This window comes from Diabrotica virgifera, chromosome 1, assembly GCF_917563875.1.
Source record: "Diabrotica virgifera virgifera chromosome 1, PGI_DIABVI_V3a".
NCBI classification, from domain to species: domain Eukaryota; kingdom Metazoa; phylum Arthropoda; class Insecta; order Coleoptera; family Chrysomelidae; genus Diabrotica; species Diabrotica virgifera.
Genome location: NC_065443.1, coordinates 38884935 through 38957023, shown reverse-complemented (window position 1 = coordinate 38957023; position 72089 = coordinate 38884935). Strand labels below are relative to the sequence as shown.

General features: G+C 31.9%; 2 protein-coding genes across 3 annotated transcripts in view; one reads left to right on the top strand and one right to left on the bottom strand.

Annotated features, from left to right (window-relative positions):
- The window catches only part of LOC114335967 (alpha-methylacyl-CoA racemase), a 16127-nt gene extending 748 nt beyond the window's left edge, over positions 1 to 15379 (top strand). Inside the window, exons 2-5 of one of the 2 annotated variants that reach the window (XM_028286270.2) lie at positions 1970 to 2186; positions 6399 to 6536; positions 8946 to 9224; positions 14031 to 15379. In XM_028286270.2, the coding sequence (XP_028142071.2) occupies positions 1970 to 2186; positions 6399 to 6536; positions 8946 to 9224; positions 14031 to 14428 (1032 nt within the window). In that variant the 3' untranslated portion in view covers positions 14429 to 15379. The remainder of the gene's footprint in view (positions 1 to 1969; positions 2187 to 6398; positions 6537 to 8945; positions 9225 to 14030) is intronic. The other variant, XM_028286278.2, reaches the window with a different exon arrangement.
- Positions 15380 to 38177: 22798 nt separating this feature from the next.
- LOC114335995 (ceramide-1-phosphate transfer protein) lies at positions 38178 to 71729 on the bottom strand. Its single transcript, XM_028286297.2, has 4 exons — positions 71500 to 71729; positions 71237 to 71445; positions 52592 to 52767; positions 38178 to 49387 (listed from the first exon to the last, which is right to left on the bottom strand). The coding sequence occupies exons 1-4, from the start codon at positions 71619 to 71621 to the stop codon at positions 49259 to 49261; spliced, it is 636 nt and encodes a 211-aa protein (XP_028142098.1). The 5' UTR covers positions 71622 to 71729; the 3' UTR covers positions 38178 to 49258.
- Positions 71730 to 72089: the final 360 nt, after the last annotated feature.

Sequence of the window (72089 nt, the reverse complement as noted above, 5' to 3'; positions counted from 1 at the left end):
CAGGCTCTGGCCGTAGTTACAGAATGGACTTCTAATGTAGGACTTAACATAAGCCTTCAGAAGTCGAAAATCATAAAATTTACGTGAAGGAGGAATTTAGAGAGAGTCAATCCTCTAAACCTAAATGGTACACATCTAAATCTAGTGAACACACTAAAATATCTTGGGTTAATAGAAGAATTTTTTTACCAAGCAATATAAACAAGATTTGTTTAATTTATTAATATTTTGTATTTTGATAACGATTTCTGACATGGAATCAACTATTTTCAATGGGAAATAAGCCACAATTTTACCAAAAAAATATTGGCGATATCATTTTAAAGTCTTTTACTTTAAAATGTATAATATACGTCTGTATTGCCAATATAAATGAGTCAGATTAAATAAATTATTAGAAATTTTTTACTTAGCACCAACATTTTTCTTTATTTTAGTAGTATTTTGTATTTTGACAACGAAACCCGATTTGGGCTTCAAAACGTTAATAAAATCATTTTTTTGGTAAAATTGTGGCTTATTTCTGCCACAAGGAAATAGCTTCAGAACAACATTCTGACATGGAAGTTGAAACGTTAATAAATCAATTTCAAATTAGAATTGTGGCTTAATCTCCTGAATAAAACAGTAAATTACATAATATCCTTGTGTAGGCCGATAATTCAAAGACTTCTAAGTTGTCGGAAACATTTTTAATGTCCAAGCCTCCAACCCATTAAATTAATAAGGAGAATACTTAGCATGACAGAAGTCTTATCTTTGAAGAAATTTTAAAATCCCTGCTACAGAATTCTTTTGATCAGTTTGTTGAAAGCATTTCTTGCCTGTCCTATTCTTGCTTTAATCTCTTCTCTGTACTCATTATTTTCATTAATTATTGTACCCAGATATTTATATTTTTCAACTTTTTTAATTTGTTCTCCATGTATTGTTATGCTTTCTTGGCGCTGTTGGGCTTTTGTAATTACCATAAATTATTGTCTTGTTTGTGTTTAGGGACAGTCCGTTTTCTTCACTGACTTCTACCACTCTGTCAAGCATTTGTTGTAAATTTTCAAGGCATTCCGCTAATAGACAAAATAGTGTCATCGGCAAACCATATATTACTGATTGGTTGACAATTTATATTTATTCCCGTCGTTAGTTCTTCTAGTGCTTCCTGGATTGTTTCACAATTTGATTGATTGACAATTTATATTTATTCCCATAGTTAGTTTTTTCTATTCCTTCCTGGATTGTTTCCTGTGAATACAAATTGAACAAGGTAGGAGACAGGAGACAGTAGTATTTGGACATCTGTATTTCATTTGAAAAGATGTTGTTCTCAAGTGAAATATAGACTGAGAGGGGCGTCAGGCAGGGCTGTTTCCTGCCTCTGATAGATGCATAGCATCTATCGGAGTCAAAATAGCCAAAAAGTTTTTACATTGATTTCTTCCCACACATCTTAATAGTATATTATTCAATGAGCATTTAATGATGGTCATTATGAAGCGAGTATGAGGGGTACGAAACGAGCCACCTAGTGGTGAGTTTCGTATAGACTACGAGCTTCATAATGATAATTAAATGTAAGTTGTATACACGATTTTTTCTATGATATTTCACAACAAAAAATATATTCAAATTTATTAATTTTGGAACGCAAACAAATTTTGACAAAGTAGTTTGTCAGTTTGTTTACATATTGAGAACTGCCAAAGCGTATGTATTTGACTCCCCATTGGTCACTGTGCATGTGCCACCTTCATTGCGAATGGAATATGGCGATTCTATTGGTTAAAAATCTGTATCGTAATGAAAATCTGTATCATAATGAAGTTCATTATGTACAGGTAGTGAAATCATAATTGATATATAGTATGAGAATAGAAAAAGATTATTATATATATCATATTATTCACTACCAGCAAGCACTGAATAATTGAATGACAATTAATTGAAAAAAATAATGAATAATTACTTTTAGATTGGATATAATTCTAATTTGGACTGTTTAGGAAATGGAAAACAATCAATGAGTCTGAATTTAAAACATTCCAAAGCTATCAATATAATTAAATCCCTAACAAGAGAATCTGATGTATTAATTGAACCTTTCAGAAAAGGAATTATGGAAAAGCTAGGCTTAGGACCAAAGGTATTAATGAAGGAGAATCCCAGGTTGATATATGCTAGACTCACAGGTAATAAAACAGCTTACTAGTTCAAATGTACTTGCCTTACAGCCTCTCTATTTATAGGTGTACCTATACATATTGGTAATCGTGTATATTGAATCAAGTGATAAAATATTCTTAATGCACAAACATACTTTTCCGTTCGGTTTTCCTATTATTACCAACTCATTACAATTTCCTATTTTTACAGACTCGTTAGAATAATATTTATCAGTATTGTGGTATTCCGGCATCATATACACGATTTTATAGACTCATACATTGTTGTCATACTGCTTCTCAGGAAATTGGAGAGATATGGGTTTGGAGATAGTAGCATTGCAATGATCTCCAGCTATCTCTCCAATAGAAAGCAGAGTGTGCAGGTGGGTAAAAAGAGATCAGCAGAGAGAGCTATAAATATCGGATTACCTCAAGTGTCAATATTGGGACCACTTTTATTTCTAAGTTATATTAATGATCTTCCACAGACAGACCTTACCAGTTCATTTATTCTTTTTGCTGATGATACTACTATTACCTGCAAAGATTGGGATTGTAATGCAGCAATAGAGGCATCAAAACAAGCACAAGATAAGGCAGAACAATAAACTTCTAAACCTCAATAAAACTCAGTCTTTGATTTTTTCAACAAGACAGCTTCCATCTGGCGATGCAGACAAACAAATAAAATTTTTGGGGGTTTACTTGGATGCAGGACTATGTTGGAAAGCTCATACAAGGTCCATTGTTGCTAATTTAGGAACTGCAACTGTTCTGATTAGAAGACTTGCTGAGTGTGTATCTCAGTTCACTTTAAAACAGGCCTATTTTGCACTGTGTCATTCACACATCAGCTATGCAATTTTGGCATGGAGTCACAGTGCTGGAGCCAAATATGTTTTTCATATTCAGAGAAGAATAGTAAGGATAATTGCTGGCCTGTCCTATCAGAAAGAATGTCGGCAAGCATTTGTTGCACTGTACATACTAACTCTGCCTTCGCTATTTATTCTAGAGAGTATTGTTCATGTAAAACAAAATATAGATTGTCATCAAAGACATGAGGATGTACACCGATATGAAACCAGGAATAAGCATGCCTTAATACTGCCCTACAACAGGCTCCAAAGAAGTAGAGACAGACCAAACTCTTAGGGTGTAACATTTTACAACAAGCTGCCTACTGAAATTACTGAATTGCCAATTTTACAATTTAGAAAATCACTAAAGAATTTCCCCATTAGTCGAGCATTTTACAGCAGTGATGAATTTTTAAATTTTAACTTTGATGTTTGGAACTCAGTTGTGAATTGTTGAATTGTACTTTGTACCTTGTGTTTTATATTTGTATTTTATATCTTTGAACCAAATTTGTACACTATTTTTTGACATATGTAAGTACTTTTGTATATTAACATGAATAAATGACTCAACTTGACTTGACTTGTCAATTGGCTCAGCGTATGTAGATAATTCGTGGTTTCCCCTTTTTACAGAAAGAATGAATGAATTACGAAGATTGACAAAGTCTGACTCTATAAACTAAAGATGCGAAAGGGTTGTTCTCCTAAGTTGCAACAGTTCTGGGAAAGTCTGATGAAAGTACACCATAACCGACTAGCGCCATTCGAAGGAGACCACAACGTAGATGAAGAAGTGGAAGTAAACCAAGTCCAAGAAGTACCTGACCTCATGTTTGAGGAATTAATGGGGCCTATGGAGGTACCGGTAAAACAAGACATGGTGTTACCACTGAAGAAAAGCAAGATCCACTCGCACTTCCAGATGCCTACTCACTGACCATACCATCTGCTGTATCAAAAGCAAGATGTATCAATGAAAAGAGAATGTGTTGGAGTCCATTGTGCAAAAAATAGCCATGCCAAAATTAGAGTGCCGCCGAGGGTTGTCCGAAATATGGTGGAAGAAATTTTTAAAGACACTGATGTCCAGGTACCGTGTCCGGCAATCCGCATAGTTACTGGAGCGAAGCGAAAACCGGCACTTGTCACTTTTATACAATTGGAAGTTGTAGAAGAGGGCCCAGTTGCTGATACAAGCATGCAGTTCCAGTCCCGACAAGGTTCCAGAAGGAACCATCTCTTAAGGAGAGGGCAATGTTGCACTATCTGCCAATACAGCGCTCTCCGCAGCAGACAAGTTATCGCCACGGCCAACGTAATAGACTAAGAGCCGCTATAAGTGAAATTTCTTAATCATTTTAGGCACGATGGGACCATATAACTTAAATAGTAGAACCTAAAAGAAAACGTTGGCACACTGTGCCGTCACTTTTCAGTGGCACATGCGTCGACAGTGGCGCATCAAATTTTCCACTTATGGACGGGATACATAAATTAAAAAATTCCCTCCCTAATTACCAGAATTCAATTATTTTCATTTTTTTAAGTTCTATGTGATTAAGACATAAGATTCATCGTAATTTTAACCCACCATCCCTTTCTCCCTGCCCCCATCATCAAAAACTTTATTTTTCGATTTTATTTTTTTTTTTTGGTGGGATGCAATCAATTTTAAAATTTCAAAAAATTCACGCGCATAGTTAAGGCTTTTATAAAGCAGGTCTATTTTTTATAGACCTGTAGGTTGAGTGTACATAACCTAAAAAATATTTAAAAATTTTTTTTTGAAAAAAAGTATATAAGTTTTTTTTGGGGATAGCTGCAGATCTAATTTTTTCTTAGTCTTGTGTATTTTATCAAACACTATACTTCAATTTTTTTCAGATTTTTCTGTAACACTGATCACTTTCAAAAATAAAAAAAACTGTTTTTTAAGGGGGTTTTGGGGGGTTTGAACGTGTTTCTCTCATTTTTAAATATTCTAAAGGACTCGGTTACTTCAAGTTACATATAACCTATAAAAACGAAATTTATAAGATATATTATGAAGTCTATAAAATAGGGAAAATCCCCAAAAACCTCCCAAAAAAAAACAGTTTTTCGGATTTTTGAAGGGGGCGAGCCTTACGGAAAAATCTGAAAAAAATTAGAAATATAGTGTTTGATAAAACACACAAGATTAAGAAAAAATTAGACCTACAGCTATTCTCCAAAAAAAGTTATACGCTTATTTGAAAAAAAAAATTTCTTTTATTTTTTTGAGGTTATGTACACTCTACCTACGGGTCTATAAAAAATAGACATGTTTTATAAAAGCATCAGCTATGCGTGTTCATTTTTTGAAATATTAAAATTGATTGCATCCCACAAAAAAAAATAAAAACGAAAAATGAAGTTTTTGATCGTGGGGGCAAGGGGAAGGAGGTGGTGGGTTAAAATTATGCTGAATCTTATGTGTTAATCACATAGCACTTAAAAAGATAGAAAAAATTTAATTCTGTTAGTAAGGGAGGGCAACTTTTAATTTATTTATCCCGTCCATAAGTGGAAAGTTTGATGCGCCACTGTCAACGCATGTGCCACTGAAAAGTGACGGCACAGTGTTTAAACGTTTTCTTTTAGGTTCTACTATTTGTTATAGGGTGCCATCGTGCCTAAAATGATTAAGAAATTTCACCTATAGCGGCTCTTAGTCTATAACCCGTAACGGTAAACGTGAAAACATCGAGAAGTCATTTTGTTTACATTAATTGCTGTCTATTTCTTCGAAACTAGGATGGTCCGGCCTCAATTATTCTAGGAGCAAGGTAGGACTGTATATAAAGAAGACATGGTGAAATACGAGCTGTTTTTAATGTACTGGCGTGGCAAATAAATTGTACTTATGTATATAGATAAAATTATATGTGTTCATTCATTCATTACATTACAATCCCTAGGGATTATAGCTAACGCTATATACTTCGTCCGGTTGTTCCATAGGTCCTCTTCTATGGCCCTTTCTCTCAGCTCTTTATTTATTCCTTCGTTCCAACTTTTTCTCGGTCTTACCTCTTTTTCTCTGGTGGATTAATCCTCTGTAATTTATAGCTTGCTGTGTCTTTGCTGTTTATATGTGTTAGTTTTAGTATATGTTTTAGTTTATTATAATTTATTGTAAATATCAAATAAATTGAATAATAAGTGTGCGTAATTAAAAGAATATAAGTGAAGAGTTAAAAATATAAATAAGTAAAAAATTCATTACAGTAAAAAATTACTTTCCAGTTACAGAGAAATTATTTGTTTAAGGAGTTATTATAGTTCTTGTTGTATTTATTATTTATAAACGGCGGGGTTGAGGTTGGGAAATAATTGTTTAAATTAATTTCAGGATATGGCCAAAATGGAAGCTTCAGTTCAAATGCTGGTCATGATATAAACTATGTTGCTTTATCAGGTCTACTGTCTTTATTTGGTAGATATGAAGAGAATCCCCTCCCTCCTGTAAATGTACTTGCTGATATTGGAGGTAATTATACTTAGTTATTATCATTATATTATACTCCATATACAGGGTGTCCAAAAAGTATGTTTTCAATATTTTTGAAAAATCTATTGAATGACACCAAACACGACACCCCTTCCACACCCTGAAGGTGGGATGGGGCGTAACTTTAAAATCTTAAAAGGAACTCACATTTTTTATTGCAGATTTGGATTGTTTACGCAAAAATAAGTAACTTTTATTCGAGACATTTGTTCGAATAATTGTGGATATATAGCGCTATAATCGGAAAAAAACTATTTATCCTGATACCCAATAAATCATCTTGGAGGAGACTACTAACTCAGTGAGAGCTTTATTAGTGGACTGTTTAGCATAGGGTGAATTTAAAATAGAATAAAAAAAATAACAGTAAAAAAACCAGACCTTAAAGTAAATTGTAATAAAAATATTTCCTACCTTGTCATTTCTCGTTGCACAAGCTGGAGCAGGCCTGCTATTTTTCGTACTGCTATTGCTGAGTAGTATAAAGTATAAATCACTCGCGAGGACTATATTGAGTTTCTATACACTTTTCGGAATGATTGTAAGTGACTGTTAACCAAGAGAGTTGGTTGGCGAATTGTCTTTTTAAAATGAGGCGAGTAGGCAGGTAATTACATACAAAAAACTTTAAGGTTTTTACTTGAAAATAATGATAAAAATTAATACATACTCACTGAATTAGGTATTGGCCTACTCGTATATACGGGGTGTCCCATAATATTGAAAAGAAAATGAATTAAAATATTCTTTACAAAAACAAGAAAATTAAAAATTGTTATTCCTACTTATGTGGACGAACCACCCAAGGTAAATTATAGAAACAGTATAATATCTCGAGAAATACACTTCCAAATGAAAAACCAAAGAATACTTGTTTAATATTTTTCAAAAACCGATCGAGTAACACTAAAGACGCCCACCTCCACTCTATTCCAGGGAGGTAACTTTAAAATCTTAAATAGGAACCTCTATTTTTTATTGCAGATTTGAATACCTCAAAAAAGTAAGTAACAATTATTCGAAACATTTTTTAGATTTGTTGATAGATGGCGCTAATAAGTCGTATTCTTCCAATTACAGCATAATCTATCAACAATTCTAAAAATGTCGCGAATAAATATTCCTTATTTTTTCATGAGGAATCCAAATCTGCAATAAAAAACGGGGCTTTCTATTTAAGATTTTAAAGTTACGCCCACCACACCTCTATGGGATGGAGTGGGGGTCGTGTTTATTGTTATTCGATAGGTTTTTGAAAAATATTAAACACTTTTTGAAGTTATACTTCTTTAGGCGCGATTGAGAGTAAAATGTCATAATACTGCGCGCATGCGCACACAGACAGTATGGCGTTTAGTTGCTAAATCTTTCTAGTTATGTATAAATATATCAGTGCAAGAAAAGGTGTGAAAAGAATATATTAGTGTTTTTAGTAAATATATTTATTATAATTTTTGTGTCTTTGGATTTGTCTTCCTCAGGAGTAAGATGAGTATTATTATAACATTTTATTGTATATTTATTTTCACCTTGTCTGTTTGTTGCCGTGAATTGTCATTAGGTACGTCCGAACCGATACAGACACAGTCTTCTTAGCGTATTTGGTATAGCATTCGGCCAGAGATCGAGAGGTCTTGAGTTCGAATCCAGTGCATTCCTATACTTTTTTAATTTTTTTGAAAGCGGTAAGCACAAAATTAGTTTAGTGTTTAAAAAAAATCAAACAAACTGTTTAAAGTATATTTATTTTTAAGAAATCATATAATAGAAGTATAACTTCTTACGTGCTTACAAAGTACACACACATTATTTTTTTGGTTTTTCAGTTGGAAGTGTATTTGTCGAGATATTGGACCGTTTTTATATTTTACTTAATGTATCAGGATAAATCGTTTTTTCCTATTATAGCGCCATCTATTCACAATTCGAAAAAATGTCTCGAATCATAGTTACTTATTTTTACGTAAGGAATCCAAATCTGTAATAAAAAAATGGGGATTCCTATTTAAGATTTTAAAGTTACCCCCACCCCACCTTCAGGGGTGGAGTTGGGGAGCCGTTATTTGGTATCATTCGATAGATTTAAAAAATATCTAACACGTATTTTTCAGTTTTTCAATCGGATGTTCATTTAAATATTCAACCGTCCCGCTACTTTTGGGACACCCTGTATATTTATTGTTGAGAAAACAAGATGCAGTTTTTTTTAACTAATGAGCACATTTATTACAATGAATAGTTTGACGTTTTTGTGCTTACATATTCGTCTAAAAATGTTATTGAAAAGGACTTGAACCCAGGCTATCAGACGAGTTATTGCTTGCCATATTTCCGTGTAAGAATATTATGCAAAATGGTTTTGTATTTCACAATAGGAAATTATTTTAGGTGGAGGTCTCACATGTGCCATGGGTATTCTATTAGCACTCATAGAGAGAAGCACTTCAGGTAAAGGCCAAATTGTCGACACATCCATGGTTGAAGGTACTGCGTATTTGGGAACTTGGTTTTATAGAGGAAAAAATACTCTTCCTATATGGGGCCAGGGAAGAGGTCAAAACGTATTGGATAGTGGAACTCACTTTTATGAAGTATATAAGACCAAAGATGACAGATACATGTCTGTTGGAGCACTTGAACCTCAATTCTATGATAAACTAATTGAAGGTTAGTTACTTATAACCTAAGTATTGATGCTTTTAGTCAAAACTATGATCAACAAAATTAAATCAAATTTTTAAGTTATACAAATTGTCGTGCAACTATAAATGTAAGGCAAATGTATGGAATGTTCGAATTGTTTCATAAGTTGCTAACAGTATCCTCATATGCTATTTGCGTTGTTGCCAGATCTTCCGTTCTTATTTGTCTCCGATAACACAGGCAACTCTTTATATCTTGCAATTAAATGATATTTAAGATTAGTAGATTAGCAATGGATGCAACTGAATTTCATATCTCCACGTGGGTTTTAAAACAACAACCGTAAATAAATTGGAGGCCTTGAAACGGGAATCTACCGAAGGATCCTCAAGATTTTATGGACATCGCATACCTCAATGAAGAAGTGCTGCATAGAATAGGTAAGGAGGGAGAAGTTTTCAACACAGTGAACGTTAGGAAAACATTACAGTCGGTTAATGACAAAATATGAGTACCAAAATTATGCTCAACTAAGAGTGAAAAGAAATTTATAGAGAGAAAGAGATGACTAGGAAGAGATAAGAAGACTAATGCTAAATTTTGAACAGCTTAAGACAGAGGAGTTTGCAATTATTGTAGTAGCAAATCTCCATGGTGGAGACGGCACATTAAGAAGAATCTACTGTCTATCCAAAGTCAATTGAAAATTGAAATCTTACGAAGAGATTCAAATATATTAATTAAAATATTTGTTTTACTGCTCTAAGCGCTGTACGCCACGTAGCAAAAATATGCAAGATATCCTCGTATTCTCGCTGCACGGATCACTTTGCTTTTTTTACTGTTTACTTTCATACCAAATTACTCACAGGTCGAGTTGCTTTGGTTGATGAGTCGTTGTAGATCCAAGTCGGAATCCGCAATCAACACCGTATCATCGGCGTTTCTGATGCTGTTGATATTTACGCCATTCACCTTGATTCAATCCTTGGAATCCTAGAGTACCGCTTTAAATAGAATCTAGGAGTAAAGATTAAACAGCAGGGGTGACAGAACACATCCTTGTCTAACTCAACTCTTCTGCGGATGTGGAACCTGCGATCCTAACTCTGGTGTTTTGTTTCCAGTACAAGTGTTTTAGTCATTTGATGTCTTTTCCATCTCAACCGACTTCTTGCCAGTCTCGTGTCTTACTCTATCAAATGCTTTTTCAAAGTCAATAAAGCATATAAATATATCTTTCTGTTTCTACTGGGAGAATTAATATACCTCTATGTTCTAAAAGAGATTTATGCAATCTTACATTGTACAAGATAAATTAACATGAGGCGATGAAAAGGCTGATGAACTTGCGAGAAGAGGATCAGCTAAAAAATACTTCTGGTCTGGAGACAGCTGTATGAGTGCTAAAAGCACCATCCGCGACCCGAAAAAGCCTGGATCCGGACACAACATAACTCTCACTATAGAAGTAAAGTATACTCCTTCAAGGCAAATATATATTGAACGGACATGCGCAGAGAACCTGAAACAGTCAACTATAATGTGTTGCAGGGCTGAGAGACATTAGATGGTAGGCAGCAAATACTTTTTGCAGACTACCAAGTGACTCCTATATACATATTGTACCCATCCACCAGACCTGTACAAACTGTTACAGGTTTCCAGAATTCTGGAAAAGGTGTCATGAATAAGCCAATTGGCTGCAGTACGGCGGGTTTATAACAAACTGATTCTGGAAGAAAATTCTGAAATAATACAAGCGTTTCATTCATTTGTCTTTGTCTTATATTGTATGATATTGATATCTTTTATTTCTAATCACACTTGAGTCCAGGGTTCTTTACTCGTGCGTCATTAATACCTGGAGAGATAAAACACATACTCTTTATCTAGCATCATTCTCTTCCACGCATGAAACTAAAGACAAACCAGCTACCGCTTGTTATTAAGTAAAAACACATTTATGGACGCTCTAGTTTCATCAGTATATTGAAAAGAGATAGGTACACTTCCCGTCATAAAAAACTGGTACACTTTTTTCCCAATGTAAACCTGTATTCAGACTGGACACAATGGTTCGTGAATCACTCCATTGTTTCCATCACAGATAACGGAATTGCACTAAATCTAAATACAAAAAATAACGTTTAAAAATGTATAAAGTTTTTACATAGGTATTATTTTTATCATTAACAATTGACCATCATTGAAGAAACTTGGGAAAGCTTGGAGATGAAAATTTATCACTAAATTTAATTAATTCAGTGCCCAGAAGATTACAAGATGTGATTAATAATAATGGAGCTATGACAAAATATTAATATTTCAGCAGCTTCGAATTGAAATATATATATTTAAATTCCACACTTTTTCACTGTAAAAGTTGTTGATTTTGTAATAATTTCAAATATTTTTTCCAGTGTGTTTTATTTATTCTAGTATCCCACAACTCAATACAGTTTTGTATTTACAGTACAATTTACGAGAAACCAATCAAGCATCTCGATTTGAAATTAAACATAAAGTTATGACTAGATTTATTAACTATCATTATTTTTGAATTGAAATATTTTTATAAATTATAGTAAAATACTAATCAATGTATGGGTACATAATTGAGATGACTGGCAACGTTGCCCTAGTAACTAGAATGACACATTTGACAACATCAACTCACACATCTTGAAAAACGCGATTTTCGGTTATAAGAGTTGTACCAGTTTTTTATGACGCGAAGTGTAAAAAAAAGGACGCTTAGGAATGTTTTCAGATTTTAAGTACATTGTGACGTTTCTGGTTTGTTTACTTATGTGGCTGTCAGTCTGTTGAATTTTTGCTGTTTTTTTTGTCGAATTTTTGCATTTTGAAGTTTTTTATATTACACACAGTTTTTTTCATAACTAATTTTATATTGGAGTTTCAGTGAGGCAAGGATTCATCCTATGCTCGGTGCTGTTTAATATATACATACTCTGAATGTATCTTCGAGCAAGCGCTGGGAGAACTACAGGAAGGCGTATTAGTCAATGGAGTGCGTCTGAACAACATTAGATATGCCGACGACGCTGTAGTTTTTGCAGACAGTCTGGCTAGATGGTTTGCAAAGAATAATGTCGCGCATATCAGATATAAGTAGAGAATACGGACTTGATCTCAATACGAAAAAAACAAAGTGGTCAGTAAGCGCGAAATAGTAAATACACAGCTTTTGGTTAACCAACAACTAATTGACAGGGTCGACAGCTACACATACCTTGGTACCAACATAAACAGCCAGTGGGACCACTCAAGTGAAATAAAACAACGCATAGGAAAAGCGAGATCAGCGTTCATAATGATGAAGTCTCTTTTCAGAAGCCACGATTTACCTCTTGCTACCAAAATCTCTATCATCAGATGCTATGTATTTTCTACGTTATTATACGGAGTAGAGGCCTGGACACTTTCCGAGGCTTCTTTGAAAAAACTCGAGGCATTCGAGATGTGGTGTTACAGGCGCATTTTGAGAATTTCGTGGGTATATCGTGTGACTAATGTTGAGGTTCTACGTAGAATAGGCAAGAAATGCGAGATTAGAATGCGAGAGAATCTTGGCCATGTTATGAGGAATGAACAGAGATATGGCTTGTTGCAACTCATTCAAGGCAAGGTATTTGGAAAGAGAGGACCAGGGAGAAGAAGAATATCTTGGCTTCAAAACCTGAGAAAGTGGTTTAATACATCGACAACCGGACTATTCAGAATAGCAGCAAGCAAAGTTAGGATAGCCATGCTGATCGCCAACATCCGGAACGGATAGGCACCTTAAGAAGAAGAAGAAGAAAGTTTTGTTAAGTGACAGTTAAGGAATAAGAATATAAGGTTGTGTTAATTTCCGCCAAAGTGTATGAAATGACAAAAAGAAAATATGTCATTGAATTTTTTTATAAATTGCTTATTTATTTATTAATCACTATTGACATTAAAAGAATTTATTAAGCTACCTACTTCAAATGTAGCTGTAATTCTACACCAAAATTTTAATGCAAAACTTACATGTGACATTTTATTGATTTGATAACGTCAAATTTTAACCCGTGATCGGAGCAGTAGCTACTTACTGTTACTTGCTATTGCGTTTAGTAAATTTCCGACTTATTTCGTATGCTTTAAATGATGACGCAAGGGTAAAGAACCCTGGACTCAAGTGTAAACGCAGAATCAGTGTATAACAATTAGGCCTGGATCCTGCGTACCAAAAAAAGTTTATTAATAGCAAACTGGAAATTTGTTAATAGCTTAAAGGTGTCTAGTCGGATAAATTTTGATGTACGGGAATACTGGAACAGGGGAAGTTTTAATTGTAGAACGGGCCATCCTGACAAGTTTACAATTGTGAACACTAGCAGGTTGTTTTCAATTTTATTCAATAGCAAACTTGATATAATATATGAAAAAATGTTTGTCCGACAAATATGTTGGGCATTTTAATATGTCCGACACGTAGAACATGTCAACTGACAGGAATTGTATTGGTGGTAAATAGCAGTCTGATTTTTGCATGAGAGTTTAACGAAAGGGTAACAAATCAATTATAAGTTATGTCCGACAAAATACATGGAACGTTTTCGTAGTCTGACGTTCAAAACCTGTTCCGTAATTAAAACTTCCCCTGTTCCCGTACATCAAAGTTTGTCCGACTAGACACCGTTAAGCTATTAACAAATTTTCAGCTTGCTATCAATAAACTTTTTTTGGTACGCAAGATGCAGGCCTAAATCTTGTCTATTTAATATTCCGCATCGTGTTCCAGCTTCTAGGTAGATATTTATATTATTATTTCTCTAGGTTTGGGATTGACACTTGAAGAAGTCCCTCATTATGGTGATTTTGAAGAACTGAAGAAAATTTTTACCAAAAAATTTGCAAAAAAAACCAGAGAAGAATGGTGCCAAATATTTGACTCCACTGACGCTTGTGTAGCTCCTGTTTTAACTTTAGACGAAGCTCCAACACATCCTCACAATATCGAACAGAAAACTTTTACCAAGACTGAAGATTTCTACAGCCCAAATCCCCATCCTAAACTTAGCAGAACACCAGGGGAATCTCATTCTACCAAGCCCTTACCAAGAACTGGAGAACATACGAAAGAAGTTTTACGTAATTTAGGGTATTCACTTGAATCTATAGATGATCTGGAAGCTGAAGGAGTTATTCAATGTTACAAGAATTCCAAGCTGTAAAGTTAACAAAGTCTGTGTTCAGTTAGGTTCAGTGGTTGAGGTGCTTCAGTATCTGGTTTCTTCAAAATCTACCAACTATTTCTTTCGGCGGTCCCCTGATTTCGACATATTTTGGTTTTCTCTAACATCCAATCTTATTACTTTATAATATATTATCAAAATAGAGAAAAACAAGGAGTTTGATAAGAGATAGGAGTAATAACAAATACCAATTGATAACTAAGTGATATGCTTGTGGAACAACTTATCTATAAAAATAATCATCGTGGTAAATAAATATAAACTAGTAAAATAGGCGATCCATCAAACTTGAAACAGCAATGAAATACATCGTAGAAATCAAATGCCTAGATCTTTAGCCTTGGAAGTTGACAAAAGGACCATCTACTTCTTATATTAGACCTCTTGACCTGTTCTTAACCGATTTTGAGCTTCTATTCGAGTTGTGATGTTGACTGCCAGCTATCTCGTCACCTTTTAAAGGGCCTTCCTATTGGCCTCTTGCCTGTTGGCTTTTAATCTCTGGCTCAAAAGGACCATAAAGAGTTTTTTTTGTTTTTTTGGGAGAAGTTGAGAATTTATTTTAGATAGTTCACAGGGCAAATGCTTATGTCAATGTTGGAATAGCCGAAAATGTTACGGATATATGTAAAAGGCAGTATTAAGCCCGAATTAGTCTTAAATATTTTATAATACGGGAACACCGAAAGGTAAAGCAAGTAGAGGAAGATCTAATGTAATATAATACAAGTAAAATACCAAGCAATTGCAAGAATAAAGGAAGACCATAGACTGGAGAAATATTTTGTAGGATATATAAATAGTGGGTATGGACATATGTGGGTAAAAAACAAGATGTGATATTTTTTATTAATGTTTACACTTGATATAGAATATTTTTATAATATTTTAGTTGTTCAGCGATTATTAAATAAACATTTATTAATTTTTTTTTCATTATTTTTCAATAAAAATACTCTCATCGGCACGAAAAACGGGCACCCCTTGAATTTTTGATAAAATTGTTGAAATCCACTTTATTTTTTATTCTATCTTTTATCGACGATTGGCAAGCTCTGATAAGGTTTTGAGGTAAGTTTTACCTAGGAAATGCGTACGAAAAACGTTTATTTACAGATAACTATATAAAGTTACAAATTAATACATAAAAAGATAAAATAAAAACAAATTGGTACCTATTCAATTATCTTCAGAAACAAAATTAAAAATAATAAGGAAACTTATGCAAACTAATTCTGGATTTAATTAATACTTCGTCTTATCTCCACGAGCCTGTATAATGGCATTGTTAATAAATAAAGTCCGGATTATAAGCATTTTGCTTTTTTTGCCTTTTTCACTTATAATTAGGATTTTTAGTAAAAATGCTTATTTTAAAGATATGTTGCTTATCTTTGTTTATTTTACTTCTTATGATAAACTATAGTTCAAGTAGTCCTGTCTTAAACAAAATTCAATTAAGTATACAGAGGTATAAAATTGCAACAATTCAATAAACCATAAGAATTTTAATCCCTTAGGCTTATGAGCTAAATGAGAAAACCCATCCTTATACCTGTCCATGTAATAAACTAATACTTGTCTGCAGACAGCCCAAATTTATTATTCGCGGTGTGCAAGTACTTGGAAAGGGAAACGAGAAACGACCCTGCGCGAGTCGCGGAGAAATATTGCAACTATCTTAAATAATTCATATTGTCAATTGAAATTGTCAAATTGACGTATATTTCATACCTTCTGTCAATGAAGCAGAAAAATTATATATTGCTCCACAATATTGATATGATAGGCAATTATTATATAAAGGTAAATTTAATTAATTGTATTTTGCTTGCAGTACTGCATTTTAATAACTAATTTTATTTACTACATACAATTGTTGATGTTTTCATAACATAACCTGAATCTTATTTTTTCTTCTTATTATTTTTTTGGACTATGGCCTTGACAATTATCCAGTAACCAGGACTAATATAATTGGCCAATATAATTAAAAGTGCGAATAATAGTACAGAGCGTAGAAATAGGGGTCGCTTTGCCGAACTTGCACGGTCCCAATACTGTTGTAAAATACTTTTCCTTGTAAAATCACATCTGTAGATGTTGAAAGAACTTTTTCTACGTATAAATATATGCCTACAGATAAAAGACATAGCTTTTTAAAAGAAAATTTTGAAAAACGTATAATTGTTTTATGGCCTAATGGCCATAAATAAAAAATATATTAATATGATAATTATTTTCCGATTTTTTTATTATATTATAGTTTAACACTTTTGTAATTTTTTATTTATTGTTAATACGTAATACGATAATTAAAAATAAATGTAATTTAATGTTAATGTCCGACTGTTATATTATTTGACAAATAATGACATTATTTCGAAGTCTGTTAAGTACGATATAACGCCCTAGGGCGTTATTTTGAAAAATAACGCCCTTGGTCATTAAATTTAAATAACGACTTAGATACTGCCAAATTGACAAATATCAACCTAAGTAAAACTATGGTTACCACAATTACGTTACTACTGTTACTGGTAAATGTACTTATTTGAAAACTACTTAATTCAAAATTCATTCAAATTTTTCGTATATAAAGAATAATTTAGTCGGACATTAAACGTTGAAGGCACCACTGGTATTATAATAATAACGCTTTCGGTCAACGTATATCCCTCGGGCCGAAGGCCCTCGGAAAATACACCATTAACCTCAAGCGTTATTATCCTTATAATACCCTTGGTACCTTAATAACTATTATTCATATTTATATCATTATATCCATGTTTATTTACAGGTTTTTTTTTCTTGAATCTTGCTTATTTCATAAAAACTTTGCTTATTTTTGAAGTTATACTTCTTTAGGCGCGATTGAGAGTAAAATTTCATAATACTGCGCGCATGCGCACACAGACAGTATGGCGTTTCGTTACTAAATCTTTCAAGTTATGTATAAATATATTAGTGCAAGAAAAGGTGTGAAAAGAATATATTAGTGTTTTTAGTAAATATATTTATTATAATTTTTGTGTCTTTGGATTTGTCTTCCTCATGAGTAAGATGAGTATTATTAAAACATTTTGTTGTATATTTACTTCACCTTGTCTGTTTGTTACCGTGAATTGTCATTAGGTACGTCCGAACCGATACAGACACAGTCCTCGTAGCGTATTTGGTATAGCATTCGGCTAGAGATCGAGAGGTCTTGAGTTCGAATCCGGAGCAATTTTATTCTTTTTTTTTTATTTTTTGAAAGCGGTAAGCACAAAATTAGTTTGGTGTTTAAAAAAAATTAAAACGAACTGTTTAAAGTATATTTATTTTTAAGAAATCATATAATAGAAGTATAACTTCTTACGTGCGTACAAAGTACACACACATTCTTTTTTTGCTTATATAAGTGCTTATTTTGACCTTTCTGTCATGCTTATAATCCGCACACTTGATTGTGCGGAATTGTTTTCCATTCCTCGAAAAGAACCAGCTTGAGTTGATCTAAGAAAAGCAGCTACTCGACTTCGAATACCCCTACCAAGCCTGTCTCAAACATGCTCGATGGGATTTAAATCGGGACTGTACGCTGGCCATGTCATATGAGTAATATCAAGTTCATTTGACTATTCTCTGAAAATGCGGACGTGTATTTTCATGCATCATTGTGAAGTTTTCTCCAATAAATGGTGCAAATGGTACATCATCATGTTGCAGTATCTCATTTATGTACCTATCGGTAGTCAGAGATCCGCTAGGGACAGTGTACAATTCTGTACGCGCCTACAAAGATATATCAACCGACACCTTTGAAAATTTACTCTAGGATTAAAACTGCACTCGGTATACCGTTCACCATCTCTTCTCCAGACACTTCCGCGACCATCCGGAGATCATAACCAAAATCTGGACTCATCGGTAAACATCAATTTTCTCAATGTTGTTCTGAAGCTATTTTCTTGTGGCATTTTTATAATCAAGTATATTAAAATGGGAAATAAGCCACAATTTTACCTAAAAATGATTTTATTAACGTTTCGACGCCCAAGTCGGGTGTCGTTGTCAAAATACAAAATAATACTAAATAAACAAAAATGGTGTTGCTTAGTAAAAAAATCTTCTAATAATTTATTTAATCTGACTCATTTATATCGGCAATTCAGACACGTATTATACATTTTAAAGTAGACGACTTTAAAATGATATTGCCAATATTGATGAGTTGCGTTCCTGGGACGACTTTACTAAAAGATAGTTCATTCGATTACATGAAATCAATCCAAACTCAAGAATATCCGCCACAAAAAAATCATAGCATGTGATCTGTCTTTAAAAAGACAATCAAATGCAACGGTGGCACTGAAATTCTCGCGTTAGAGATTCCATAGTAAATCACGAGGGAAAACCAGGAAAAACCTCGTGATACTATCCCGACATCGTAAGTATTTGGGTTTACATTTAGTTTACTCTCAAAACTAATACCAAATTCTGACTTGATATTTTAAATTTTAAATAATACTAAAATACTAAATATGTACTAACTCGATATGTTACTGATTTACTAATTGTGGTATTTTCTTTCTATTGACTTCCTCCTTTAATATGGGTAACCACATCCTACTGCATTCTACCGAGGAATTTGCGACACAATTGGTTTCATTTAGCATAATTAGAGCCGCTTCTTTGATTTTTCTCTTTTTATTATCTGCTTCTTTTAGGACTATACTTGAATCTCTCCACTGAACTCTATGTTCATTATCACATGCGTGTTGACATATTTGAGATCTATCAAATTCTCTATTTTTTATATAAGACTGATGTTCATTTACTCTAACGTCTAATGGTCTTGACGATATGAGTGTAATGGATATGAGACTCAAGTGTATAGAAAACCAACACACACCAACAGATATCTCAATTACAAATCAAATCATAACATCAACGTTAAAAAGGGAATCATTAAATCCTTATTTGATAGAGCCAAAATTACTTGTTCTAACGAAAATTCATTTTTAGAAGAAAAACAATTGTTAACATCTGTTTTATTAAAAAATGATTATCCCATATCGTTTATAAATAAGGAATTGTCAAGATTGGATCGAATGGAACAGAACAACTTAGAACGGGATCCTACAACATTCACAAGAAATAATACGAGGAAAATATCAATACCATATGTAAAAGGACTATCCGAGAAACTTAAAACAATAGGAAATAAATTCAACATATCAACAACATTCAAAACAACAAACACATTGAGATCTATTCTATCTAAAACTAAACCTAACAGTGAACAAGAAAGAACAAAGAATTGTATTTATAAAATACCTTATGAATGCGAACAATTTTATATAGGTGAAACGTCAAGACCATTAGACGTTAGAGTAAATGAACATCAGTCTTATATAAAAAATAGAGAATTTGATAGATCTCAAATATGTCAACACGCATGGGATAATGAACATAGAGTTCAGTGGAGAGATTCAAGTATAGTCCTAAAAGAAGCAGATAGTAAAAAGAGAAAAATCAAAGAAGCGGCTCTAATTATGCTAAATGAAACCAATTGTGTCGCAAATTCCTCGGTAGAATGCAGTAGGATGTGGTTACCCATATTAAAGGAGGAAGTCAATAGAAAGAAAATACCACAATTAGCAAATCAGTAACATATCGAGTTAGTACATATTTAGTATTTTAGTATTATTTAAAATTTAAAATATCAAGTCAGAATTTGGTATTAGTTTTGAGAGTAAACTAAATGTAAACCCAAATACTTACGATGTCGGGATAGTATCACGAGGTTTTTCCTGGTTTTCCCTCGTGATTTACTATGGAATCTCTAACGCGAGAATTTCAGTGCCACCGTTGCATTTGATTGTCTTTTTAAAGACAGATCACATGCTATGATTTTTTTGTGGCGGATATTCTTGAGTTGGGATTGATTTCATGTAATCGAATGAACTATCTTTTAGTAAAGTCGTCCCAGGAACGCAACTCATCAATATTGGCAATATCATTTTAAAGTCGTCTACTTTAAAATGTATAATACGTGTCTGAATTGCCGATATAAATGAGTCAGATTAAATAAATTATTAGAAGATTTTTTTACTAAGCAACACCATTTTTGTTTATTTAGTATTATTTTGTATTTTGACAACGACACCCGACTTGGGCGTCGAAACGTTAATAAAATCATTTTTAGGTAAAATTGTGGCTTATTTCCCATTTGAATATACTTGATCAATTTTCTCCAGTCGAGTCGTCTGCATTCAAATCGCGATGTTCTAGCGAAATGTAATCTGGCTATACGATGTTCCCTGAAAAGTTAGGGTCCAGTAGCGGGTTTTCGAGCAGTCAGGTTAGCCTCATTTATTAACCGTCTTCTAACTGGTTGTTCACTAAAATTTACGTTCCTGACATGTTGAAGACTGTTTCTAAACTCTACAGCAAATGAATGACGATTTCTTAGTACTGAAGACACTATAAAATGGACATCCCGATAAGTAGCTCTTCTCTGGGTACCTGTTCCAGGACGTCGAGTATAAGCTCCTGTATCTATAAAACGAGCAAAGACATGTTGTACTGCACTGCGTGAAGCTTCCTATCTTTTAGCTACGCAAACTTGACTTCTTCTGTCCTGAATAAGAGCAACAATAGATGTAATAAAATAATTTCTGCACTCAAAAACATCTTTAACTTGTCAATAATTGAAACAAACACAATAATAATAAATACTTTTGACATCAATTAACAAAAATCCGATAGTAAAAACAATTGAAAGTGCGCAGGTTCTCTGTATTACTAAAGTAATTGAATAGATACCAGAACGTTATTTTATTTTGTATTAATTTGTAAGTTTGTATAGTTCTCTTTAAATAAAAGTTTTTCGTAGGCATTTTCTTTCTAAAACATACCTTAAGAGTGTAGGCGCAAATATTTTACGGAGCTACCCCTACTTTTTTTACGCGGTATGGAAACTGCAGATGTAAACATTAGTAGTTGACAGTGACATTGTCATTAGCATTATAGATTTTCGTTCAGTGTTTGAATGTTCTTGGATAATCGTTACTTGTGTAATCGCTTAAATTATAGGATTATTTTTTCACTAACTATGTATCCAGTGAATGCAATAAGTTATGTTATATCCTATACAATAAAAACTAATACTTCATCGAGGAAAGAGGAAAAGGGATTTTTTTAATAATATATTGTTACTATGGAATGCTTAGACAGTGTGTCCACGGATGGGGTGCCCAAGAGGAAAAACTTTTTTATTTTCAATTTTAGCGAAAAACGCCATTCTTGATAAAAAGTTTTGCTTGTTCTAAAACCCCATAAAACGAAATAAAATTCATGTTTTTCAAAACCTGCTTAATTTTGTAGCCAATTTTATGTAAATCTTTATACATTTTTGCACTAAATTTGAAATCGTAACAATAATCTAGCTAAGCTACAATGTAGCTTAGTAACTATCAACTCCGATAAATAATTTGCCAATTGTCATTTTTTTCTACAATGTTAAGCATTCAACAAAGAGATTATATACTTATCATTTTTTAAATAAAAATTTAAAATTTATGTCGAAAAAAATGACAATTCGCAAATTATTTATCGGAGTTGACAGTTAATAATCTACAATGTAGCTTAGCAACACTAAATTATTGTAACGATTTATAACTTAGTGCAAAAAATTATAGGGATTTACGTAAAAATGGCTACAAAATTAAGCAGATTTTGATAAATTTGAATTTTATTTCGTTTTATGGGGTTTGAGAATAAGCAAAACTTTTTATCAAGACTGACATTTTCCGCTAAAATTGAAAATAAAAAAGTTTTTCCTATTGGGCACTCCATCCGTGGACACGCACTGTATAAATTTTGAACATCTTTAACAACAAAATACTTGGATCACAGAATATATCTTGGTATTCTCTGCTTGGATCTTCCATAAATAATAAACAATAAATAACTTTTTATTAATTTCTCGTCTTAAATCAATTATTTATCAAATACATTATCAATATTATTGAATAAACAACACAAAATATCCCTGAAGCCGTGTCAAATATTTATACTTGTCACTGTCATGTCAGCACATTATGTTCGACTGAGTGCGTTGTATGACAAAGATAGCGAATGTTCGATTTGGAAAATATCACCTCGGACATGGTATTCATTTTTTTCGAATCCTGGAAAAAGTAATAAATATTTTTGGAAAATTTAAACGCAGAATGAAAGATTTCATCATTACCGAGGGCCAAAAGTCCCTTAGAATAAAAAAAAGTTTCTTTTGAATGAGATATTTGAAATTAAAAATCACACTAATTTTTTTTCTTGTTTGTCACACCTGTAACTTATTAAAATAAACATTATAGAAGTTTCCATGGACTTTCGGCCCTCGGCAATAATACAATATTTTATTCTGCGTTTAAATTTTTCAAAAATACGTATTAGTTTTCTCAGGATTCGAAAAAAATGAATGCATATAAATAGCATAGGAGCCTAAATTTTGTACCGATCCCCTTAAAACCCTCTATTAGAGCAATAAACCAATGCAACAATGCCAATAAACAATCAAAGTTGCAATAAAAAATAAAGTGTGTTTTGACAATATCATCACAAATTCAAGGGGTGCCGGTGAGTGTAATAATGGTAAAATATTATTTATAGGCAAATTGTGTATAATAGGCAAATTATGAGTGTAATAATGGCAAAATAGAATAGTAATACATAAAAGGCAAATTCACAGCAACATTTATGTATGGCCTGTTCCAAAATTAAGTTATCTTCGTTCATGACTTTGTGCCAAAACGTTTCAGCACCCTCTGTGGAGTAGAAGCGTAATTAATATCTCTTCACGAATCTGTCACATTTACTAACGGGAAGTGTCTAGTTGGCCTTAGCATGTTTTTGTTTATATTAATTTTTTGTTTTTATCGAATTGTGCTATCACCAAAGGCCCCCACATTCACGTTGAGATCGGTATCGATACATGTCACAAGTTTCAGTATCGCGATACAAATCTCATAGTGTATTTGGTTGTCTCAGTATCGCTGTAGCAGTATCACAACTCTCTGTCTTCGTCGTCTACAACTTTATCGCCGTCAGTATTACTACCGTGAGGGAACTCACACACCAAATAGACAAGGCGAAAACGGCGGGTTCGTTGGAAAAAATATTCCCATGAGATTTTTTTGCATAATCACATTTGCAATACACCCCAGAAAGGGGTTCAAGAAGTCGCCCACGAGAAAAGTGGTCCAAATTTTTTTTAACAATTTTTTTTAATCAAATTGCAAATTTTTGGTCTGGACATTTTTTTTTAGGTTTTTTAGACCATTTTGGACAAAAAAGGTCTCTTGTAATTTTTCTCTAAAGTTGATGGTTTTCGAGTTATAAGTAATTTAAAATTTGAAAAACGCAAAAGTGGCCATTTTTAAGCCTTAAGAGGAAACAGTAGCTACCAACAGGTAGCAAAAACGCATTCCAAGATTGAGGCTGTAATTTTGAATATTTTTTCGAGATATTTGGCACACGTATTCGTAATATAATAAAGAATGGCGGTAAAAAGCCCAATTTGAAAAATATATTACTATTTGGAAATTACTCTGTAATTAAATAAAATATTAAAAAAACGAGCCTGTACCGCCATTAAGAAGAACAAAAAAATACACTTTCTTCAAATAAACTTTTTTATCCGATGCCTAGATTTTGTGTCATTTTGGAACTACTAAAATATTTTATTTCATTAGTAGTTCCAAAATGACACAAAATCTAGGCATCGGATAAAAAAGTTTATGTGAAGAAAGTGTAATTTTTTGTTCTTCTTAATGGCGGTACAGGCTCGTTTTTTTTAATATTGTATTTAATTACAGAGTAATTTCCACATATTAATATATTTTTCAAATTGGGCTCTGTACCGCCATTCTTTATAATATTACAAATACGTGTGCCAAATATCTCGAAAAAATATTCAATGTTGATTGCTACTGTTTCCTCTTAATAACTCAGTTAAAAATTATTATTATGAAAGTCAGAAAGTGACTAAATCAAAGTTTAAAGCTCCCCTACATGATCCTGAAGAAATTTGTGTCATTAATTTATTACTAAGCTGTTATTTTTAATTATTAATAATGAGTGGTAAGAGCGTATTAACGCGGCTGTAAATGTGAGTGCTAGTAAGATACCCATTAGCCCGATCAAAGAACAATCTGACCCAAAAAAAATAAAGGAAGGATGAAAATTTGGGAATAGGTAGTTGAAATTGTCTATTATTATATAAGAAAAAGTTTACAATTCTACACCCCCTCCATTTTACGAAAATGGAGGGGAATACCCCTTCTCGGGGGTGAAAAAAGATACATTCAAAATAAGTCCGGAATTGGATAAAATGACTAATTCTAAGTAACTTCTGTTCTATAGAGTTTTTTCACTAAGTCAATACTTTTCGGGTTATTTGCGAGTGAATATGTTAATGTTTAACAAAATAAAACATGTTTTTGGACTGTTTTTCTGAGATAACTTAAAAAATAAGTATTTTTGCGAAAAAATATTTTTAGCAAAAATATAGCCCATAAAAAAATGAAAAAAATACATGAGGTCTGTAGACCCAGTAGAAGCAGAGTTACAGCTAATGAAAAGTAGATTCTTCTTCGTCAAATTCCAAATCGAATATTTCAATGTGAAATAACCCAAAAACGGAGCACTTTTAGGGGAAAATTCATTTTAACTTTTTTAAGTGTTTAAAAATAGGTTTATTTTTGTTTAAAAAAAAACTTGTAATATTAAAAGGAAGTGAATTACGCTCAAAATATTGTTGGTCCCTTTTATTTTTTGGTAAAAAAATCGCGAAAATCATCTCCTAATTAGCATCACATATACATTTTAACATTACCACTTCACAAGTTACTTTGTCTATGTATTATTTATATGATCTGTAAGTTTCATCGGTTCAAAGTGCTTCGTTTTGAAAAAACTGTAGTTAAAATGGCTTTAACGAGTAACTAATCACGAGTTTAGGCAAATTTTCAACAGCCATAGCATAACCAATTTTTGTCTAACAAGAAAACAAAAAATCAAAAATATTCAGAAAAGCAAAACGTACATTTTATTACTCTGAAATTTTTGGTATTCCTAATTGTTTTTAAGTTAATTCCATAAACAATTGCGATTTTTTTTCAAAATAAAAAAAAATGTTTTATTTTAAACCCATTTTTTTTAAACTGAACACTTTGAACCAATGAAACTTACCTATAACTAATATAAACAATACTTAAGTAAAGTAACTTGTAAAGCGGTAATGATTAATTTTATTTGAGAAGCTAATTGAGGGGTGATTTTTGCCATTTTTTTACCAAAAAATAAAAGGGACCGACAATATTTTGAGCGTAACTCACTTACTTTTAATGTTATAAGTTTTTTTTTTAAAGAAAAATAAACCTTTTTTTAAACACGTTGAAATATTCGACTATTTATATTTAAATATAAAAATAATAAATATTAAATATAAAAATAAAAAAGAAATATAAAACTATTTCACATTGAAATATTCGATTTGGAATTTGACGAAGAAGAACCTACATTTGATTAGCTGCAACTCTGCTTCTACTGCAGACCTCACGCATACACCGTTTTTTTTTTCAATTTTTTATAAGCTATATTTTTACTATGAATATTTTTTTCGCTAAAATACTTACTTTTTGAGTTATCTCCGAAAAACCGTCCAAAAACATTTTTTTTTGGTTAAAAATGAAGACATTCACTCGCAAATAACTCGAAAAGTATTGACTTTGTAAAAAAACTCTATAGAACAAAAGTTACTTAGAATTAGTCATTTTATCGAATTCCGGACTTATTTTGAAAGTATATTTTTTCCCCCCCGAAAAAAAAATTTTCACTTCCTTTATTTTTTTTGAGGGTTTCGTAAAATTTTGCGTTCCCTGATCGGGCTACATTGGACTGCCGGAATGGCACTCACTCGCACTCACCATAGACGGTCGCCTAATACGTGCTTTCGCTCATTATTATTACTTAAAAATAACAGCTTAGTAATAAAATTATGACAAAAATTTCTTCAGGATCTTGTAGGGGGGGCTTTAAACTTTGATTTAGTCACTTTCTGACTTTCATAATAATAACTTTTAACCAATTTATTAAGCCTTGAAAATCGCCATTTTTCGTTTTTTTTTTAATTTTAAATTGTTTATAACTCGAAAACGATCAACTTTAGAGAAAAATTACAAGAGACCTTTTTTTGTCCAGAATGGTCCAAAAAAACCTAACAAAAATTTGTACGGCCAAAAATATTGATTTTTGCAATTTGATTAAAAAAAATTGGACCACTTTTCACGTGGGCGACTTCTTGAACCTTATTCTGGGATGTGTCATGAATGTGATTATGCAAAAAAATCTCATGGGAATATTTTTTCTAACGAACACGCCATTTTCGGCTTGTCTAAAAGCAATATCCTAGATCGCATATAACATACATTGCGAAATGATACGCACTAAAATCTCATGGGAATATTTTTTCTAACGAACACGCCGTTTTTGCCTTGTCTAAAAGCAATATCCTAGATCGCATATAACATACATTGCGAAATGATACGCACTGAGTGTCACATCTGGTTTTCGCTAGAATCTCGTTCACCGAAAACCAGATGTGACACTCAGTGCGTATCTTTGCGCAATGTAGGATATTGCTTTGGTGTGCGATCCCGCAAACAGATAAAAATTTCAAGATACATGTATCGCAACTTGTCGCTCTCTGAATGAATTGAAATATAAGACATCTCTAGATTTCGTTTTGCAGCAAAACTATTATTTATTTCTATTAATTTATTCCTAAGAGTATGTGGGACCAAGTTTTGGTTGGAATTTTTGCCACGCTGAGCAGGCACGAAGTGAGATGCAATTCTTAGATCTCCCATAGTCTTCTTTGCCTCAGTATTCGTATGGTTTGCAAATTATAGAAACCGAGAAGGCGTTACCAGAAAATTGGTCTCAATAAACTTTTATTTTAATTTTATTAAAGTAAAACTTTCGCTTGTTGTAAGCACATGCCGCCTCGGCACCCGTATCGCGTTGTTTTGCTGTAATTCTGTAATCCTGTAATAATAGGAAAGATGGCGGCGCGTGATACAACCACGTTAACGAATGAGTTAAATAAATTAAAGAAAAATGAACTAATCGACATAATTGTGACGTTAAAAGTACCAGTGAATGTTGCAAATCCACAAGTGATTACCTATATAAATAAAATTGGTGAATTTATAAACAGCAAGAGCGACAATAAATCTTATGATTTGGTAGATAACATAACCTGTTCTCACTGTGATACATTATCAGACAGGACCATTACCATTAAAAAGGAACTTTACGCTGTAAGTAAACTTACATATCATCTAGAAAAAAGGTGCCAAGAACAAGAAGATCTAATTTTTCTCCTAAAACAATTAAAAGAGAATTCAGATTCACCAAAGATACATACAACGCCATCTACTAGTACTATTGCAAACTCCAAAACACATTATAAGACCAATTTAAATATTGCCGAAAAAAAGAAAGAAGAACACAAACAAAACTTTATGGGCAGAGCAGCAAAAAGTGAACTGGTAATTACTCAGAAAAAACCTGACGTAAATAAACAAGGGAATTCCCAAACAATAACAAAAACAGATGTTTCTAAAGGACTGCTTTTTGAACAAAGCAGATTAAAAATGGATCAGTTCATTAATTTAGTAGAGGACGAAAAACCTACTAACGATGAAATACCTATAAATGAAGCAGAAAATGATCAAGAATGGAAAACTATTAGGCCTAGGCGACATCAGTTTAACGGACGAAGAAAAATTATAGTAGGTAGTAATAGAAATAGCGATGAGGTTAAGGGTGTTCCAAAAATTTCAACTCTAAGGGCCGGTTGTTCGAACGCTAATCAACAATGATCATTATTAAATATTTAATTACTGTCACCAAAACTGTCAATGTCAACTTTGTTTGGGTCGCTGAAAACATAATTAATTACAATTATGAGATTTATTATTAATTATGTTAATAATTATTGTTATATTAATTGATTATAGTCTCAGAATTGTAATTAATTATGTTTTAACAATTGACATTGACAGTAATTAATTATTTGATAATGATCATTGTTGATTAGCGTTCGAACAACCGGCGTTACAAGAATTAATAAAGAAACTACAACTGACTCTCTAACCGAGTTAATTAAAGTGAATTTTCCTGAAGCAACATGTGAAATGATTCAATCGAAACATCCAACAATTTACTCATCGTTCAAAGTAAATATATGTTCAGGGAACTTCAACAAGGCCATGAATCCCGAAGTTTGGCCTCACGGAGCTGTTGTAAGCCGTTTTTTTTACCACAAGAAAAAACAGACAGAAGAAGCTTAGTTTTTGATCCAGATATTACATTATTAAATATCCCAAGTGTTAGTCAGAAGACTGGTTTTAAATTGGATAAGTTAGAAGTATTCAATTCTCCTAATTTTGACACAGTTGGTAAAAATGCTTCAACTATCAATCAAAAAAGTTTTGGCTTACTTCATCAAAATATACAATGTGTATCAACAAGCATTGAAAAACTAGAGTTCTTCCTGCAGTGCGAAGGTCTACATAATGTATGTGTCTGTTTAACTGAGCACTGGAAATCTAAAGAACAACTAGAACTACACCATATAAATGGATTTTCTCTGGCTTCATCTTTCTGCCGTGACCAAGGGGAACATGGAGGGTCTTCAATTTATGTGAAAGAGGGTGTGGTTTGGAAGGAACGTTCTAATATATGTTCTCAATCTGAGAAATATAATTTTGAAGTGAGTGCTGTTGAAATAGACTATTGCCATTTTAATTGTGTTGTGTTGTGTATTTATCTGCCTGGACGTGGCTCTATTGATGTTTTTATGTCAAAACTGGATCTAATACTTGATGTACTAGTCTCCGAAGGTAAGGCTATAATATTAACAGGTGATTTTAATATAGATTTCAAATCAAATTCAATAAGAAAGCAGAACTTGGTAAATGTTTTAGATTCTTATGGCTTAACCGTAACTGTGAATGATTATACAAGAGTAACTGCAACTAGTAAAACTCAAATTGATTATATTGCTACAAACATAAATCACCAACAGAAAACAATGGTTGTGGAAGGTTTTATCTCTGATCATCGTGCGCAATTGTTCCAATGTAGCATTAACACAGACAATGATGCCTATATATTCATCCGTTCATATAGTGAAAGGAACATAAATCGTTTTGTTCAAACCCTTGAGTCAACAAATTGGTCAGAGGTATTTAATACAATTTTTGCTGAGGATAAATCATTAGCTTTTTTAAATATTATCCAAAATTACTTTCGGTCCCATTTTCCACTACTTAAATGTAAACCTAAAAAATGTACACGTTCCAATTGGTTTACGCAGGAACTGTACAATTTAAGGGATCAGCTAAAACTTTTAGAAACGATCTGTCAGCAAAATAGTAGTCTTAGGCCAGTCCTTCATTTGGCAAAGACAGAATATTCAATTAAATTAAAAGCAGCAAAAAGTAGTCACTTCATGAGACAGTTAAACGAATCATCAAATAAAATGAAATGTATTTGGCATTTAATAAACTTAACAGTCGGGAAACAAAACAACTCAAAAGTACCTAGTGATAATAATAACTTAGCAGACAAATTTAACCACCATTTTGTTGAAATGGCTCCAAAGTTACTTGACGCTTTGGATCCTACTAAAATAGGTGGGTTTACATCAGCATCAAAAAACCGTAATAGTTGTTCTATGTTTTTATATCCAACTAAGCCACAGGAAATAACTAGTGTAGTCGAAAGTTTTAGATCCAAACACAGTTGTGGTTGTGATCAGATTTCCCCTAAGTTATTAAAACAATGCATTCACGCTCTCGCAGATCCACTGACGGATATTTGTAATGCCTCTTTTCAACAAGGAATATTTCCTAGTATGTTTAAACTATCTATTGTAATCCCTTTATTCAAAAGTGGTGATAAAGATGACCTTAACAACTACCGTCCCATAAGTCTCTTATCTGTGTTTTCAAAGATAATTGAAACTCTTGTTTATAGTAGAATAAACGCATTCCTAAAAAAGCATAGTATCTTGCATAATTTTCAACATGGTTTTACATCTTCTAAGTCTACAACTACAGCTCTTGCAAATTTCGTCAGCTTAGTATTGGATGCTTTGGACAGACGAGAGAAGGCATGTGGTTTATTTCTCGATTTGTCCAAGGCTTTTGATACTTTGGATCATAATTTGTTGCTTATAAAACTTGAGGGGATTGGTATTCGTGGTGTAGTTCTAAAATGGTTTACTTCCTACCTAGAAAAGAGAAGACAAAAAGTAAAGATAACATCTAATGGACATGTAAATGAATCAAACACATTGGATATCCATTATGGTGTCCCTCAGGGTAGTGTATTGGATCCTCTACTTTTTATAGTATATATTAATGATATAGCTTTGGTAAGTAATTCACTGAGTGGAGTTAACATCATCAGTTATGCGGATGATACCAACATTCTAGTCACAGCAACATCCGATCAAAATTTGCAAAATAAAACTACACAGATACTATCCTCCATCAACAGTTATTTCTTATCCAACAAACTAGTTTTGAATGAAGAGAAATCAAAGTATATGATTTTCACGTCAAATAATTTATTAAACCATCAAGCCACTATACAAGCAGCAATAGATAAAACAGACTGCACGAAGTTGCTGGGGGTCCTGTTAGACAGTAATTTTAAATGGTCAAACCATATTTCTAATTTGAAATCCAGATTAAGTAGCGCATGTTATGCATTGAGAATTCTTTCACGTCTCTTTAATACATCAATATTAAAAACAGTATACTTTGCCCATTTTTACTCAATAGCCAAATATGGCATTGAAGTCTGGGGTTGTACCTCTGAATTAGAGCAGATATTTGTACTTCAGAAAAGAGCTCTTAGGATAATGTATAAAATGAAATTTAGAGATTCTTGTAGAGGCATCTTTAGACAAAACAATATTCTTACAATTCCTGGTCTGTATATATTTTCGTGTATAATGTATTTACATTGCAAAATTTATGAATTCAATAAATTTCAATTTAACCATGTTTATTCAACACGATTCAGAGACAATCACTTTATGCTTCCACAGCATCGTTCTGTTTTGTTGGAAGGTAGCACACATTATGCAGCCATAAGTTTCTTTAACAAATTGTCAATAGATATACGAATGAATTTACATCAGCCAAACTTTCGGAGGTGTGTACATCAATACATTTGTGAGCTAGAGCCATATTCTAAAAATAACTATTAAGTATGTTTTTTGTCGTATTTATTAATTTATATACTTTTTGTATTTACAATTTATATACTTTTTGTATAAACTTTTGACTTGTCTCATACATGTACTTTGTACAATGTCGCATGTGATGAATAAATTTGACTTGACTTGACTTGATAGCAGTCGGGTTTGTATAAGTTCTTTCAGAGAAAGTCAGATATACACTGATGATAGCTAATAAGCTTGAAACCGGTTAGGGTGTTTTGAAAACGCTCTCTGATTGAATTGAAATATAAGACGTCTCTAATTGTCGTTTTACAGCAGAACTAGTATTTATAAAAAAAAAATTAAAAAAATAAAGGGTCCCTGAGCCGGGACAATAAAGGGTCCCGGCTATTGTTATGTAGGCAAACCCGTGATTTGAGATGCCAAAAAAACTTGCCCTAAAGACTCTGCAAGAGCAGCAAATTTTGAAATAGCAATGATAGCCGATTTTCTAAAAGAAATTGGTACCTTGAAACGGTTCAAAAGAACTCAATTAATTTGCCTCATCCAGAAACCAAAAATCGTAAATGTCATTGTTACATATTTTTGTCTCACCCTGTAGACATAAGAATATCGCATCATATGCTAAGTAAATTCATTGAATTTATCTCTGTTCCAAAAAAAATACGTGAGAATTTGTAGTTTATCCGTCTTGTTAAAGAAAGACGTTATTATATTTTACCGGTCATAGGTATCTATATTCTATTTCCTGTGTTCAATTTGTGATGTAAAAAAGAGTTACATTGTATATTGTAATGGCCTTTGGCGCCGGGTTTTTGGAATTTAGATACACAGTACGTGCTCATATCATTATCAGAAAGTGCAGGTGTAGGGTTGTGCACTCAGCAATATCTTTCCTGAGAACTGTAGAACGAAGTGAGTTTTGCTGACTTTGCAAACTAATTTTGGATGGTTCCCTGCTATGTGGGTTGGGCTTAAAATATGTTTTGTTTTTACCTATTGGTCGATTAGTTATCACCAGTATATCGGAAGCTTAGTTATTTTTTTATTAGTCAATGATGAAAGAAGGAAGAATTAAACTTTTTTCTTATTGGTTGATTGGATGAGTAGGGTAGAATGAGAAATGGAGTGAGTTTTTGGAAGGAAGCGTTTTGGTTTAAGGAGAAGCATTCAAGTTAGGAGATTGAAAATTCAAGTTTGGGCTTTCAAAGAGAGAGGTTTGTTGAGTCTCGGCAGAAGCCGCTTTGGCGGTTTTCTGAGAAAGTTAAGTTCGAAGATTAAGTTCCGGCATAGTTCTTAATCAAGTTTTTAAGTTCCTGAAAATGTAGTGTGAGAAACTGTTCTCCTTTCGTGACTTCCTAGTCACAAGCCAAATGCCGCTTAGTAGGTATAGTATACTACACTACCTAAGTTTATTTTTAGAAGCAGTCATAGATAAAGTCATGCATTAGGTGTCAATATTAATAATAAATACTTCAAGAAGTTAATCACAAGTTATTTAAGAGGATGGGTACGTATTTTCGGCTGCAATTTTATGCGGGGACTTCAACATTAATTATGCTGCTGCTTGTGCTACACAAATATCCCTGGTCAACATATTTGAATCATATGGTCTATCAATGCACATTGATTCTCCTACAAGGATTTCAAAGACTTCATCTACCATAATTGATTATATTGTCTCAGATTTCTCACCCCTTGATGTCTGCGCTACAACTGTTAATGCGGGACTATCTGATCATGAAGCGGTTTATTCGAAGTTTAACATCTTTAGCAAGTCCTCCTCGAAAACTCGACGTTTAGGCAGGATTTTTTCCGGTCGGAACTTTCGTAAATTCCAAAATTTATGCTTAACCTCTGAGTGGCACTTTCCTTCCTTGGACGTCGATCATAATTTCAGTGATTTTTTGAATAAGCTGGTCTGTATCTTCAATACAGCATTTCCTTTAATCACAATTAAGCAAAAACATCGCAAACCCTGGACTACCAAAGGTGTCCGCATATCAGCCAAAAACATGCGTTCACTACTGTATATCAAGAAATTTACTACCAACGTCTCTGTTATTGAATATATCACCAAGTACAGGGCAATCTATTTAAAACTTATAAAATCGGCTAAAAAATTGTATTATCAAAATCGTCTCAGAAGCTCCAAAAGTGTTGCAAAAGAAACTTGGTCCATAATAAACGATCTTCGAAGTAAAACTCACACAGCTCAAACATTTTCCCTTCCAGACCCAGAAAAGCTAAATGAATACTTTGTTAATGTGAGTAAAAATATTACATCAACTATTTTGCCACAACAAGATCCCATTGCCTATCTCCCTAATGCAAGAAAGGTTTCGAATTCATTCTTTATAAGACCGATTGGTAAATCTGAACTGATCCAAACAATCAAGAGTATCAAAAGCAAATCTTCCTGTAGTACCGATGGACTATCCATAAAAATTTTCTCAAATCTCCCAGACAATGTGTTGGGAGTCCTCATCTCTCTAATAAATGATTCTTTTGAGAAAGGTAAATTTCCAGAGTGCCTAAAGACGGCCATCATTATTCCTCTTCATAAGGGTGGTGAAAAATCTATTGCCTGCAATTATAGACCTATTGCATTACTACCGGTACTCTCCAAAATTATTGAAAGACTCATAAAAGCCCGACTTATGTCCTTTCTCGTTGATAACAAGATTTTATCACAAAATCAGTTCGGCTTTTTAAATAATAAATGTACCACCGATGCCATGTTTTCTGTACTACATGAGGTTTATCAAGCATTAAACAATAATCTCCACACTTCCACTGTTTTTTGTGATTATGCCAAAGCTTTTGATTGTGTAAATCACGACATTTTGATAAAAAAACTAGATTTCTATGGAATTCGAGGTATTTCTTTGAACTGGTTTCAATCTTACTTGAAAAATAGGAAACAACTGGTTAGAGCAAATGATACAGACTCTAGTCTCAGAAATGTTGTATGTGGGGTACCACAAGGTTCAGTATTGGGTCCTTTACTTTTCCTTATCTTTATTAATGACATCACTAGTTTAAAAATCGATGGAAAAGTTTTTCTTTTTGCTGACGATACCAGTATCACTTGGAGCAACTCAAATATCGCAACTCTTCATGCTACTATAACTTCTGATCTACTCACAATAAAATCCTGGTCAGATTCTAATTTACTCTCTTTTAACGTAGATAAAACAGTCGCATTACCCTATTGGGACCGTGCAAGTTCGGCAAAGCGACCTCTATTTCTACGCTCTGTACTTTTATTCGCACTTTTAATTATATTGGCCAATTATATTAGTCCTGGTTGCTGGATAATTGTCAAGGCCATAGTCCAAAAAAATAATAAGAAGAAAAAATAAGATGCAGGTTATGTTTAGCAAACGTAAACAATTGTATGTAGTAAATAAAATCAGTTATTAAAATGCAGTACTGCAAGCAAAATACAATTAATTAAATTTACCTTTATATAATAATTGCATATCATATCAATATTGTGGAGCAATATATAATTTTTCTGCGTCAATGACAGAAGGTATGAAATATACGTCAATTTGACAATTTCAATTGACAATATGAATTATTTAAGATAGATGCAATATTTCTCCGCGACTCGCGCACGGTCGTTTCTCGTTTCCCTTTCCAAGTACTTGCACACCGCGAATAAAGGAACTCTTCAACCCTTACCTCTTCATAACACCAGATCAGTATCGTTGATTCTGTAAAGTTTATTGGTATTTTTTTAGATAGCAACCTTAAATGGTCCCTTCATATCGATGTGTTAAGCAAGAAACTATCCTCAGCTTGCTTTGCAATAAGATCTGTCTCGAAGGAAATGGATTTAGCCTCTTCCAAAATAACATACTTTTCATTGTTCGAGTCCCATCTTCGATATGGTCTGCCTTTTTGGGGTTTTGGTACAGCTGCCCAATCCGATGTTATTTTTAAATTGCAAAAAAGAGCAATCAGATATCTGTTTGGCCTCAGAAGAACAACACATTGCAGAAGCTACTTTAAAGATCACAGAATTCTAACATTACCTTCTTTATATATTTTAGAAACTGTTTGCTTAATTCGTAAACATCTACGTGTCTTTCCAGAAAGACCTAGACATGACTATTCCACCAGAAATTCTACTTTTGACATCTATTTACCGATCCCGTCCAGTGAGTTAGTAAAGAAATCTATATTATATTCTGCAAAAAAACTATACAACCATCTCCCTCTACAACTTAAATCTGCAACATCTTTCCCCAAGTTCCGTAAAATGACAAAAGCCTATTTATCTGAAAGACCATATTATTCAATAGCAGAGTTTCTTAACCAATAACTAAGAAATTACAGTATTCTTATGTATAAGTAGAATCTTAATCTATATTTGAGTGTCATATGCAGCAGCATAACTTATTAAATCACTTATTAAATTTCTTAAGGTAGATTACGCAATTTGCAATTTTTTTTTAAATTTTGCAATAGATTGTTACTGATTTTTATTTGACTTTATTATGTTTTATTTATATTGACGATTTGTATAATTTTAGTAAATTGTATTTGTTATTGTTTTTATTTATGATTCTTGTAAGCTTTGTCTATAAAATTGTTAAATTTTTCATGACAATAAAGCATATTTCTATTCTATTCTATAATGCTATTCAAATGGGGATTCATTTTTTTTTTCGAATCCTGAGAAAACTAATAAGTATTTTTAAAACTTATTGGCGAGGGCCGAAAGTCCCTGAGAACTTCTATATTGTTTATTTTAATAAGTTACAGGGGTGAAAAACTAAGACAAAATTTAGTGTGATATTTAATTAAAAATATCTTATTCAAAATAAACTTTTTATTTATTCTAAGGGACTTTCGGCCCTCCCTAATAATATAGTCTTTATTCTGCGTTTAAATTATTCAAAAATATTTATTGGTTTTTTTCAGGATTCGAAAAAAATGAACACAATGTCCGTGGTAATATTTCCAAATCTATCTTTGTCAAACAACGCACTCAGTTAAATAGAATATTTTCAGCATACTGTCAGTCAGACAGTGACAATTTTAAATATTTGATATGGCATCGGGAATATTTTGGGTTGTTGATTAAATAATATTGGTATAAAGTGTATTTGATAAATAATTGATTTAAGACGTAAACTTAATAAAAAGTTATTTATTGTGTATTATTTGTGGAAGATCCAAGCAGAGAATACATCAGGATAATATATTCTGTGATCCAAGTATTTTGTTGTTAAAGATGTTCAAAATTGTAAGCGTTCCATATTAACAATATATTATTAAAAAATCACTTTAACACTTTTCCCCTTTTCTCGATCGAGTATTAGTTTTTGTTGTACATATAAATTATTACAATCACTGAATACATAGTTAATGAAAAAATTATCACATTTATTAACTGAATTAATACTTAATTTACAATTATAAAAATAACAGTTATCCAAGAACATTCAAAAGCCATCTCTTTAAATTAATGATGACATTTTCAAGTAGAATGACATTCTAGTAAAATGTTTACATATCCATACCAGTGTGAATTTTACTACACGTAATTTGCCGTGTAAAGACAGAAAAAGTAGGGATACCTGTAAAATTTTTTTTATTAAAATTGTTAAATATGTTAAAATTTTTGCGAATTATGTACCGATGGCCTTAAATATTCTAAAAAGTCAGTATGAGCAGATTTGGAAGTTTATTTTTTTTGCTGAAACTTTTCGTAAAAATAAACATTTTTGTACTATTCTTTATTTAAATTCAGTGAAAAGTGCGTGCTTTGGACATTCACAACGTGAAGAATAAGGACAGGACTATATGACAAGCTATTGTTTGTAAACCATTTTATTGTTTTTGTCAACAGAATCACTTATATTGTCTACAAGAGATCCATCATTTAATTTTTTGATTTTTTAAATTTTAATAAAAAGTTTATTCATTTTATAATGATTTTTTTTTATTGATAATATTATCTGATCCCTTTTCTCTTGTTCATAGGTGAGAAATCAACATGAGAACACTAAGGTCATGATATATTTATATTTACGTAAATGTGTTTGTATCTTATGATAACTATATATTTTTATTAACTTGTTACTTTAATTATTTTTTTAAGTTTTATGTAAGCTTCCTCTTTCATTTTCCTTTAATTATGGCGCCCCCGAGCAATTGAGTTTCTATTATATTTAAAATCTATTAAGAATCCACACCCCTAGATCTCTGAAGACTTGGAGCTACCGAGGTACTCCGTAAGGTTACGTAGCACCAAGTATATTTTTATGTTTGTTTAATTGGTCGAGTTACATATTATTTTTTTTTGCCTTTGTTATCCACGCTGGAGCTGTTATACAAAAATGGCTTCCATTCGTGGGGCTGGTGCTACAACCTACACTTCTTTAAAAAAAACTAGTCTTTATATTGATTTCAGCTTTTTATTTTAATCACTTAAACTCACATATGAATTATATTTCAAATATTGTAAATAGTGCATTATATATTATATAAACCTAATCTTACCTAAGCACATTTGAAACATGACAAGAAGTACTTTTTGTCCTAAGGGACTACTTAAAAAATTTTATCACAAAATGCTTTTAAAGATGTTTTATAATACTTTTGAACACTCAGCATAGTTGTAGACTCTAATTAATATAAAATACCTTACTATACACTATACTAAAAGTATAAAATTTGAAAACATTTGATAAAATATACTGCTCTTCAAAGTAAATGTTAAGATTTTTTGCTAGGTAATTACATATTTTGTGTTAAGTTACAGTGTATTGCTCGGTTAACGTTGCTAGCATGGGATTGAACTGTACGCAAACGCGCAAGAATATAGCCACTGCTGTCAACGAACATATGACTGCACATCAGTTATTTGGCTAATTTGTTCGTTATAATATACTATATTATAGTTTTTGTCATTAATAGAAATTTCAGGAAATAAAGAAACTCATTATTTTGGTGACGAGAACTGGACGAACCATCTAAATAGTATAATTTGTTAGTACCAGGACATGACAAATTATAATTACAGGGAAAATAATACAATGATGTTAACTGGGACAAAAAAACCTTTTGAGAATTTATGTGGACTTTTTTGACATATACTTTGGAATATATTATGTTAACAAGATAAAAGAAGAAGACCAATGACAGACACAAATGTCAGCCAGGTAACGTAGTTTTCCACCTTTAGACGTATCAGAGGAGTATGACAACTGTCACTGTGACAGTAGAATTTTATAAAATACTTCTGTCACAGACGTCTAAAGATGGGATACTATGTAATGTAATGTTAATTTATAAGTTTATAACGATAATTTCCACATCTACTAGTTTCATCCCCTTTTTTTCTCAATGTATTATGGTTTCCATCTTTTGCGTTATTTTGCGCGCTCATAACTGTATATGACGAAAGGAAACAAAACAGACTTGTAATAATAGTACTTCGGAATAGCTAGAGACTATATGAAGGAACATAATAACGAAATTACGTAAAAAATTACTACATTTGGTCTTTTTTTAGTGTTAATGACAGATACTGTACACCCACTAATTTCTTAACTTTTATAAATATTTTAAGTAATGTAGAAAAATGAGTTTCGATGGTTAAAAATGGTTCTAAAAAGTCATCTCCCCTACACCGTTAAGATACGAATAACGACAATGTTTGGTTTCCTTCTTAAAAAATATTCCTGCTTCCGTATCTATAAACTGTATCATTTTTTGTTGAAGTGCATTATTTTTAGTGAGCAGTATATTTCAACATTACACAAACTGAAGTGTGAGGAATATTTTTTCATCAAACTTTGACACCCACTTTGTTAAATTAGTCAAAGCATAGGTAGTAAATTATGGTCACACACATTGAGAAAAAATTTACACTAAGAATCAAAGCTATGGAATACAGTAAATCTCTGGGGATTTTAGATATATATTTATCATACTTTATCTACATATTTATTTATCAAAACTTCCCAGGTAATTACTTGGTTTTAGCTTTTGTATTTGGTTAATCAAGTATTAAATTCTCACCTATAAAATAACCATCGACAGCTAGCTTTAAAGCTTAGTATAAACTAGTAGACAAAAGTAGTACTTCATAATAGCGAAGCTTAAAACGAATATATTGAAGATAGTTCTGAATAAATCTCAAATTCTAAAGCCGCGTTAGCGGTATAAACCGGGAGACTATTATTATAAAGATATATTGTTTAAAATTTCAATAAGAAAATTTTAAACAATATTTTATGTTATATAGATATTTGAGCCCAATTATGTGAATTTGTTTTGAATGAAAAAAAATATTTCCCCTACAATTTTAGGCGCGCAAATATGTACTTTTGACATGAAGAACACGTATTTTTAGAATAGGCTTTGTGTATATTAACCATAGACATTGTAACGGTCCACCCGTTATAATATCATTTTTAGCGCTTTAATTATTTTTATAATTATTTTCTTTTGATCACTTAATTAATTACTGTAACTTCCTCGTAAAGGACCACTTACGTGACGTCACACGTCGACGTCTACGGAACACTTGTCAAATCGTTCCGTGACATTTAATTCATGTTCTGTGGTCGTTTGAGGTTCTCATCTTTGAAGTAGCGAGGAAGGTTCCTTACTTGACTTGTGGCTGTGAAGTTGGTTGGTACCATAAAATGGCGGATGATTTCCATCCAACTTATTTTATAACATCCAGTTTAATTAAAGTAAAAAGTTAACACCAAGGGTTGTCTGGAGTTGGGAGACATGTGTGTGACAACTCCTTTTGGAGTCTGAATAGGAATCATTCGGTGAGATTTATTTTTTATATAATAATTTTTTGTTAGTCTTATAACTATATGTTAGCTTGTATAATATTTGAAATAGTAGTTTCATTGGTAAATTTTCTGAGTCAACCCATTAAGTGAAATATATAGATTATTTCGATTATTTAATATCCATTCAAGGAAAATTATATATTAATAGATTTTGGTTAGACATAACCAAACATATGCAATTCTCAATTAATATTGGAAATAATTATCATTTCTCTGTAGGTTTTAAATTTATTGAACATCCAATATTTTATATACATATTCAAATTTCACATTCAATGTCATTATTTGTTCATGTCTTCACACTCAAAATAGTTCAAGGTTACCTGAGATTAGTTTTTGTTCCATTTTAATGATCGGTTTTTCTATGTTAATGCTTCTAAAAAGTTTCCTAATTTATTTCTTCTCTTTACTTTTTGCTCATGTTTATATGGGAAATAAAACTGGGAATGTTTTTAGCCATTTGGGAGAAACCAGAATGTGAAGTCGTAGCCCCTTTGACCACCTAGGGAAACCATTACAGCCACAGTCAAGTCATCACTGGGAATATGTCAATTTGGGAAACACACTTTGGGACGTTCCAGTCCCATTTTCTGTCATCTTTCCACCTGCACCTACGGATAGGACAGGTTAGCACTCTCCGTGTGCTCATTCTACGGATTGCAGCATCGAACCTTATCTGGAAGTCGTTCGATGAATGGGTTTGTTTGGGAATATTTAGTGTTGTGCATTTAGTAACTATTGGTTTTACATTTCAGACATTTGGTTAAATGCACTATGTTATTAATTTTTTCAGATTTAGTTTACCTTTGGTTTTTTTATATGACATATTTATATATTAATATTTGGTTCCCAAACTATTGTAGCTATGGTAAGTTACTTGTGTGCACAAGGTAATCAGGCCTAGAAAATTAGGGTTTTATATATTATTATTGGTTTGATATTTATTTTGTAATATTACTTGCTTGTTTCCCAAATATTTTATTTGTTTATTCGCTTTATTCCATTTGTTCAGTTAATTTAGGTCATCGTTTCGGTATTTATCTTAGCTTCATTTTTATAACTTTTATTAATCCATTTTGTTTAATTCATCATTGTATTTTCCCTTAGTCAGGTTTGTGCTTATTTATTTATATTACTTTTAATATTTGTCGGTTTTAATTTAGTTGTACGTAGCAGGCGTACTATAACCATTTGGTAGAAATCTCATGTGAGTTGTACCCTATATGTAAGAGGTACTTATATAATTTTGTAACAGGTAACATTATTGTTGTTATCTTAAATGAATATAATTTTTGTATAACTTTTGTCATGTTAGAGTCACAGTATATGCTTTGTCTAACTCAGAGATTGTTAAAAATCTGGTAGTTATTTTTAATAAATATTTATTTATTTTGTATATCATTTATTTTTATTATTCCTTTATGTTCATTATTACAGATTTAATATATTTAATATTTGACAGCAGTGTAAGATACCTGGGAGAGTGATCGAAGATCAATTTCTTGGTGCCCATGATTTGTTAGTTTTATTTAATTGGTTCTTCTTTAGCAATTATTTATCTTTATTTATTTTCAGAACATTATTTTTATCTTAGTATATACCTTTTCTAGTCATCAGCATCTACTTTGAGCTACTGTTCTTCGACAGGCATGCAAACGAGCCGTATCCATCCTTGAGTGTCAAGTTGTTCTCTTGCATCTCTTGCTAGCCACTCCATTTAGTTTACCTCTGTCTCTTCATACTTCTACATTTATCCCTTTTAATAATCCCCCTTTCTTCAGTACTACTGCAAAGTAGTATTTTTATTACTTCAGCCTCTCCAGCGAGAAGCTATTTTCTGTTTATTTTCATTTTACTTCCCCTTTCTTCAAGTACACTATCTTATTATTATTTATATATACCTAGCTTACAGTTACTTTCTTTTTCCTTACTTCTGTTGGAGTATATCACTGTCTTTACATTCACTCCAACAGAAGTTCTTTTTTTTTTGTTTCAACATAATAAGGATAGATAAGGCATACTGAGCAAAATAGCGTAACGCGCTAGCAGTCGATCGGTGGTCTATCTATCTCTTTTAACCAAGCGATCCCGCTCATGTGACAGACAAAGATGGTTACACCACTCAAAGTGAATATTGTCCATTGATATTGGCGTTACACCTCGATGCACAGAGAGGCCCATACCTTGCCTGGTCTACCCTTTATTATGTCTATGATATTAACACATTAAACGCCACGTGCGTTGTATTTAACTCACACCCTGTTTGGACCAGGCGTTCTGTGAGTTAAATATAATTCAAATTAACAATGAGATGGTGTGGTTGTTAATGTGTTAAAGTTTTGTCTAAAAGTGAATACTAATAGAGTCAATAATTCCAAAATTGCAACACTATTTGTAGGATCGAAGATTTAACACTGGATTTCACCATTACAGGAGCACAATTTCAAGCTAATACTTAATACTATATAAGAATAAAATCTCACATAAATATACCTTGATAAAAACGTGATTATGATAGTTCTTATACTTAAAATTACAATTTTTGTTGGAGCTCCCTTACTTATTTGTAATAAAATATAAAAATATAAGAAATATTGTGACTCAAAGGCAAGAGAATGGATGAATAAAAACAGCCATTGGGCTAGCATAAGCTTAAAAAGATAAAACTAAAAAAATAGAGTTGGTAGAAAGTTTTGGTATAATAACGAAAATAAATTTTATGTTTTAAAACTATGTTAGAAATAAAAAGTTAATAATAAAAATGATGTAATCGATTTAGTTTGGTTGTATTAATCTAATATAACAATGTTTTCGATACAATTAGTCAACAATTGTGTACAGCTAAAAGATTGATTTTAGATGATTTGCTTTAGACGAACTTAGAACATTGGAATATTAAATAATATTCCATTCACTCGGAAAATAGTTATTACTAATAATGAGTACTACATTATGGAGCAGTACTAGTAAGTACATTAGTAATGTGTACAAAGAAGTACATTCAAAAAAGTCTAATAATGTCAAAGATTAGATAAGGTCTATGAAATTGTGAATTATTCGCGGTGTGCAAGTACTTGGAAGGGATACGCGAAACGATCGTGCGCAAATAGCGGAGAAATATTGCAACTTTCTTAAATAATTCATATTGTCAACTGAAATTGTCAAATTGACGTACATTTCATACCTATTGTCATTTAAGAAGAAAAATTATATATTGCTTCACAATATTGATATGATATGCAATTATTATATAAAGGTAAATTTAATTAATTGTATTTTACTTGCAATACTGCATTTTAATAACTAATTTTATTTACTACATACAATTTTTTACGTTTGAATAACACAACCTAAATCTTATTTTTTCTTATTATTTTTTTTGGACTATGGCCTTGACAATTATCCAGTAACGAGGACCATATGATTGGCCAATATAATTAAAAGTGCGAATAAAAGTTCAGAGCGTAGAAATAGGTGTCGCTTTTCCGAACTTGCACGGTCCCAATAGCAATCTTCCCTCTTCATCATTGAAAGCTTTTTGATATAGTCAAAAGTCCAATTATTAAAGAAATGGCGACGACTGAATAACTTTAATATTGCCAATAAAGAACTTTAAATAACTAAAAATACAATGCACAATTTTTCTCCGAACGGGTCCTTATAATGATTTTCCTAATTATAATAAATTTATATGCAAATTATAATAAATTTTCAGCACACTGAAAATTAAGATTTATTAACTTATTATAAAGTCAATATATTACAGTGATGAGCGCGCTAATAACCGGCAGAATAACGACAAAGATGGAAAACATATTAAGTTGTGAGATAAAAAGAAATGAAACTAGTGGAGGTGGGAAATTTAGCGATAAAAACCTATAAATTTACATTATATTTATTGTTTCCCATCTTTAGAAGTATCAAGAGGAGTATGTCAACTAAAACTGTCACAATGGCAGTTGCCAAACTCGTCCGATACGTCTAAGGTGGGAAACAATAAATATAATATAAATTTATAGATTTTTATCGCTAAATTTCCAACTTCTACTAGTTTCATTTCTTTTATCTCACAACTTAATTGTTTTCCATTTTTTGCGTTATTCTGACAGTTATTAGCGCGCTCATCACTATATAATATAAAGTCTAAGTAATTATTATTCTTTAAATTTGATTGATTATTTTTCTTTACATTTGACTTTATAAAAAGTTAATAAACTTTAACTTTCAGTGTGCTTGAGAAAAATTCAAATGGACTATTGCCATTCTTCCCCTGTGCCCTTCTGTTGTCTTTTGCAAGCCATTCCGAAGTCTATGCGTTTGAAGCGATAACCTGACATTGAATTTCGCGTGTAGTTATCGTTTCGATGTGAAAGTTACACAGTGGCTTGTAATAAGGTACACATTGGGCAATACGTTGCAACTGCTATGTATTCTCTTAGACACAAAGTTGGTATTGTTCGTCCGCTATAACTTTTCCCATGCGTCACGATTCATTTTCAAACAAATTAAGTCAAAACATAAAGTGAAACGAACGTCGATGTGTACAGTCGGAAAAATGAAAGAATACCCATGAACGATTACATCAATCACTTATTTTGTATTTGCTGTCTTTTTCTATAACAAACGTTTGTTATTTATAGAAAATAAGTGATTGATGTGATCGTTCATGGGTATTCTTTCATTTTCCGACTGTATACAGAGTTGGATAAAGTATGGAACCAAGCAAATATCTTTGAAACGAAAAGAACAACATTTATGAAACTTTGCATGCAAGTACAGAGACGCAAAAGGCATCTGATGCCATATTTTTTGTTACTACTCCACTTCCGGTTTCACCGGAAATACCCTTAACTTATTTAATGTAAATGGGACACCCTGTATATTTTTGCAGATTTTAAAAGAACTTATTATACCAAGTTTGGAAGAAAAAACTATTAAAACAAGAAATAAATCTCTTTACAGTTAAAAAATAGGTTAATTTATTAACGTTAGACCAATGATATTAAAAATAAAAAAAAAATTTCAAATGTTGAAAATGTTTGCTGTTCACCTCCTGACAACGTGCAAGCCTATAAATAAATTCGTGAGTCACTTTTTGCAAGATTTCTCCACGTATTAGTTCACATTCATCAATTATTATTCTTTGTCTCAAATCCTGCAAGCATGTTGGTCGCCTAACGTAAACACGTAATTTTAGATAACCCAAAGAAAAAAATCTAACGGGTTGAGGTCCGGAGAACGAGCGGGCCACTCTATGAATCCTCTACGTCCAATCCATGGATTTGGAAAATTCACTTCCAAAAAACGAAAATTCACCATAACCTTTTCCACTTATATGAACCATTTTTAATACAACTTATTTCTGTCAATTAGTTCAGTAACAGTTTTACCTACTATACTAAATTCAAATAAGTCATGCAGTGCATGTAAACAACAATTTTAGTCTACAGTATAGATGGTACTCGTTTATTTCCTATTACGTTGTATTAATACAAAAAATTATCTACAGACACTTTTTAACAAATTGTCTCTACCAAATTTGGTATGTATGAATTAAAAATAACAAGTTCTTTTAAAATCAAAATTTTAAAATATAGAGGGTGTCCCAAACCGGAAGTGGAATAGTAACAAAAAATATGGCAACAGATGCCTTTTCCGTCACTGTACTTGCATGCAAAGTTTCATAAATATTGTTCTTTTCGTTTCAAAGATATTTGCTTGGTTCCATACTTTATCCCAACCCAATATACATTTTGTATACTGTAGTATACTACACACATCGGCGTACGTTTCACTCTATGTTTTGACTTAATTTGTTTGAAAATGAATCGTGACGCATGGGAAAAGTTATAGCGGACGAACAATATTCATGTCAAGCTTTTAAACGCACAAGTGCCCACAGCGATCATACCCAATCATACCAAGTCAGTCAAGATTTTCTGATTGCAACACCAAAAATGCTATGGTTAGGCAACTGAAACCATAGGTTTCGCAGTCACTCTGTCACTCACACAGAGTTGATACATTATATGTAGACTTTGGTGTTTTTTTTTATAATAGTTAACAAAAAATGTGTTTACATAAGGTAAACGTTACTCCACGTAATTAAATTTGTTCAAATATTTAAATAAACATCAATAAAATACGTTACTAAATCGATTGCATCAGTTTTAGATATTTATTTTATTTTTGTAACAAAGTAGTATTTTTGATCATTTTCCGTATTGCACAAAATGTTACGTTCAAGCTTACATAAATAAGTACAATAATATATTATGCTAGCTTCACATTCTCGACATGCATTTGGCTAAATGTGTTGGTGAGCTTTCGATAGGCGAGGCAGATCACACTATCGGTCCAACATGGACTATTAAACTACAAAATATCGAGAGTGTGATGAGCTTGGAAACTTCTTTAGCTTGCGCTCTTCGACTTAACATGTTCAGTGTCCATCTTGAACAAACGCCACTTGGCTGGTACCACGCATTTAAATGGTTCATTTAGTAAGGTCAAAAAGCAGTACTATGGTGCTTCTCAGAGGCTTTTTTCAGTGTGACACAAGTGACAGAAAAAAGGCACCTCCGTGATACATACACATTTATAACATTTATTCCAGTTGTTGATAGATGGCGCTATAATCGAAATTGTTTTTAGATATTTACCCATTATTTACCTATTACATATCTATACGACTATAATTTAAAGTTCTTCTCAGTCTTTCAGTGTGTCATTAATGACGTAATATATAAGTTTAAGAATGCAGAGAATCATAGCATGACATTTTAGTTAAATCTGACAGTTGTCAGAATCATACCTAATCGTAATTTGGTATAAAAACAAATCAATTGTGTTTATTTAACTTATAAAAAGGTATGTTCTTTGACTTGTATAGGGTACATTCCATGTCAAATCACTCAGGCAAAAAATTTTGGATCTCCGATTTGTCTGAAAATTGGTATATAGCTTCTGCGGGACGTAAAAATAAGATATTTAAGGTCAAAAAACCTTCTTCTTCTTCTTTTTTTCTCAAAATGTTATTTTATGCGATTTTACAGTGATTTGGTGTTTATTTAAACAAATTTGCATTTTCTGTCGTAAAGTATCAATGAAAAACATAATATTTTAATAGAAAGGACTCAAAAATGTCATTATATGGCATTATAACAAGTTATTTTGAATCAAAACAAGTTTTTGATCAAATTTTATAGTGTAAAAAACGTTAAAATACCGTTTTTACATTTTCCTTCATTCCCAAAATACATCATCATCGATTTGGCTGAAAATTTGCCCACAGATAGCTAAAAGATAGGACTTTAAGTGGTTAGAAGGATTTGAATAATATTACAATACCAAAAAAGTTACATGCAGTAATATCAGACTCAAAAGTAGGTATATATTAGTCCAGTCGGGATAGCATTTGACCTTGAATGCCGAGCTGCCCAAAATTTTATTTTTATGATCTTTAGGGGAGTCAATAGTAGCCTAAATTAGAAATCACGAATGAATTCCTCCGTTACGTTAGCCGCCATCTTGATTTTAAAGGAGAACCTGTTTTGCTCAATATCACCGCCATTTTTAACGTTTCGACAAAAATGGTAGGAACTGAAATTGTTCTAAATAAATCGTATTTACAATTATTACAATTTCTTTTTAAGAATTTTTGTCGTGAGGTCGATATTTTAGAGTTAATTTTACTTACAGTAGACGCCTATATTTTTGACTATAATATTGCATGTAACTTTTTTGGTATTGTAATATAATTCAAATCCTTCTCACCACTTAAAGTCCTATGTTTTGTCTATCTGTGGGCAAATTTTCAGCCAAATCGATTATGATGTATTTTGGGAATGGAGAAAAATGTAAAAACGGTATTTTAACGTTTTCTACACTATAAAATTTGATCAAAAGCTTGTTTTGAATCAAAGTATCTTATTATAGTGCCATATAATGACATTTTTGAGTCTCTTCTATTAAAATATTATGTTTTCCTTTGATACTTTACAATAGAAAATGCAAATTTGTATAAATAAACACCAAATCACTGTAAAATCGCATAAAATAACATTTTGAGAAAAGAAGAAGAAGATTTTTTGACCTTAAATATCTTATTTTTACGTCCCGCAGAAGCTACATACCAATTTTCAGACAAATCGGAGGTCCAAATTTTTTTTTTTGCTCCAAAATTGAGTGATTTGAAATGGAATGACCCATAGTCTTATAAATTGTACAGATTATAGTCGCATAGATAATACATAAATCATCTTTTGTTCGATTATAGCGCCATCTATCAACAACTACAATAAATGTTATAAATGATTTTAATCACGGACGTACCTTTTTTTCTGTCACTTCCAACTTAATGTGTTCGAAGTTCCAAGAAAGAAATCGAAAAACTGTGACGCACTGAAAGATGCCTCTGAGGAGTATACCGCCGACACCCATGCGTTGTCGGTACCCTCAATGAAACCGTCGTGACAACACACTGTCGTCATGAGCACCGAACGTGTTAAGTAAGCCAACATCGAATGAAGAGTTACGCTCAGCCTTGCCCTCCGCTCCTATCAAAATTATGGATGTAGCACTGGAATCAGCAACCGTTTTTGGAGCAATAATTGTTTTCTCTTTATCATTGATAATACTGATGTGAAGTAATCTTGAGGTTTAAGGAAGATCGTGAAGTTTATGTTCTGTGTACATGTTTTCCAACCTATCGTATACAAGAGAAGTGATTTCTAAAGTGTGTGGTAGTAATTCCATTGCTTCCAGTATAACTTTTTCATCTCCACATACCTAAACAAGAAAATTTACAAGTAAGGAATTGAGATATCCAAAAATCATTAAAAAAATAGTTACACGTTGAAATCGCAGATTTTAATATTAAACAAAAAAATGTCGGTATAAAATTATACCAGCCAAAACACCTGCTCCAATGAAAGTGAACTTCAGGAAGAATAGAACTTCCTAACAAATGTTTTAACAGAAAATAACATTGACAAATGACTTTAGCCTTTGTCATTTATAAACAAAGAATTTCACAAGATTGGAACCGAGTTGTGCAGTCAGCCAAGAACCACCCGAGTTGTAGTGCTAAGAGAAGAAGAATTTCACAATATTGAAGAAAGGAAACAACATAACACCATAACCAATTCAGTAAAGGACATATTATCGGTATAGCGATACGCTTTAATTACTATTTTTGCTAATTTTATTTTCTTAATTTTTAATAACTTTTCTCAAAACGAAACAACATTATTCATTTAAAACTCACATGTAACATACAAACCATATGCCAACAAGGGCCGTTGATTTCGAGAAACCAAAATGTATCCCTAAACAAATTGTATAAAATTAATGTTTTTTTAAAGGAAACACTAATGGATTACGATGTCAGATCGCCACACTCTTTATGTCAATTTCTTAAAATACAAAAAGGTTCACATCTTTTAAAAGGCAGATGCAGTAATTTATGGCCCTTTCTGGCCATTATCGCAAAACCAGTTGACATAATAGTTGGTGGTCCGAAAGTCAGTCTCTAGACAGCATGCGAACGATGCAGACACACCCTCTCGCCCGCGCTAACAAATAACCCTCTTTCGAGATATAAGCAAAGCACCGCTTGTTTACCCAAAACAAATAAATATATTACTGTTCGTTGTTACACTTATTTTTTATTAATTCCGTCAACCACACCACCGGAATAATCGGAAAATTAAAAAAAAGATGGAAATAAATACATCAAAACAACCAATACAGTAAGATCTATTTTGACCAAACAAACCAAACAACACACAAGAGAGATCAAAGAACTGCATCTATAAAATACCTTGTTAATACAACAATTTTTACGTAGGAGAAACTGCAAGACCACTAAATGTCAGAATAAACGAGCATGAAACAACATACGTCAAAAGCAGGGCCTTCGACAGATCACAAAAATATGCAAACATGCTTGGGACAATGAGCACAGAGTAGAATGGAAAGATACATCAATAGTAATAAAAGAAACATACATGAACAAGAGGAAAATCAAACAAGCAGCTCTCATATTACTTAATGAAGAAAAATGTGTAGCAAACCCATCAGCAGAATTTATCAGACTCTGGTTGCCAATACTAAAAGAAGAAGTAAGTAACAAGAATATATCAATATTAATGCATGAAAAAAATTCTCATCAATCGTGTATTCGCTGTGAGCCGATGAGTACAGTTGAGTTCGCGAATCTTTACCCGTGCGTCATCATTTAAAGCATACGAAAGAAGTTGATGATAAATCGGAAATTAAAATTTACTAAATACAACAACAAGTGACAGTAAGTGACTTGCTGTTGCGTTTAGTAAATTTCAATTTCCGACTTATTTCGTATGCTTTAAATGATGACGCACGGGTAAAGATTCGCGGACTCAACTGTAGAGGGTTTTTGGCAGTTTTCGCCAGCGCTGTTAGTGGCAGTTTTGTGCATTGAATTTGAACAATTTTATCAGAAAAGTACAAGTTTCAAACCGCGAGAGAGCGCTACCGACGAAACTGACAGCCAATAAAAACAGAGAACCTCTAAATTTCACATTAACTTCTTCTTTTTCTCAATGGCCTCTTGCGTAAGCAGTCATCCAGTCGCACGAATTTATATATTAAATATTAAAATTATAATGAATGAAATAAAAAAAACATAATTACTTTTACCATCAATTTTGTGTATTCGTTCAGTAATCAGGTTACAATAATATTTCAGTTCATAATTTGTGTTTTTATAGATAAATATCTATTTTTCTTGTTTTGAATATTTCACATCCACCAATTTTATCAGAAAAGTACGAGTTTCAAACCGCGAGAGAGCGCTATCGTTGAAAGTCACAGCCAATACATAAAAAATACAAACACACAAACTCACAACAAAACCGAATTTGAGGTTTGTTCGTATCGTAGTACGGTCTGGAACCGTTGGCAACCATCAGACGCATACACAGTTAACAGTTAGGCCGGAATCAGACTGCTCGACCAGACCCAAGGACCAGACCGACCGTCCACGATCGACCAAAATTACCAGTCTATGAAAATTTATGCGCAGAGTCAGACTGGTGGACCGTCCATCACTTACAACGATCGTCCAGTTTTGAAATTCGGACGTGTTGGAATTTTTGGTCGTTGGGTCGATGGATATGGAACATTTCGCATTCATTTGTACTGTTCTGAGCAATGACACTGACCATTGACACTTCAAAATTTTTAATTAACCTATAAAATTTTATTTGTTTTTGTTTCTTTGTTGGATTATTAATTATTAGCAAATAGCATTGCCATTATTTATAATAGCATTTATAATAGCATTGCCATTATTTTTACAATTTGCACACAATTTATCAGTAGAATTATCGCTGCTAATGCTATCCATCATTCAATTGTCTACAAAGAGCCGCCTAAAATGAAACTACAAAAATGTGGTTATGTTGCTAGGTTGCTACAGCCTCCTGACGGTCGATCGATCAATGTGAGTTTAAAAAATAAAAATACAAAAGTTGGTTGTTCGCCGTCGGACGGTTGGTCGTGGTCGGTCGGGCAGTCTGATTCCTGCCTTAGCGATGCGCAGTTAATAGTTAGCGTTCGTAGACTACGAACGCGCATGCGTCTGATATTCGGCAACGGTTGCTGATCGTACTACGAACAAACCTTTGATATCATCCCCAAATTAAAACAACTCAAACTGTGGCTATCTGCCGACAAAATCGAGGCCGAGTAAGTTAGTTGCCTATCAATTAGGTCTATCATCTATCATCAACAGTCAACAATACATAACCAAAGGTGTACAACTTCCATAATTTAATTTAAATTTTTTCAAAACGATTTCCGGAGTGGAATATAAAACGTAATTTTCATTACAACCAATTTTCAGGAAAAAATTATTCTTTTGATCCTTAAATAAAGGAATATAAGGAAGACAAAATGTAAAGAAAAATATTTCAAACTTTTCATACAATAGCTAACGATTCATCAACTTACTCTTTGTAGTAATACTTCTTTGGTAGGCAGTGTATAAATTGCTACTTGTGCCCCAGACCTGATCAGGTAAGGATGATGTTTCGATAACGTTTGATCATATGCTGCTCTACATATAGTTGAGGTGCCTTCTTCATTTTTGATGTCCTTAAGCTTTTCCAGGAATAGTCTGATAAAATCTAAATTGAAATTAAAAAATATTAAAAATTTACCTATTGAAGAGAAATACACTATAACTTTAAATAAAATAAATATTTTTTCTACGACCGTTTAATAATATGCTCATTATTTGCTATTTCTGAATAGATAATAACAGCCATTACTTTACCCGTGAGTAATAGTTCATTACTCACGGGCTGAAGTTAGGTTCAAGTGGCGAATGTCACTATATAAACTGCAAATAAAATTACTTAAACTTGTTTATTTGACACAATAATTATTCTAATTTATATCAATATTAATTTAACCTCGAAAAATTTTTAAAGGATTTTTACTGAAACAATGCGTCAGTATATTTTTTACTTTTATACCTTGTGACCTTGTTTACTATTATGAATTTTGACGTTTACGATTTTCAATGACAGTGACATTAGCGTATTTGCTGTGTTTATTGGAATTTAAAACTTATATTGTGTCTATTTTATAAAGTGATCTTGTGTTATATGTTTTAAATACATTATAACATAGTATATATAGTTAATTATATTATATAGTTAAATATAAATGTGCATTGTAACTTTTTAAAAATACGTCCACGCACCATTTCCTATTTATTACAATGACAGTAGGTACAAATTTATACTTATAATTTTGAGAAAGGGGGGACCTTTGGCGGCAATGGCCGCCGAAGGATGTTTTATGAAGAATGAAAAATTTATTTGAAGTTATCTAAATAATCCCCAAAGAAAAGTTAATTTTTAGTTATAATTCGTGAAAGTGAAGTAGCTTAGTGTTGTCTGTTATAGTTATTGTAGTAAAATTATGGCAATTTATCTTTATTAAGGAAGAATTTTTTTCGAGCATGGTTGCTAATGTGTTTGTTCTTAGTTAAATGGAATAATGGATATTTGAAGAAAAGTTATATATATTATTATTTGTAAGGATAAAAACGTAGGTTGTGCATTGCTTCGAGCAAGACTCGCATAACCTACATGAAATGTGCTGGCAGATGCACTTGTATGCAAGCCAAAAAAACGAAGAAGAAGAAGAAGTACTTATAATTTTTCGGAAATGAATATAATTTGAATTGACTATTTCTTGTTGTGTCTTTTTACAATACATAATTAAGACAGCATTGCTAATTAATAGTAAGCAACAAATTATTCAGCCGTGTACTAGGTATTGGTAAACAAAATTTATTTTTTTCAATTATAATTTTAATCTCGAGTAGTTGATAATTATGTTTTTTTACTAATTAAAATAAAAAAAGGTCGTAGAAAAAGTATAGTATTCTACTTGCATGTAATGGCTATTACTCACTCTGATAAATTACGACACTCGCCTACGGCTCGTGTCGCAAACTTCATCATCGTGAGTAATAGCCATCATCACATGCTCGTTGAATAATATACTTCACTATCACTCTGCAGTTACGCAAGTAAGTAAATAAGGAGATTTAATAAATCAACAGCATGAAAGCATTAAGTATGTGGTAAACTGAAAGTCAAACGATTAGGAATGCACGTCATAGATTTAATGACATCATAACCCACCAGTACAAACTTGACGACAAACAAATTCAACAAATTTTTCCTCATATATAAGTTTTTTTGCTACCGTTAGGTTTAGCAGGAAAGCGCTGTTGCCGAATAAAAACATATGTATATTTACCAAAACAGCTACCGGCTACACTGTTTCTCTTTGTCTTTAAAGGTGGCTCCAGACACAACAGAAAAACCGAAGGCATGCCTTGAGGCGCCAGGCCTTGAAGCGAACCCAAAAATGTGGAGGTCTCCCAAAATGATATTTTGTATTGCAATTTCCGGCCTCCACGCATCAGATCTGCAGGAATACCTCAATAGAATTCTCCATACACACAGAGAGATTTTCCTTGAGGTTTTTCGCCTCAAGGCATGCCTTCGGTTTTTCCGTTGTGTGTGGAGCCGCCTTAATAGTGGGAAACAAAGATAACTATCTGTAATATAAGTGTTAAAGTCATGTTGTAATATAGAAGGTTATGTAAGATTTTTTTGTTTACTTTTTTTCTTCTTCTTTTGTGTTCTTTGGGAGCTGTGTCCATTTAGCCAGCAACATTGCTTAAAATTAACGCCTAACTAACTATTCGCCGTGTGCAAGTACTTGGAGGGTATACGAGAAACGATCGTGCGCGAATAGCGGAGAAATCTTACAACTTTCTTAAATTCATTGTCAATTGAAATTGTCAAATTGACGTATATTTCATATCCATTATCAATGAAGGAGAAAAATTATATGTTGCTCCACAATATTGATACTTATGATATGCAATTATTATATAAAAGTAATTTAATTAATTGTATTTTGCTTGTAGTAGTACATTTTAATAATTCATTTTATTTACTACATACAGATGTTTACCTTTTAATAACATAACCTAAATATTACTTTTTCTTCTTATAATTTTTTTGGGCTATGGCCTTGACAATTGTCCAGTAACTAGGACCAATATGATCGGCCAATATAATTAAAAGTGCGAAAAATTTTGCCGAACTATGAAACCAGGTGTCGCTTTTCCGAACTTGCACGGTCCCAATAGGTACACCATACCATACAACAAAACTATTACGAACATAATCGACCAATCAAGGATAGGGAAGGGAAATAAATAAAATATAATTTGAAAACAATAATTTGACGTTATATTAACCTCCAATATTATGACAGACGTCAGTTACCATCGAAATATAATAATGACGTCATATAAACTCGTCACTAATTCTACCCAATGAAATGCTCGCTGTAATAGGAATGGCATGTCAGGCATGTCAAAAAAATCTGATTATACCCTATATATTTTTTCAAATTTAGAATATGGCAACAAGGAGGAAATTAAGTGCATTCCTTATTGTTTGACTTTTCCTATAATATGTGAAAAATACGCATTCTAATGAAAGCAAGTTTATAGAACAAAAAGTTTGATTGAAATCTGAAGTATCATTGTAGGATTAGGTTGAATACTCGAATAATATATGAAATTTATGAAAATAAAAGGCAGATACCGAGAAACAATATTCAGTCCATTACCATTTTGGACCACTGGTTAGCTAAACACAAGATACTAGGTTGGTCAATAAGTTTTGCGGTTCGATAAGAAAAACACAATTTTATGATTTAAAATACTCATTTTTTGGTTAAAGAAATTTTTTTTCTTTTTCATTTTAAAAGAATAATTTAGGAATGTTGAGCTACTACGAGTACACATAATCAAAGTTTATATGCGTTATAGTTTTGTGTATCCTTCTATTAGTCCAAGTAATGAAGCTTAAAATAGGACAAAACCTCGCAATTTTTACAGAATGGATCGATTTGCTTGAAAAATTGAGAATAAGTAGTGGATAGTCCAAGGAGCAATATCTATATCATGCGGAAGGGCGCTTTTACCATGGGGGTGGTTGCCCCCCATCTTAGGGGTGGAAATTTTTTATTATATTGTAATCACAAAACTTGGTAAAAACGTTCATTCTTAGCAAAAAACGTTCTATACATTTTTTTAATAAAATTGATAGTTTTCGATTTATTCGCTATCGAAAGTGTTGGTTTTATATCGAAAAAATCATTGTTTTTAATAAGTTTTCTGCTAATAACTCCAAAAGTTTTCGTTTTATCAAAAAAACTTTACTTAAAAAAATATAACTTTTGAAAAAATAAACAAAAACATGTTTTTAGATTTTCTTTAAGACCGATACTAATCGAGCTATACTTGATTATATTTCGGCTCTTCTTCGTCAAATGCTAAATATTGTAGTTTCAAAGTCAAAAGACGAGAAAACTATGCATTTTTCGAGGACAAACTAATTAATTTAAACAAATCTTGTTCAAACTAATTTAAAGTATTAAAAATGTCTATCTCCAGAAATAGAAAAAGTCTCTAGCTCAAAAATTAAGTAACTTATAATGAAAAGAATGTCAGTCCCTATTTTTTCAGCGAAAAAGTAATGGGAAGCAACCCCTTAATCACCACCCTAATTAAAATTAGTCATTGACCTTATTTGATCTTTGGTATTTATGTATTATTAATCGGTTCTAGAAGTTTGACCGGCTTAGAATGAATAGTTTTAAAAAAAATGAAGTTAAAAGCAAATAACGAATTTTTGTAGTTTGGAAAAAATTGCCTTTTCTTCAGAATAGCAAGATTAGCATCAGAGATACGAAAAAATGTTCAAATATGAAATTGTAGCCGATTTAATTTCCAAAAACCTGGTTTGCAAAAATGTTTTCTACGGTAAAAATTTAGTGAGCTATCGACAATTATAACTTGTAATAACATGCAAAAACCACCTTTACCAACCCTTTCAAAGTCACCTCTTTTTGCGACTGAGGATTTTAACAAGAATTAATTTTCATAGCCTTATAGACTTTATAAAAACCTACAAAATTCTTTTTTAACAAACTTCTAGGATCAAAATTAAAAATGTTAGGGTTAAAAAATCAATATATTTTTTTGAAAAAAAAAAGGAGAAATCCAATTGGAAGCATAATAATGTAAGTTAGCGGTGTTTTTAGTCATTGGCCTTATTCATTCTTATTTATTTATGTATTATTAATAGATTCTAGATGTTTGACTTGCTTAAAATGATTAGTTTTTAAAAACAGGAGTTAAAAGCGAATAACGAATTTTTGTAGCTTGGTAAAAAATGCCATTTTCTTCAGAATATAAAGATTAGCATCAGAGATACGAAAAAATGTTTCAATATAAAATTTTAGGATATTCAATTCTCAAGAACCTGGTTTTAAAAAAAATTTTTCTACGGCAAAAATTGAGTGAATCGTAAATGAGTATACCTATCAAAACATTGATTTTTTCGATATAAAACTAACATTTTCGATGGCAATAAATCGAAAACTGTTAATTTTATCAAAAAAATGTATGGAACATTTTTTGCTTAGAATGAATGTTTTTATCAACTTTTGCGGTCAAAATATAATAAAAAATTTCCACCCCCGAGATGGGGTGACAACCACCCCCATGGTAAAAGCGTCTTTCCGCATCATATAGATTTTTATCCTTGGTCTATCTACTACTTATTTTCAAATTTTCAAGCAAATCTATCCATTCTGTAAAAATTGCGAGGTGAAAAGCTTCGGTTCCTGGCCTATATGTATAATTGTTATACAATTATTTTACATTTCAACATCTGAATTTTTATCTTTATTGTCAGTTATAAAAATAAATTGGATATTGTAGTTATTGAATATTATCTAGCAACAGCCAGTTTCGACTCTTATATGCGGAATTCTGAAATTATACAATATTGTATCATAAAATAACCTAATAACAATAAAACAAAGTAATCCCGTATATATTTTTAAAAACGATCAAAGGCACAAACGAACAAAAATAATCTAAAGACACAAATCCTTGCAAATTGTATAAGCCTCGGAGGTGTTACCAGAGAAGGTCCCTATTGTTTTCAGTCTGGTAGGATGTAGGATAGCATTTTTGGATGTTGTTTTATGTGCTATTAGATTGAAAACTTAGTTTTTTCATAGCAGTTGCCGCTAGGGCATCCCTGCCATTTCTTTTGTTGCGATCCGTAACTGCACGCCGGGGTTTGTCCTAGTTGGGCCAGAGAGAGCAGCATATGTGCCTCCTGATGAGAAACTAATAAGTTTAGAAACCGGTAGAGGTGCTTGCTGCACTCTCTGATTGAACTGGAATAATGATGCGGCTGTAGTTTCGTGTTGCAACGAAATTCAAAATGGTTATTCATTTTTGATTTACATGTTTACTCCGATTGGAGTACGAAAGGAACCATTCTCGTTGGAACTTTACCGTGCTGAGCAGATGGGAAGTGAATTATAAATTGTAAAATTCCCTCATCTTCCTTAGTCTCAGCATCCGTTATGGCTTGCAAATTGTAGAAGCCTCGGAGGTGTTACCAGAGAAGGTTCCTATTGTTTTCAGTCTGGTAGGATGTAGATGTAGAATAATATTTTTGGATGTTGTTTTATGTGCTATTAGATTGAAAACTTAGTTTTTTTAATATTTTTGTATGGTAGTAAAATGCTAATTAAACTGGTAAAGCAAATTGACGTGACGCAATTAGCATAAGTAATGCATTTCTGATAAGAAAATTGTATTTTATTTATTATCTACTATACTATACGTAAAAGGCTTACATATTGACTATATGGTTAAATTTTTAAAAAACAACAACTTCAATCTAATCGATTTCTTGAGACATACGAAAGCTCTTTCATGCCTTTTTCTGATATATTGGCCAAACTACCCTCTCCAATAAAAGATACAAGAACATGTTTTTACAATATGGCGTATTTTAATGTAGATTTGGTACAATATTGCCTTCAACAAAAATACTAGAGTTATTTGTCTACTTTACAATTACTCATAATAATAAATGTATCTGTCTAATGTCACCCACTACGAGTATTCACATAGGTCCAATATCTCCCATACTTCAGGGGAAATTGGACAAATGCATTATGTATATAACTAAAATGTAAATTAATTGTTCAAGCTGTGTCAATTGTTTTAAATCTTCTAGTGATGTATCAGTTGTAGTTGTAGTGAAGTAAGTCAGACTTTTCTGATAATTAAACCTATAAACTCACATAAACTAAAATGATTTCAAAAAAAATTATCCTGACCCTCCCCAAAGTCCCCACCCTTGGTAAAAATTTTGGTGTATTTAAAAATACACAAAAATAATAAAGATACAGTTAATCCTTGGATTAGTAAGTGTTGTAATGAAAATAAAATGAAGGTTAAAGCACCTTTAGATAAAATGATGATAATCCATATGATATCTAAAAATAACTTACAAAATACTGGAAGAAAATAATTGAGACTTTTCAAGAAAAATAAAATTGAGAATAACAGATAATGCTGATATTAGCAATTTCAAAAATAAAGTAGCATCTTGATAGAACTATCTAACAAACACAATAAACAGTGAAACCTTTGAAAGTTGGTTTTCAAAGACCTTGAACCAAATTCTGTGGTTGTTATAAACAATAAATCTTATTCACCATAGTCGACTATTGAACTATTGTAGTGTAGCAATTAAAAATTGCCTGGCAGAAAGCTGACATCATGAACTGGCTCTCTCAAAGAAATATATCATTCAATGACAACATGTTGAAAGTACAGTACTAATTATTAAATTTTGCAAGGAAACATACCTGAATGCAAGAAATATGTTGCAGAAGAAATCGCTCATGAAAAGAACATAATTGAAGGGTTTGGTGTAATAACCAGTCAAGAACCACTTTTGTTGAAATTAAGTTTATGACATTTCTTGCCTTCAAAAATACCTCTGCCCAGTTTGGAGCAAAAACCGTACACGTAGTGTGTAAGAAATTCAGTGTAGAACAACGTGAATGGTTATTGCACCAAAAATGTTAATAGCATAATCCTTAGGATCGATATGCACATTTTCCTCAAAACTAGGCAATGTGCATGTGGGCGATTGCACCAAGCCCTTCAATTGTGCCTCCTTCCTTATCATTGTGAGCTGAACCATATCGAACTTATATGAGTTCAAATAAAGAATCAAGTAGAAAAGGTAAACTTAACTTTTAAAATGTATGATGTGAAAGGTCTGCTAGTTACTACTATAGTAAACATCACGCCAGAATCATAGAAAAATTGCATAACACATGCTAGAAAAGAAGAAAGCAGAATGTGGAATCTAAACACTAGAGTGGATGTTTCATTGAACCTGTAATTATCAACGTGACTGATGGTGATTGCCTGCCAGTGCCATTAACTTGGAAGAAACAAAAAATAGTGATTGCAACAGTTTTTCATAATCCGAGTTTTCTTCAGACGATAGTTAATATTTTGATCTTTTGTGGGTCTTGAACTTGGTGGGTGGTGGTATCTAGATACTAAATAAACTTCACATATCTAAGAGGCTACAGTGCGCATCATCAAAACTGAAAACGCGTTCCAAGATTGCGGCTTTAATTTTGAATATTTTGTCGAGATATTTGGCACACATATTCGTAATATAGTAAAGAATGGCGGTACAGAGCCGAATTTGAGAAATATGTTAGTATATGGAAATTACTATTTAATTAAGTATAATATTTTAAAAAAAACGAGCCTGTACCGCCATTAAGAAGAACAAAAAAATACGCTTTCTTCAAATAATAGTTATTTATGTACCAAGTCAGTAAAGTTACTTTTTATCGAACGAGTCTGATAGTATGAGCAGAGCGAGTATAGCGAGCGAGGCGAATAACAGACGAGTTCGATAAAGAGTATTTACTGACATCTTGCATACAAAATTTTATCGCCAACAATTTGATATTGGTTTTAGCACTTACAATTTACAACTTAAATTTTTTTTTAAATTTTAGACCTAATAAAAATTTCATGACAGTGATGACAGATGACTTGCATGATGGCCCCTTTCGATTTTTAATCGATAGTTATCTTATCCATACGGAATAATTACTAAATCGGTAAAGTTTTGATTTATTTTATACAGGGCGAGTCATGAGGAACTGTACATACTCCTACGGACACGCGCCAACTCGTAACTTTTAATGACAAAAATTTTCAAATCAAAATGTACACCGGCCAATTCGTAACTTTTCTATTACCTGACCTGCCAACTCGAAACTTTCTTCAGGTGAATTCGAAACCATTGATTAAATCTAATACCTTAAATATAAACCGAATGTTTCTTGGTTTGCTTAAAAACATTATATTTGTATTATATGTACCTATAAAAAATAGCAAAAACTGAAATATCTTAATAAAATAATTGAAACAATGTGTTTCAAACACGTGATAAAAATATTATTTCCATTAAGTATAGCTCTACACGAGCTTGGTTTTTATCAAGTAATTGTAAATTCAATATTTAGATGTTTAGCAATGATAAATTATTTAAATCCATCTGATAATTTAAAAGCAAAGAGATTTTCCATATGTTTATGTCAAGTCTAAAAGATTATACCTTTATTTAGTTACGAATTCACCGGTAGTTGATTGGTTACCGAAAAATTACCTGAGGACCAGAGTTACCAATTGGCCTGTAATTAGTATGGGGGATTAAAATAGTTACGAATTCACCGGGACCCACTTCTACCTCGTATGGAGACCCCTTCTGCTCCCATTGTTTAATAATATACAGGGCGAGTTGTTAATTTTTACATAAATTTGTATTCGTCATAATTTTTGAACGGTAAGATCGATGTGTCTCTTATTTTGGTCAATTGGTTACACTATTACCACTCAATCAACTGATTTATTCAAACTAGAAAAAAATCAGGTCCGGTTTTAAAAAATTAGTTCGTTTTGATCTTAGAAAAAATTTCACCCTGTATACGGTTTTTAAAAACTCTAATAATAATTTTACAAATTAGACAAATAGGTAATTAAAATGGCCTATTTATATTTTCCCCATACGTTTGCTTAATTTTTTATAAAAAAACCAAATTTGACTATGAATTAAAAGTTTGATAAAGTGAACCATATATTTATAAAAATTAACTTTTATTACAAAAATTAATTTTTTTTAGTAAATTTTTTTTAACAAATATTTAATTTATAAGTTACCACCAAATCAACTGATTTATTCAAACTAGAAAAAGGGACGGATTTAAAAAATTAATTGGTTTTGGTCTTTCACCCTGTATATGGTTTTTGAAAACTCTAATAAGAATTTTACAAATTACACAAATAGGCAATTAAAATTGCATATTTATTTTTTTCCCCACACGATTACTTAATTTTTTGTAAAAAAATCAAATTTGACTATGAATTAAAGTTTGGTGAAATGAACCATAGATTTAAAAAAATATATTTTTTTTGCAAAATCTATTTTCTGTAACAAATATTTAATTTTTTATAATATAATATATATTTTTATAAATATTTAATTTTTAATTTTTATTATAATAAAACCCTTTTAGCTAATTTCCAGAATTTCAAAAGGAAGAGGTTGTTTTGAATACAGTACAACCTGCCATATCCGGACCTGTCATATCCGGACCTCCCCATATCCGGACGGTTCTGCGCCCTCCGGATCTACCGAAATCTACCGAGAAAGGCAGACCTGCTGTTGGACAACGCACTAAAAGAAGAACTAAAAGATGGCGAAATAATGTATTATACACACTATAAAACGTGTCTATCGACGAAAGTTATTGACGGCGTTGATTACTGGAATGTATGAATGAGAAAACGTTTCAGAGACTGTAAAAGAAGTAGTGGTCTTGATATCCGGATTTTTTCATATCCGGATCGGTCTGTCGCCACATTGATCCGGATATGGCAGGTTTTACTGTAATACTAAAACATCGGCCTGTATAGTATGTGTTTAGTGATTCATAGGTAGTGTCGTTTTATTGAATTCTCAGAGTTTTATTTCAAAAGGCAAAATACAGTAAATTAACGAAAAGAAAATACATATTATGTAGAACATTGAACATAATCGGATTTATTTGCATGTTTAAGTAAATTTAACAATATGTATGTGTGTACCACAATTATTGTATACATAGATACATAAAAGAACTTAAGAAACAAATAAAACAATAAAACAATTTTTTTTTGAGATTTATAGCAGATTTTCGAAATGAAATCCATCTTTGTCGGACCATCAACTGTCTAATAGACCTCCTGAGAGTTAAGGATTTCTAATAATGTTACAAGAATCATTAATTTTATCAATTACTTAGTTCTTGTCGCTTATTGATATTTTCTCGATAAACCATTTCTTTTAATCGACCCCATAGGGAATAGTCGACAGGGTTAAAATCAGGTGATCTAGGTGGTCATGCATGAGGCCCCCCGCGTCCTATCCACCTATTTCCATAAGTTACATGAAGATGTTGACGAACAGCAACTGAGAAATGTGGTGATGCCCCATCGTGCATAAAGTACATACATACCTCGGGCGGCTACATTGGCAAGTAGATTCGGCAAACTATTTTATAAAATATGATAATGCAAAAAAGTACAAACAGTGTAAGAAACACAAATAAATAATAACGATGGCGAACGAAAAGTCAAATTATGTACTCAAACAACGAAAATGTCAAATTATCATTTTTATACACATACATAGTATTAATACATGGTGAGAAGGTAGTGATGCAAAAAACGACGGGAAAATATTTCTTTTTGTTTTTATTTAATTTAGGTTTATTTGTTTATCTCCTTTTTGACAAACAAATATTATACAGGATGATGTTTTAGTATTATTCAAAACAACCTGTTCCTTTTAAAATTCTGGAAATTGGCTAAAAAGGTTGTATTATTTAAAACGTATAGCACGAGCAGTGGTAGTATTATTATTACTTATAAATTAAATATTTGTTAAAAAAAATAAATTTTTGTAATAAAAGTTAATTTTTTTAAATATATGGTTCACTTCACCAAACTTTTAATTTATAGTCAAATTTGATTTTTTTATAAAGAATTAAGTAATCGTGTGGGGAAAAAATAAATACACCATTTTAATTAACTATGTGTCTAATTTGTAAAATTCTTATTAGAGTTTTCAAAAACCGTATACAGGGTGAAATTTTTTCTAAGACCAAAACGAACAGTTTTTTAAAGCCGGACCTGATTTTTTTCTAGTTTGAATAAATCAGTTGATTGGGCGGTAACTTATAAATTAAATATTTGTTAAAGAAAATTAATTTTTGTAAAAAAAGTTAATTTTTTTAAATCTATGGCTCTTTTCACCAAACTTTTAATTCATAGTCAAATTTGATTTTTTTTATAAAAAATCAAGTAATTGTGTGGGGAAAAAATAAATATGCCATTTTAATTGCCTATTTGTCTAATTTGTAAAATTCTTATTAGAGTTTTCAAAAACCGTACACAGAGTGAAATTTTTTTCTAAGACCAAAACGAACTAATTTTTTAAAGCCGGACCTGATTTTTTCTAGTTTAAATAAATCAGTTGATTGGGTGGTAATAGTGTAACGATTGACCAAAATAAGAGACACATCGATCTTACTGTTCAAAAATTATGACGAATACCTGTAAAAATTAACAACTCGCCCTGTATATTAGTAAACAATGGGAGCAGACACTTTTTAATGGTCATTTGTTATTCCCCATAGAGGCTTGCATACGAGGTAGGAGTATGTACAGTTCCTCATGACTCACCCTGTATAAATATAATAATTACAAAATACTACAGAATTTCACTTTTTGACATAAATTTAAGTAACAATGTGGTAAATTTTGTACAATATTTTTAATAATTAAAGTAAATAAATTGTAAGTTAACTCAAATAAATAGGTAATCGATTACTGCCATCGACCACTTACATTCAATCTCGATTAATCGCGGCAGGTAAAGTAAAATTCTTCTTTCAGTACAATAAAGTGTTACTTTACTGCCGCCAATGAGAGAAAATGAGTACAACAATGAATGACTTTAGTGACGAGAAATCTAAGATATTATAACTAGTAACTGATTAGGCAACATAGAGAAATAGTCACTGTCATTTTGACAAACCTGCGTAAGATTTCTAAGTGTAATAGCACAATTCTCTTATCCGTTCTGTTATCTGTATCGATATCTGTTCAGTACAGTTACTGTACACTACTGTAGTGTATTATTTTAAGAATTCGTTAGTGTTGATTCATAGGGAACTAACTAGTGTTTATTTATAATTAATCTTATATATAAAAATCAATTTCTGTCCGTTACTCTCGCTAAAACTCGAGAATGGCCGGACTGATTTGGCTAATTTTGATGTTAAATTATTTGTGGAAGTTCAGGGAAGGTTTATAAGGTTTTACATAGTCATTTTAGTAGCCACCAAAATTTTTACATCTATATGTATGAAATTCTCTGTTCAGAGTGTTAGTTGCCATACTCCTCCGAAACGGTTTGACCGATTTTTATGAAATTCTACACCTACATTCGACAGGACTATAGGTTGTTATCTATTTTTCATACCCGTACGTCATAAGGGCCCATGACACCGTAACTTTACAAAAAAGTTTTTTTTAATTAAATTAATTGACATAAAAAGAAGAATGTATGTAATTTATTTAATTTAAAATACATTTTACTGCTGTTAGAAAACAGAAATAAAAGTTTATTGCACAAATAAACATTGATTTTTGTTTAAATTCAATGTTCAAACTTCCAAGAGGCAGATGGGAGGCAGCTTGAACATTGAATTTAAGTGAAAAGTAATGTTTATTTGTTCAATAAATATTTATTTCTGTTTTCTGACAGGAGTATAATGTATTTTGAATTAAATAAATTACATACATTCTTCTTTTTGTGTCAATTAATTTAATTAAAAAAATTATTTTTGGACACCCTGTATAATTAATCATGTTAATGTTTATATTACTGAATAATGAATTGAATAACCTGTCAAATGAGCTAGCACTCGACCCCTATTCCCATTTAAAAAAAATAGTCGATTACGTCATCACGCCCAAATGGATGACGTCACTAGTATGACATATATGTCAAAAAATCATAATTTAAAAATCGAATAACTTTTGTATTTTACATTTTTTTCTAATTCTGTAAATAAATCAGTTTACAGGGGGGTCAAAATATAGTGAATAACCCTGTACAATGGATAAAACTACAGATTACAAAAAAAATAACGAAGGCAAACGAGGACAGACTATGTGTTTGGGAAAGAAAAATTCCAAGGAAGATTTTTGGACCTGTGCTTGATGAAGCAGCAGGGCGATAGAGGATAAGAACTAACATAGAGCTGGAAGAACTATACCCAAACACTAACAAAGTAAAAGAAATGCAATCCAGAAGACTTCAATGGACAGAATACCTCAGAAAACATTCTGACAAAAGAAAAGCAAGGCTGGTAAGGGAAGAAGTCCCAACTGGAAGAAGACCACATAGATGCCCTCGACTTCAGTGAGGAGATAATATAGCAGGAGACCTTGCTGTGGGTGCTGGAGAATTGGATAAAGACTGTTCAAGACAGAGATGAAAGGAGGCATGTTGTAGAGTCAGCTAAAACCCATAAATAGTTGTAACGCTAGAGTAAGTAAGGGTAATTTGCTTATATTGGTATAGGCTAACAAGATCGATTCCTAAAAAATTTAAACTTTAGGAGTTAATTAGGCTTGTTATATTATCACATTACAGTAAAACCTCGATATAACGGACTTCGGCTATAACGGACAAAAAATCCAGTCAAATATCAAGATACATCGAATACCAATGGGGACCCGTAAACTCCAAACGCTACACTTACATACAAACTGTAGTTGTATGTTTTTGCCAAAAAATACAACATCGCTTATTCAACCCATGGATCAAGGAATAATTGTGGAAACTAATCGAATATCTCGCAGAAAGTAATGGTTGTACTGTATGATGAAGATAATGCAGAAGATATAAGAGGGCAGCGTGCCTTGCAAAAGAAAAATTTGTTTGATGGCCCAGATGCAGAAATAGGTTTAGAAGAGTTGAAAATTCCTCTCATTTCTGTAGGATAATACATAATAATGCCGGAGAAGAAGTAGGTAGCTGAGGGAAGATGTTTTACATCGGCTAAAAGTAGATGAAGGTGACCCTGGGTATAACACCATGACTGAAAGTGACATAGATGAAATTATGAACCTAAAAAATGAGAATGGAAGTGACGATAGCCAAGAGGACAAAACAACCCTGCGAAAAATAAAGTTATCAGAGGTAAAATCATATCTCGACAATTTAGTAACATTTATTGATTGGCATACATTGGTAGAATATTTAAATATATTTACCAACCAGTCCGTGCGTTTTGATTCAATTCAGTCTTCTTATAAAGCCTCTTTGATAACGGGTATACCTAGAAACACGTGTAAGAGGATGGTAAGAGACTCAAATTGAATCAAAGCAAAACCATCTATTTTTATTTACTGATTATTCGTCAGATACATACTCAATATATACTCAACTATATTATACAAAATTTCATAATTTTAGAGAGTTTTTAGAGAAAAATAGCAAACTTCAAAAGTGCAAACAAAACTTGATTCCTTTTTCAAAGTAGGATTACTGAAAGCAAGCGATATCGATATCAAACAAGTACCTTATGACGAATGTCCGAAGACAGTTAATAAGGAATTTTGTTTGTGTTTTGTATTTTTTTTTATTTAAATCTAAATATAGTGTACATACTCGTATTTTCAAAAAAAAGTTTCTTGATTTATTGTAACCCTATTTTTATATAACGGACTTTCGGTTTTAAAGGACACCCTGTCCCCCTAATTAGTCCATTATATGGACGGCGTTATGCATAACTCGACCAAGCGCCATTTCTTTAAAATCGAGATAACGGCAGATTCTGGTGACACATAGCTAAAACTATCTTGGAAAAAATCCCTGTTATTGTCACGTTAATGGTTATTAAGAAAAACAAAATTAAACCAAGCGACATTCTGTCTATTAAGGGTTTTTAGTTTTGCACAACAAGACTATATCCATAACGGCCATTCTTAGTTTCGCAATAGTAGACTAATCGCTGACTAAGCGTCTTTGGTCTGGTTATGCTAAACTAAGCGTTTGGCCAGAATAACATTTTTGTACCCCTTAATGTACATATTAATTTTGAAGTTTCGGTCAAAAAATGATCGAATTTTTTTGAAGTGAAAATGTTGTGTTTTTGTATAATTAAATTGAAAAATACAAATAATCTATATAAAATCTCTATACATAAGGCATAAAATAGTTCGAAGAATAAAAAAACACGATTCACTTCAGACTGCTTCAAATACCCTAAGCTTTGTATAAAAACAAAATACTGAAAATTCTACAAAATTCAATTCATATCAATTGTCAATGGTTGGGACCGCAAGTTATTAAAAAATAAATCTCATTTTACAACGTCTTAACACTGTCTGAGCAATAGAAAAAGGTATCTATGTACCACTGTTTAGTACACTAACGCTTCGAATAACAACAGATTTTTAACATTTCGACCAAATTCAATTTATGCATTCTCAATGGTCCCTACTGCAAGTTAATAGATAAATAAATAGTGTACAATGACAACACAGTCTTGGCAATAAAAAAGTCTGTGCTGCAATTTATACCATTGGATGCAAAACCAGTGTATAACTCCTTGTTTAGTAATAATAATGTGGAAGATGACATTGAAGGATTTAATGGTGAACTTGATTTTCCAATAGATGACCAATCAAGTTAACAAACTAACACATTGTACATTTTTCTTGGTTTTTTTTATGTAATGATTCTTTCTAATGTGTAGATTAAATTTTTTTTTATTTAAAATTGTTTTCTTTAGTTTTCCCTGTTTAAAAACTGTATACTCGAATTTTTTATTGATATAATTTTAACTCTATTGGAATTAACGCTATTGAATGGTAAAATAAATTTAGAGCAATAAAATGCAAAAAATATATTTAATGATAATTTAATTGATTATGTTGTAGCAATACACTTTTAACATATAAATTTAAAAAATACTAGTTTATTCATTTAGTGATTACAAGAGGCATATCGCAATATTTTGTTTTGCATTAATAGACCAAATGACATAAATGGTAGTTGGTCTAGTAATGTATAACAGCTAAACTTCCTAAAATATATTTAAAGCATAAGTAGACCAAGCGACATTTTATTTTTGAAGTTATACTTCTTTACGGGCGTAATGACGGTGAAATTTTATATGGGAAAACCTAGCGACCGGGCGCATGCGCATTATAACTTTGTTCTGATTGGATGTTCAAATGACATGACAAAAATTATCCAATATGGCAGCTGTGGCACAGCTGTGGGACTGCGTTTGGTTATAATGTATGCTTGTTGCGTTTTAAAATTTGTAGGAAGAGAAACAACAAACAAAAAGTTAGTTAATGGTTATACTGCCTTTTTAAATAGTTTTCATATTATATTTTTGGACTTATTTACATAGAAGAGATGATTGTTTCATGCCAATGTGAAAGCTCATCAAACTGTGCCTAGTATGAGTGCCGCAGATCTTGCTTATTCAAAGCTAAAGAATCTTTCACTGGTAAGTGTTTTATAAATAGTTGATCAAATTTTGTTATGATATTTGAACATAGCCACTTTGCACGACGCAAGTGATTGCGAAATTTATTAGTCGTTATACGGGCTCCGATACCTACCTTGAACCTACCAAAATACATAAGTAGTATGTAATACTTTTATTTACATAATTTATATTTATATTTACATAATATATTGTCTTCTTACTCTATGTTTTGTTGTATTTTTTCAATTCTAAATCATTTCTATTCAAAATCAAAATAATTTAATTTACATAAGTTAAAAATGTCAAAAGGTTAATCTGTTTAGTTAGACGATCTTCGCACATAATGACAAGCTGTCTCTGTGGCGCAGTTTTAATGCGAGAGAATCCCAATACAACGCAAATACCAGCCGCGTGGTAAGTTGGTTCGAATCCCAATAGAAACTTTTATTTTTTTATTTTTTTTTTATACATTTTATGATTGTAAGTATATTTATTATATAATTTTATTTTCAGAACATACGTATTTAGTTAAAAATTTTTCCGACAATTAATGTTCAGAAATCATTTGTGGCATTTTTAGTGTGTTTGTGTGTGTTTTATTTTTTTAATATTTTAATTTTTGGCACTGTTTTAATAAAAATGTTTGAGAAGTAGTAAGTATAAATTAATTTAATATTTAAATAAAATATAAATAAAAAGTATATTAATTTAGTTTATAATCATATTATAATCATATAATAGAAGTATAACTTCTTACGTGCGTACAAAGTACACACACATTCTTTTTTTTTCTAGAATATGGTAGGTGCGATTATATTGAAACTTTGCAACCAAAAAGAGTTATAGGTGATCGTTCTTCTGTTAAAATTTTGTGCAATTATGTTAATAAATGCATTTTTAAGAAACGAAAAACTTTGAAGCCATTTATCTCAAAACTATGTTTTGGCGCTTGGTCGAGTTATGCATAACTCCATCCATATCGAGGTTTTACTGTATTTAAAAATTTGTAAGTTCCATATGTTGCTGTATAACATTTCTCCCACACAGGAGTTGTCGGATATTTGAATGGGTGATTGGAAAAAGGATAACATTCCAAAATATGGCGAACTACAGTAAGATACAAATATTCATAGAATGGCTATCTAACTTAGCTAAGTGAGATAGCCATTGTATAAATATTTGCATCTTCTATGCTGAGCGCAAAAACGATAAAATCAAACAGTTTTATTTTTCATTTTGTAAAAATATGGTTGTCAGGAATGTTAACCTTTTTCTAATCACCCATTCAATTGTATTTGATAATGAATATGGCACACCAGCATATTGGTGATAAAATTTCTTTCTGCAGGGTGTAAATATTGATTTATACAATTAGGAGGTCTCAACAAATAAGGATAAATACAAAGGGTATTTAAGCATAGAATAAGTATTTTTACATCTTCTGTAGATAGGTTTATAGACAATATTTGATTTATGACTTTCAATGATGCATCATAATAAAGGATAAGAACTTACCCAGACCTCGGTGTAACCTAAGTAATGTCCTGGACCCAGAAACGTATTTTTTTTTGTTTAGTAAGTCATTGTCCTTTTCATAAATTATCATGCATTTCGCACTGATGAAATTCTCTTGGGATTCTTCAATGAACTTTCTCAAAATATCAATTTTTGCTTGTAAATCTTTACTAACAAATCCAAACATCCTCCCCATTAAGGTAAAAAATCTGGAATTTTTTATTTTTTTTGTGATAAAGATTTAGTAAACAAAAGATACTTACTTGTTAAGTTCATCATAACTATCTAAATATTCCTGTAAGCGAACATCGTCGTCATCTAGTAAAGATGCTTCAAAATTATCTTTGACTATTTTAATATCAAATTGTTCACTATTTTGAGCCATTTTAATTGATATTTTTTTCTAAAATATTATTGTACTTTTTAACTCTATGACAACAGCTGCTTTTCTGCCTGCCTGCGTTGACTTAGTGACGTCTTGACGTTTTCAGTTTTCACCTAATTCTAAATCCTGACCCACTACTGCTTTGTGCCGTGTAATTTCGGTTGCCTATATGAAGTTGAGTCGGCGAAATGGGCATATAAATAATAAAGTTTTGCTGCATTCTGCATTAATCACTTTAAACATTCACATTGTAAATTATAGGGCTTTTCATCGATTGTCATTTGTTTCGAGCTTCTGTCATGTGTCACATAATATTAATATATCTACGACATACGTCTTTGATTTGTATCATTGGTATTACCTTAGACAAGGAAAGAGAGTATTACCAGGGACAAGGAAAGAGAGTATTACAAGGAGAGAGAGGTATTACCTCTTTTTCCTTGTCTAAGGGTATTACCAATAACGTAT

Excerpts from the sequence above, each read along its gene's own strand:
- LOC114335995 (XM_028286297.2), bottom strand. The coding sequence starts at position 71,621 with ATGGCTCAAAATAGTGAACAATTTGATATTAAAATAGTCAAAGATAAT. Across the intron at positions 52,768-71,236 it reads TAGGTTACACCGAGGTCTGG|ATTTTATCAGACTATTCCTG; the intron begins GTAAGTTCTTAT and ends ATTTCAATTTAG. Across the intron at positions 49,388-52,591 it reads AAGAAGTATTACTACAAAGA|GTATGTGGAGATGAAAAAGT; the intron begins GTAAGTTGATGA and ends TTTCTTGTTTAG.